The 72,089-nt window shown below is 40.8% G+C and overlaps 1 long non-coding RNA gene and 1 pseudogene across 1 annotated transcript; one reads left to right on the top strand and one right to left on the bottom strand.

Annotated features, from left to right (window-relative positions):
* Positions 1-31,761: 31,761 nt before the first annotated feature.
* On the bottom strand, positions 31,762-36,980 carry LOC134761180 (uncharacterized). Its single transcript, XR_010139484.1, has 2 exons — positions 36,562-36,980; positions 31,762-32,813 (listed from the first exon to the last, which is right to left on the bottom strand). It is a non-coding gene; the product is annotated as an uncharacterized LOC134761180 (long non-coding RNA).
* Positions 36,981-56,854: 19,874 nt separating this feature from the next.
* LOC134761179 (C-terminal-binding protein 2-like) lies at positions 56,855-58,155 on the top strand (annotated as a pseudogene).
* The last annotated feature ends 13,934 nt before the right edge of the window (positions 58,156-72,089 follow it).

Here is a 72,089-nt window from a genome sequence, read left to right as displayed (position 1 = left end):
GCTATATTCAAAGAAATTCCCCCATTCTTTGTATTCTCAAAGAACAGCTGAGTGAAGAGAAACGTGCTTCCCATTATGACTTTGAGGATGCTCCCCGCTGTTTTTTTTAACCTATCACAAAGATGGACACAGATTGCAAATTCCTATTTTTAAAAATGAACAATCATTCAGTAATTTAGTCTTCAGTGGTCAAAACAAAGTACTCGTTACAAAAATTTTGCTTGTTTCTCTTCTTCCAACCAGCTCATGAACTTTGACTCACCCACAGCCTCAGCAAACCTACAACCCTTTTTTATACATACTCTTCCTAAGAACAGGCTGACTTCAAGGTGAAACGTTACCTTATCTGGGATCAGATTTTGCTACCCTCCATCCTGTGCTTCCCTTCCTATCTTCTTTGTTAACTTGTTTTCTCCTCCCTATGAAATAAAGCCCTTTTCCACCTAATCTTTGAGATCCTCAAAGATCTAAACATTTGTACTTTTTCTTTCTTGCAATACTTCTTAGGTAACTTCTTAGACCAAATCTAGAAACAGTCTCAGGACAATAACAATTCCAATCTAGAAAGAATCTCCCAATATTTCTTCTATCTCAACCTCAACTGCATCTGCCTGTGAACTTCCAGCTTACCAAGGCTCTATATCTTCTGGCAGTGACAAAGGCTCCTTCCATGGTTGGTGTGAGCAGGCTTGGACACCTGCAGGGCAGACACCCAGGGACAATCAACTGGGCCTTCAATGGTCCCCTTTTGCAGGATCAAGGTGGGCCTTAGCTTTTAGTCAATGGTCTAAGACCTCTATTTACCAGTTAGAGTCATTCAGTTTTCAATTTAAAAAATACTTCATGTTTGAAGAATCCAGCAAAAATTATTCAAATCTAAGGTATAAAAGAGAGGAAATTACGGCCGAGCATGGTGACTCATGCCTGTAATCCCTGCATTTTGGGTGGCCGAGGCGGGCAGATGACATGAGGTCAGGAGTTTGAGACCAGCCTGACCAACATGAAGAAACCCCGTCTCTACTAAAAATACAAAATTAGCCGGGTGTGGTGGTGTATGCCTGTAATCCCAGCTACTCGGGAGGCCGAGGCAGGAGAATCGCTTGACCGGGAAGTGGAGCTCGCAGTGAGCCGAGGTCGTGCCATTGCACTCCAGCCTGGGCAACAAGAGTGAAACTACATGTAAAAAATAAAATAAAATAAAAAAGAACATTATAAGGGGCTTACATCTTATAACTCATCAAGAAAAGCCAAAGTGTCTATCCCTTTCAGAAAATAAACATGTAATTTAATTATGTTCATAACAAATCATTTGGGTAAACAATTAATCATATGTGAACACTTCCACGGGGTGCGAAGTCTCAGCTCCTAAAACTTCGCATTACCTTCAGACACCCAGATGGCAGCATATGGAACAGAGATATTCACTTGCACAAGTTCTCTGTTTTGAAAAAAAGAATAACTGATGGGATAAATTTATGTAATTTGACAATTAATCTGCCTCACTTGCTTGTGGATATGTATTCATTTCCTACCACTGTAGTGGAAGAGAGACTATCCCTGTCTTTACACCTGGTCGTATTTCCAAGAGAAAGCTGTGAGATTCTGCTTCAAATCACCTCTCAAACAAATAAAAAACTGACCTGGGAAATGTGCTACACTCATTCTGCTGAAGAAATTGGTAAGTAATAATTTTTAGCAAATGAAATATATTACTACTTAATTGTATTCATAATCCACCAACTTAATGTTTTTATAAATATTTTCATACCTTTGAAGCTCCACTGACAAAACATAATTTACAGTTAATGAAAAACTTAAGTTAAAATAAATACAATAATATTTTCAAAGTGACAAAATTAGAAGGTGACAATGCCAATTGAAACACAGACATATCTGACCCAAGGGTCAAGTCAAGCCATTCTATGACTTGGGATATTTTCCCTGCTCCTATCTTGTTCAGTGAAGTGGGTCATGAGCATCCCACCAGGAGCCGCTACGCTGTGCTCCACTGTGTCTGTGAGGGGCATTTTACTTTGCGGGTTTTTGCACTGCCTCACTGGGTTGGGTTTCTTTGTCTTTTAAAATATTTTCTCTCCCTTCACCAATCTGAGAATATTTTTTCCTCAGTATCAGCATGCAGTTGCCTGGACTGCAGTGTGTCTCTAAGGAATGGAAACTAAGCGTTGGGGTAAGAAAATCTTAATGTCCTAAGGGGTTTGCTTTTAGTGCAAGGGTATACCTGGAGACTCTTTACAGGTACAGTGCATCCAACCACTCCACAGAGAGGCTGCATTCCCATACCTTGGGCTGTTCCCTGAGAGGAGATGACACAAGGGATGCTATTTACTAGACACTTTAAGAGTCATGGCCACTGTTGGCATCTTGGGGAATCCTCAAACAGTTTTGAAACTCAAAACCAAAAAATAACAGGATGGCTGAGGATGTATTGCACTCTGAAGTTTCCGAAATGAAACCTGAACCCAAAGACATTCTGATGGGGTGTTTGTGCCAAGGGAATATTAAAGAAAGGGGCACAAAGATTTTCTTTTTGTTTCTTTTTCTTTTTTTTTTTCTTTTACTGTGGAGCGTCAGGGGATTATTATCTGCTTTCGTCTCCTGTAAAATGTCTACAAATGAAAAATATTTTTTTAAGTGTCATCGACTGCTTTTTGAAAAAATGAAGAATTAAACTAGTGTGTCTAAAATGTACAATTAAGAAAAGTTGATAATGTTGTGAGTTACACAATTTAGTTAATGTTGGTGAGTGTCACGAAAGAACTGGAAATTTAAAATATGACTGCAAGCCAGAGTTAGGCTAGGGTAACAGGGTGGTAGATTTGAGGCCCTGTTTGCCACACATTTGGAAAATGCATGAGAAAACTAATTCTCTTTTGGAGTATTAAAACAACTAAAAAAACAGGCCATTGCATTGAGGTGGCTCTAGTGTCCTGAAGTTCTTACTGGAGAGACAGGGAAAGACCTCCCTAGATCTAAAAAGCTGCCCATTCTTCTCCTGCTGTGCACCTGATTAGATACTTTCCACTCCAGCACCCATGATTGGATAGAGTTCAATTCCCCATCCCGCCCCCTCAGGCCATGAGTGACATATATGATTTGACACTGGATTGAATAAAGCAAGAATTATAGGTTTTTCCTGGATCCTTTTCCGGCAGGACTTCCTCCATGCACTGGACCCTGGCCCTGCTTGTAAAATACTTGCATTTACATTTGTGTGTAAGATTATTTTTATTTATGAATAATATATATGTGTTATTCATACATGGAAACAATATAATGACAATTATTTTAAAATTTCAGATTTTTTACTTTCCTGGCACATCCAGGCTTTAGAGCAGGCAGCCTGAGATTTCAAAAATGAGGCAATTCTCTAGGAAATAATAAGTGAGGCACATGTGAATTTTAAATATTCTAGTAGCTACATTTTAGTAAATACACCAGGCATGCTTGCCTGTGCCTGTAGGTCGAACTGTTAGGGAGACTGTTGTAGGAGGATCACTTGAGGCCAGGAGTTTGAGACCAGCCCAGGCAACATAGAGAAAGCCATCTCTACAAAAAAAAAAGAAAAAAAATTGAAAAATTAGCCAGTCATGGTGGTGCATGCCTTCGGTCCCAGCTACTGAGAAGGCTGGAGCTGGAAGATCGCTTGAGCCTGGGAGGTCAAGGCTGCAATGAGCCGTGATCACTACTGCACTTCAGCCTTATTGACAGAGCAAAACCCTGTCTCAAGAAACTGATCTCTGGAAAGGCATTTTCATTTTCTTCAATGTAGCCAAACATCTAAGTATGTGTTGAAGCCATCCTTTAATTTTTAACAGGGCAAGAATGTTTTCTAAGACGGTGAACTCCAGATTTCCGATGTGGCAAATCCTGAAGCGTACATGGATATCTCTCACAGCTAAAGTATCCCTCACCCCTACCCAGTGCTTCTTACCCCTGGCGCGAGAGAATCACCTGCGGGGAGGAAAACTTTCAAAATCCCTTAAACCCAAGTTGTAACCGATCAATTAAATCAGAATCCTTGCAGTTGGATCTGAAAAAAATACGGTTTAAAGTTGTGCAGGTGATTACAATGTGTAGGCAACCCACAAAACCATGGGTTTAACCAGCAACCTTTGTTAGAAATGATTTCTCAAATGAATGTAAAAACGTTTGCTGCTGAATTATGACCTTTCCATTTTACTTGCTTTTCCTGCGAAGTAGATTTTGCAGACCCAGGCAGTGCTGCTTGCTCTGTTCTTGATTCACCGAGTGCCGTGTGTGCTCAGTGCATCCTGTGCACTGGTCACTGTGCTGTGTGCCCTGGCCTGGGTGAGCATCATTCTTCGGGGAGAACCTTGCTGAAAACAAAGCTGCATTCCAAAAAGTTACAACCATGCTACTTACTGTGTTGAGGTTAAAATTAAAAGACCTCGGGGACTCTTCCAAAAGTTAAAACATAAATAAATAACTTGGAACATTAATATACACCTGATGATGTCCTGAGTGAACATGCCCCACTTTAAAACAAAGCAAAACATTACTATTATTCTAAGATATTAATTTAGGGTTGTTATGCAAATATGTACAATTTAAATTTTTATTGATATATAACATGCGTACCGCAATATAGGCACAAAACGTTTATGGAATGCTTGATGAGTTATTACAAAATATATACACTTGTGTATCTAAGAATCAGATTTGTTCATGCCCTTGACACTTTCTCCTTCCAAAAGGTAACCAATACCTGAAGAGATAAGTGCAGATAAACTTTGTCATTTTGTACAAGTGTTTTATTACAGAACATTAAAAACGTATACACGAGACAAAAAAAGTATAACAGACCAGTCACCCAGCTTTAACAGCTACTAGTCATGTGTCATTTTTGTGTCACTTATACTTCCAGCCATTCCCCCAACAATTTCATTTTTTTTAGGCTTTTTGGATAAAATGTATATTCATTGCAAGGTACAATGTGAACTGTAAATAATAGAGAGGTGGGGTTTCACCATGTTGGCCAGGCTGACCTTGAACTCCTCACCTCAGGTGATCCAACCTCAGGTGATCCAACCGCTTCAGCTTCCCAAAGTGCTGAGATTACAGGCATGAGCCAATATACTCGGCCTGAGAATTCATATTTCTAACGAAGTACAAATCCATAGGTCACATGACAACTGCAATATCTATCTACAGTAGATACAGTTTGATGAATAAAATGAAAGGCAATTGACCTAAGGTGAAAAAAAAAAAAACAAAAAACAATCAAAGCATGGGTATTACGTGCTATCTGTAGGAGCATTTGGTTAAGAATAACAAACAAACCAATTTTATCGTTTTAATAACCGAAATTGTCAAAATTTCTAGTTTTTCTTTCATAGAAATGCTCTCTGCAAGAAAAAGATTTCATATATTGAGAGCAAAAATGGCAACCATTTGCAAGTAAATGTCTTAGGAAATTAAGTAGCAGATACCAACCTCATGACCTTCAGATAGTTACCCCAAACTCAATCATTTACATAGCAAGTTCAGATAATTTTCATAGCTTCCTATTAAAATTATATTTCAATGCTCTTACAAATTGTGACTGTGTTCACATAAAATTCACTAACTAATATTTTGTATATGACATATGATAAATTCCACTTCAAGTCACCTTACATTTATTTAATTTTATTAGGCAGTGTCTGTCTACCTCCCAGTAATACTTGGGGATTCTCCCATTTGCACAGACATCATAGCTGGGGAAACAGGGATTCAAAAGATCCAGGCTGTTCCCTACATATTTTTCCTCCTCAGACATCAGTTCATCAGTCAATCAAGTCAGGTGAGAGTGGAGGCCATGTATTCCTTATTCTTGGGCACTGTCCTCCAAGGAGGAAGAGGCCAGGAGGTCCTGTTAGAGGATGCACTCTGAGAGGCCGGGCTCCCTAAGGTGTGAGTGTTCTAACCAGCAGGTGTAGACTTTTCAGGAGTGAGGAATGAGGCAGGCATTCCAAACCAGGAGCTTCATCACCTTTTGTTTCATCTCAAGACAATTCTGAGGGGCTGTTTTGGAACGTGTCTGGAAGGTGAACATTGAAGAAGAGTGGGCTTTGATGTGACTCAGATAAGATCTTTCATGGGGAGGCAGGAATTTAATGCCCAGAATCTGGGCTGGTGTCTTTGAGGTCAGTGGGTTGCCTTTTTGTATCCAAGTCCATTGTTACTAGGTTGGAGGCTGGAGATTCTAAATGGCTTCCAGACCGCCTCTCTGATTCTCTTTTGGAGATGGGGTCTGAAAAAGACAATGTCAGTATTTTTGGGAAATTCTGGAAAGTCTGTTTGGAAACCTGTCAAGACCTCTTGCCTAGTGCCTAAATTCTCAATGTGCAGCTCTAGCCATGTAGATATTTGGGAGGTACAGAGCTGGGTTTGCATTTATATCAGCAAAACCTATGGCAGAGCTGAAGAAGTAATCAGGACAAAGTGTCTTGGTCGCAGGCCAGAGAACATCTTAAAAGCAAACTTCTAGCCTGCTGACTCTTGGCAATGAGTGTTGGGTCCTGGCCAAAGTGCCTTGAATGCAGCATGAAGCCAATCCATAAATCCAACTTCTAATGGAGAAATGTTAATATTTTTTCAGTTTGAATCAATCAGGGTGAAATTACCATGCTATTGGTTTGTTTACTTTTTATTATTTCATATAAAATCTAAGACAAAATACATTAAACGCTTATTGACATATGTATTTATTCTTCACCTGGCTATAACATTTGCCTAATTTTAAACTTTCTTCTATTATGTAGGTTTCAACTTATTTTATTGTAAGATATTGTTAAATCTAATACAGGAATTGTCACCTTTACATGTAATTTTATTTTATTTCATATATTTCCTATTCGCTTTCTACATTTAAATTATGGATTATTTCATCATATAAAAAGCTTCATTTCTATTTTAAAAATAATTCTTTGGGTTTTTTTGGTCTTGTAATTTCCATATTACATAGTAATGAGATAAACATTAATGTTTCCCGGGTATTTAAATTTTAGATAATTACTCATTGTATCCATGTGAAATTTGTTTTTACTGCGTGTGTGGGTTGCAGAACTAGTTTCTCTTCTGATTTGTCTTTACTGTGACCTCCTCAGAACTCATACCTCTCGTAGTTGGGAGATTGCAGTTTAGAATTCCAATAAATGGGGCAAATTCAACAATAACATAATACAAATGAGTTTGAAAGGAGGACATGTCTTCAAAGCATACACAACATGGGCCTACATATGTATACCAATAATAATTTATAAGTTACAGTTTGGATGGAAAGTAAAAGTACAGAAAATTTGTTAAAGTAAATTAAAATGGAGATCATGTCTCAATAATCTCTGAGCAGACAAAGTTAGTTAGGTCTCATAAGTGATCTCGATCTTGCTTGATTTGCAAATAAAAGCAAAACTTAAATTATTTCTTGTAGCTGCATATTTAAAAAAGAGAAATGAAGCTCAACCAATCAGGAATAGCCAACAACCTTATATAAATAGAAACTGTCCAACAAGGTAAACAGACAAACAGAAAACAATAAAAAAGTTGTGCTACCACCAATTAAATGATTTATTTGTTTCTACATTTTTCCAATAAATACTTGCTTCTTACACAGTCAGTGAAGCACTAAATATCTTTTGGTCTGATATTTTATAATTTATCAATTGGTCTTTCTCAAATAAACATTTTACAATTTCATTGTGTCTCAAATTACTTTTTAGCAGAATAAAATAAACTGGAATAAATATTACTAAAATATGTACAGAATATGAGAAAAAACATAGAAAGCTTATGAAATATATGAAAGTAGACATAAGCAAAGAGACAGTTTGTATCGTATTCTTAGGCAGAAAAACTCAATATTGTCAACATCAATTGTCCTTAAGGTTATTTATAAATTCAATTTTGTTCCTATACAGATACCATTAAATATTGGAAGTACACGTTACTATAAAATATTATGTAGATGAAAACACAAATAAGAATAGACAAGAAAACTCTGAAAAAAAATTAAAACAAGACTGGCAAGTCCTGTGAAAAATCTTGATTGATTAAAAAACTCATAGGTCACTGAAACTAAAAATTCAGAAATAGACCAAAGTGCCTAAGAAAGTGTCATAGGGCATCCAGGCTGCTATAACAAAATGCCTTAGACTGGGTACAGGACAAACAACAGAAATGTATTTTTCACAGTTATAGAGGCTGGAAATGCAAGATCAAGGCAGCAGCAAATTTAGTATATGGTGAGAGCCCTGTTCCCCATAGATGGTACCATCTTGCAAACGGAACAAGGGCATTCCCTTCAACTTCCTTTGAAAGAGCAGTGATTCCATTCATGAAGACGAAGAACTCTTCGCTTCACCACTTCCCCAAGGCCACATGCCTAAAATTATCCACATATGAATTTGAATGGCAACATAGACATTCAGGCCATAGCAACAAAACTACGTGGAGGATGGCATCATTAATACTTGAGGTGTGAAAATGTGATGTTCTTATCACAAAGGAAATAAATGATTTATTCTTCATGACATATAACAAAATAAAGGTCCAAAGAAAATTTTTTTATAAAGAAAATCTATATGCTAAAAAACTAAGTGTTCATAAGTTTAACCCTACAGGTTGCATCACGATATTCAAGGTTTCCGGGGATGAGCAAGGCTCCGGAATTTCCTCATGTGACATTTTCGTGGAAGTTGCTCATGCTGTTATTCAATTTGAAAGTAGATAATATTGTTTGTTTCTGTTCCAATGTTTACTAAATTCAAAATAATATAGGGCTCTTTACGCATAATTCTCAAACAATCATTCAGTCAAAGGTGCTTTGCTGAGGAAGAGCAGAGATACGTCCACACACGTATGATGTTTCTCAAATAGAGGGCTTCTCCCTGTGCTGGAGCCACCTATGTTGCACATGATCAATGGCTTTCCCAAGCAAGCATTTCTCTGCAGCCCTACCACAGACTTAACCCTGAAAATCTGACTCAGAAGGTGACGGATGAACACCCACTCTCGCTTTCTAATCTAATGGATCCTCTCCTAATAATCCCTTCCAGGGATCTGGGATCTTTCCTGGATTCATCTGCCACACACATCTAGGCTCAAAAATTTGGACAGAAGCTTTTATCCTCACTGGTCCTCCTGCCCTGTCCTACCAGCTTCTCTAGAAGTATGCTTCTCTAATTGCTCCTGAGAGACCCCATCGAAGGGTATCTCTCCCTGTGCCGATATAATTGATATCATAAAGTGAGAAGAGAAATAGGTGAGTCCAGCTATGATAGAAGCTGTGTCTAGGGTTCCTTACCTGATTTATGTCTCTAATTTACCTAAATATTGACAAATACAGATTCATCTCTAGGTAGTAGAAAAACAGAAGGAGAAATCCCAGTTCATAGAGGAAGAAGAAAATGCAATCAATGCTGTCTAGAGTCCCGCTTAAGCTCAGCCACAGGGTACTAAGTCTCTTCAGGAAAAAGCAATGGTTGTCCATCATCTGAAAAAGTATGGCCTTGAACCATGGGCACTGAGAGTGCACACTGCCTACTACAGTTTCATGCCTACATCACAGAGAGATAGAGTAGTCTCAAAGGATTCTTAAGAGTAATGTGGGGGACAAAAAGGAGCTGAATCCACAGCCTCTGCCTTACCGTCTGGTCTAATAGTATTTCAGACTCTTTGGTGGGCTGCACCAGGGGTTATTCAGAAAGAAAAAAAAGTTGTTGATGTCCCACCATTCCCCGTAGCTTCCGAGGTCTAAGTTGTTCATTCCCCAGGTTACAGGTTGTTGTTCTCCCTCTACCTCCACAGAATCAGTGTGTCTCATTCCGGTACCTATAATCTCACCTTTATTCTAGTCGCCCTCTACTTTTTTCTAGACATTTTATCTAGTAGAGCCAGGTAAAATAGAGACAAGAATATTTACATAAAACTTAACTAGAACTAAGTTGGAGTCCCATAACTGCTACTAGGCTGGGGTGCAACTCAGAGGGTACAGAAGCCAGGCTGGCCTAGAATTGCAGTTATGGGAAAGAAAGACATTTCACCCAGGAATTATTAGCATGAAATTCCAAGCTTGTGAAATGGAATCTTAGATCCCCCAACCATTTCATCCTTATCTTGGAGGCAATCAGGAAGAGATAATCCCCTTATAGAGAAAAGCATACCTAATCAACAAATTAACCAACATGTGTGGAACAGGAGGGAACATCATAGAGTTGGCCCGTTTTAGTAGATGTGGTGATAAATGCCAAAATTCAGAGCTCAATTGGTCTCAAAAGCCTAAAAGGTGGCACAGATTAGCTTCAAGAGACACATGGTATGGCTGGAATCACAAGACTATTATGCTGAAGATGTCAACAGTGGTGACTGATATCTCAAGAAGTGGGTTAAAAGTCCACTTCTGGTTATTCTGCTAGTTATGGTCTAGGAATTGTTCAATCATGAGACAAATAGGTGAACTTTCTCCAGCAACCCCAAATTTGGTCTGCAGTATTAGACTCTGCGTTAGACACAGATTTAGGTTGATTCTGCAGCTTGATTGTTGTTACTCTCTAGAAAACAAACACTTACCATGGACTTCTAGATAAGTGACCCAGTTAGATCAGCATCTGGGATTGTTTCCGGCTTGCAGCCCAAAAGATATTCAGACAGTCTACAGTTTCCATTGTAGATAACCAAACAGATAGAATATGGGCATTTAACCCAAAGCCTGAGTTCTGACCTTTGAGAGGAGCAACCATAAATTTCAGGTTCTGTATGGCTGGCACAGGTAAAACAGACATAGCAGCCCAGTGGACATCATGAGATTTCAGCTTTCCTGACTCATCTATGAACGAGGACCAGTCATATAAGAAATACTCAGTAAATTGGGGGCCCCACAGAGACAGCAGCTTTGTTTCAGAGGATAGAAGGAGGGACAAAATTTCAACTAGTTGGGGATTCCCTTGCCCTCTATAGGTCAAATTTAGTTTGTCAGGAGTTCTTTAGCAAACTCTTAGCTGACTTTCAAATCAGTGTAACCAGTAGTAGTGTCAAGATGTCTCTGAGTCCAAAAGGCCAAAGAACACCTCTAGGTGGAGGCTAATCCTTTACTGGAGGCTCCAAATGTCAAAATCAAGATTTTCTTGACCTCAGGATGAATTGATCAATGCAAATCTCCCCAAATATTTTCACTGAACCTTAATTGGAAAGTAAGACTCCAGATTTTTTAACCTTCACTAAAAATAAATATCTGAATTTTTTTCACCTGGGATCTATGTATGTGTGTTGGAGCATGCCTTTACCAATGAGCATGAAGTTACAACTCTCCTTGTGCCTCTACTTTCTACTTGTGCAGAGTTTAAAATACAGAGGTGAGAGCTTAGGGTTTTCTGGGTCTTTTGCTAAGCATGAACCTGACCCTAAGTATCCCCATTTCCCCATTTCCTTCTTGGTCCCAAAGACCATTATCACAGTCCTAATTCCCAGCAGCTCTTCCTCCTATAGCTTTTTGGCATGATTATCCTTAGATCCAACTGATATCTTTTGTTCCTGGTGGACTCGGTAGTTCATTTCCATTTAAATGCTTTTACAAACATTAAGCTATTGATTTAAGATTTCTCTGCTTTTTAAATTAAGTAATGCTGCTGTTGGCTTTCCACAGGACTTCAGGGTTATAAAAAAAGGAAGAAAACAATTATTTTATACCAATAGTATGAAAAAGAGACTGGGGATGACCATATTAATAGCAGACAAAATAGACTTAAAAATTTACAAGAGACAATAAGACATCATATAGTCATAGAATGTCCATTTGGCAGGAGGATAGAAATAGTTTAAACCCATATCTAATAATAAAACATTTAGATATAGAAAGCATAAGTTGACAGAATTAAAGGGACAAATAGGCCATTCTAAAATAATAGTTGAAGATGTTAATACTCCACTCTGAGTAATGAATAGAAAAATGAGATAGATCATAAATTAGGAAATAGAGGACTTGACTAACTCAATGAACCAAATTGATCTAACAGATATATACAATATACTCCATCCAAAAAAAGAGAGTACACACTCTTCTCAAATGCACATGGGGAATTCTCCAGGATGGGCTGTATAGTAGATCTCAAATTAAATCAATAACAGACAAAACGCTAGAAAGTTTACAAAATTGTATAAATTAAACAACATACCCTTAAACAACCAATAAGTAAAGGAAGAAATCACAGAGGAAGTAGGAACATACTTACAGAGGAAGAAAAATGAAAACAAAACATATCAAAAGTTATGGGAAACAGCAAAAACAGTGCTAAGATGAAAAGTTTGCAGCTAAAATACATTTAAAAAGAGCAAAGATTTCAAATAAATAATAACTTTATCACCTAGTAAATTAGACATATAAGATCAAATTAGATGCATAGCAAAGAGAAAGAGAAAGTATTAAAGATTTTAGCAGAGATAAATGCAATACAGGTTATACAAACAACAGAATTCCAAAAAACCAAAAGTTCATTCTAATTTCTTCAAAAAATTAACAATTGGCAAACTTTCAGCTACACACACAAAAAATTAACAGCATATTCACATACTAAAATGAGAAATGAAAGTGGGACATTACTACTAATTTGAAGAGATAAAATATTCATAAAAGTGTACGGTGAACTATGATAGGATGATAAATTGGAAAACCTAGATAAAGTAGGCAGATTCCTAGGTATACAATACTTGATTACAACGAAATACAGAATCTGAATAGATAGAAAACTACTAAGGATATGGAATCAGTAATTAAAAACCTCTTCATGAAGATAAGCCCTTGTTTTGTTGGCTTCACTAGTGATTTAGATCAAGCATTTATAGAACAAAAATCCTTTCCAAAGTCTACCAAAAGCCTGAAGAGAGCAGTTCCAAACTTATTCCATGATGCCAGCATTAGCTCATATCAAAGCCAGACAAAGAGACTACAAAAACCCGTAGACTAATATCCCTTATGAACACGGATGCAAAACTACTCAGCAACATCCTATCTAAATACATTCAGCAGCATACAAGCAAGATTACAACCCGTGACGAAGGGGAATTTATTATTGGAATGTAAGGAAGTTTTAGCATATGTCTGGTTTCAGTGCAGTGGTGTTTACAATTAATTGATCACAACCAGTATAGATTTCTTTATTCTTTTTCCAGTCTCACTGGTTCACTTAGCTAGCCTTTCTTAACAAAAGTTTTAGCATAAGAAAATTAATCAATGCATATGTCACATTAACAAAATTTTTAGAAAACATTATCTCATTAATACAGAAAATGCATTTTACAAAATTCAAAATATTTCATAATAAAATCATAATAAATTACGAATAAAATAAAACCATCTTTGTAAAATTAACATATAAAAACCCACAGCAAATAACATATTCTAGAGGAAAAGGCCAAAATTCTTTCATCTAAGCTCAGAAGACAGACAGAATGTCCGCTCTTGCCAGCCACTTTTATTCAACACAGTATTAGAAGTTTCACTCAGAGAAATTAAAAAAGACAATGAAATAAACTGCATCAAAGTGTGTACAGATGTACAGAAAATATATTCTTTTATGGAGAAAATCTTAAAGATTCCACACAAAAAATATTAAAACTAATAAATTCAGCAGAGTAGTAGCATACAAAATCAACATAGAAAAATAAACTGTATTTTATGTAGTAATATGAATAATCTGAGAAGAAAACTATGAAAACAACTCAATTTACAATAGCATCAAAAGAATAAAATACTTAGGAAGTAACCTAGAAGTAAAATGCCAATTATTCTGTGTAGATATTAAAACATCAATTTTTACGTTTATGAGGAATCATAAGGGATTGCAAAAATAATTTTGAAAAAAAGTACCTAAGTTAGAGAAGTCACATTTAATGATTTCAAAACTTACTACAAAATTCCAAAATAGCATGCTACAAATAGACTAATGGAGTAATATAGAAAGCCAATATAAGTAAACCCTCATATATATGGTCAAATGATTTTTATGGGAAATGAATTGCCTTTACAACAATTAGCATAGGGGAAATTGGGTACCCACATGTAAAAGAGTGAAGCTGGGCCCTTAACATATACCATAAGAAAAAATTAACTAACTGGATCAAAACCCTAAATGTAAGAGCTAAAACTACAGAATTCTTAGTATAAAATGTAGATAAAAAATGTCATAACACTGGATTTGGCAGTAATTTTTTTTTTTAACAGGACACCAAAAACGCAAGAAACAAAAGAAAAATAGATAAATAGGACTCTATCCAGAATATACAAAGAACAATTCAGCAATAATAAAACAAACTACTTTTTTAAAGTATGGGCAAAATACTTAAACAGACATTTCTCTAAAAATTATGTGAAATGGCTAATAAGTCCATGAAAAGGTGCTCAACAAAATTAATCATTAGTAAAATGCAAATATAACCCCAAATGATATATCACTTAATACGCATCAGCATAGCTAGTACCAAAAGAAAAGAAAACAGAAAATCACAAGTGTTGGTGAGGACGTGGAGCAATTAGAATCCTTGTACACTGTTGGTGGAAATGTAAAATGCTGCAGCTGCTGTAAAATAGCAGCATAGTAACTAAAAAATTTACACATAAACTCACCATATAAACCCACAATTTCACATCTGGGTATGTAGCAAAAGATGTGAAAGTAAAGACACAAAATAATACACGTACACCTAGGTTCATAGCAGCATTACTCACAACACCCAAAAGGTTTTTGAATTACCCGTGTTGTTTGAATTATCATCAATATATAAAATGTGATTTATACATACATTGGAATATTATTCAGTTATGTAAAATAAGGAAATTCTGACACATGGTACATCATGCATGAACCTTAAGGACATTGTGCAAAGTGACACGAGCCAGTCATAAAAGGACAAATAATGTATCATTCCACTTATGAGATACTTAGAGTAGTTAAATTCTAGAAACCCAAGTAGAAGAGTGGTTCCTAGGAGCTGAAGGAGGAGTAACAGGGAGTTTTTATTTAATGTGTATTGAATTTTGGTTTTGGAAGTTGAAAGAAGGTCCCTATGAATGGGAATAATAGTTGCAAAACAATGTGAGTGTAGTTAATTTTTCTCAGCTGCACACTTAAAGTAGCTAAAATGGTTAATTTTATGTATACTTTGCCAAAATGTAAAAAATATTTTTTAAATAAACTATAGTTATCTGCAATAGCATGAATTAATATCATAAATATGAAGTTGCATAGAAGAAAGTACATGTAAAAGTATACATATTATATAATTTCACTTATATAAAATCCAAAAAGTGAACACAACTGAGGTTCTGACTTCCAGTAATAATGGAGTAAACTAGTTCGTTGAATAACTATTTCACAGAGAAGTATAATAAAGCTTAATAAAATACTATATTTTGCTATATAGAAACGCACACTGTTTAGAAGAACCGAATGAAGATTTTAGCTATGCCACTGTAGAAGAGATAAGGATTGGGGTTTGAATCTATTCAAATTAACTCCCTCTTAACATAATAATTTTCAAAGAAATGCAACACAATCCAGAGTCCCTGTAGTTCCTGTCACACAATTTAAAAATTCATGAGATGTTTGAAGAAGCATGAAAATGTAATCGATTCACAAGATAAAAAGCAGACAATAGAAACTATTCTCAAGAAGTGCAAGATGCTGTAATCAGTAGATAAGATTTGAAAGAAGGTGTGGTAAGTATGTTCATGGGGGTAAAGGAAAAGAGTCTTATGACAAGTAAACAGATGTGTAACTGTGCATTCCCAGGCCTTTGGTCACAGGGCTGGGGGCCTAAGGAAGGAAATTAAAGAAAAATAAAATTAAAAAGAAAGAGAAATAAGTTTTCTTGTATTAGGCTGACTTGTCCCAGAGGCAGCAATAGGCTCAGCCCAGACCCAGGAAAAGTCTTGATAATATTATCTAATGTGCTCTGGAGACTCCCCAGCTCTTCCCCAACACAGGGAAAAGAAAAACAAATTTCCTTTGTTTTATGGAAAGAGTTTATAGATTCTTGTTCTCTGTAACTAGTGACTTCAAGTATTCTGTTTTATCGAAGAAGTACAATGAAAGTCATGAGAAGCCTGAGTAGTCTGAACTACAGCTGTTTGGGCACCACAGTGATGGTTATAGGATAAGCCCATGCCCAGGGAAACCTAGATAATGGACATGTGGGTTGCTTGGCAACGGTCATGTGTAATCCTGTCTTTGTCCTGCCTCTGTATTCCTGCTTTCATGCCACTGTAATCTTGCTTCAAGCTAGCCCATCCCCTTTTGTGAAGTGTGTCTAAAAGTCAGGTGCTGTCTTTGTTCCAGGCCCAGTCTTTTCGACGTGAGTCAGCTGGTCCTGAGTGCACTCAATAAAGATTCTCCTGTTTCAACCCGAGGTCTCTCTCGTCCTCCTGAATCCCGCAACAAGACAATTCCACCATGCACCAGGTTCACGGGACAGTGCACGGCACTGAAGGAAAAGTGGGGCTGGAGGGGGGTGCACGGCTGTGAGCGCCTCTTGGGCTTGCTGGGAGATGTAGTCTTATAAAGACTCCCAGCCCCTTGATCACAGGGCTGCAGCACCACAATCCCAGCATACAACGGAATCAGGGATAGTGTGTATCGCTAGAGGAAGAGGTAGAGATGTGCATGACTCGCTGGGCTTGCTGGAAAATGTAATCTCATGAACACTCCTTAGTGAACAGTGCGCGTCACTGGAGGAAAAGGCGGGGCTGTGCAGGCCTTGCTTTGCTTGCTGAGAGTTGCGGTCTCATAAACACTCCCAGCCCTTGGTCACAGGGCTGCAGGACTACAATCCCAGCCAGAACAGGGCTCAAGGAAATTGCGCGTCCCTGGAGGAAGACGCGGGGTTGTTTGCTACTCGCTGGGCTTGCTGGGAGATGTATTCTCATAAACCCTCCCAGCCCTTTCATCACAAGGCTGAAGGACTACACTTGCAGCCACAGCATGCACTGGGTTCAGGGACTGCGCACGTCACAGGAGGAAGAGGGAGGGCTGTGCGCTTCTCGCTATGCTTTTTTGGGAGATGTAGTCTTATTAACAATCCTAGCCCTTTGGTCATAGAGCGCCAGGACTGCAATCCCAGAATGCACCCAGCTCAGGGACAGTGCGCTAGTCACTGCAGGAAAAGGCAGGGCTGCGTGCACATCCTGGGAGTAGTGGGAGATGTATTCTCATAAACACGTCCAGCCCTTTGCTCACAGGGCTGCCGAACTACATTCCTAGCATGCACCCAGCTCGACAGTGAGATAGTCTAAGTAAAAAGAGGCATGGCAGTGTGCGCCTTGCTGGGCTTCCTGGGAGATGTAGTCCCATGGCCTCTCCCTGCCCTTTGGTCACAGTGCTATAAGACTACAATCCCAACATGCTTGGGGCTCACGGTCAGTCCGAGTGACTGGAGAAAGAGGGGAAGGTTGTGCGCACCTCGCTGCGCTTGTTGGGAGATGTTGTTTCATAAAGACTCTCAGGCCTTCTTTCACAGGGCGGCAGGACTACAATCCCAGAAAGCACCGGGATCAAAAACTGTATGCGTTACTGGGAAAAGATGCGCGGCTGGGTGTATCTCCCTAAGTTTGCTGGGAGATGTTGTCTCCTGACCTCTCCCTGCCCTTTGCTCACAGTGCTATAAGACTACAATCCCAGCATGCTTGGGGCTCACCGACATTCCTCTTCACTTGAGAACTAGGGGAAGGTTGTGAGCACCTCACTGCACTTGCTGGGAGATGTAGTTTCATAAAGACTCTCAGACCTTTTGTCAGAGGGCTGCAGGACTACAATCCCAGTATGTATCGGGATCAAAAACAGTATGCGTCACTGGGAAAAGCTGTGGGGCTGTCCCTACGTTTTCTGGGAGATGTAGTCTCATAAACACTCTTGGCCCTTTGATCACAGGTCTGCGGGACTACAATCCCAGCATGCAGCGAGTTCAGGGACCGTGTGCGTCACTGGAGAAAGACGTGGAGCTGTGCATGCCTCTCTGGGCTTGCTGGGAGATGCAGTCTCATAACCACTGCAGTCCTTTGGCCACAGGGATGCCGCACTACAATTTAAACATACGTCGGGCTCAGGGAGAGTGAGCAAGTCAATGGAGGAAGAGTCAGGTCTGTGCGCACCTCACTGGGCTTGCTGGGTGAGGTAGTCTCATAAACACTCCCAGCCCTTTCATCACATCTCTGTAGGACTACAATCCCAGCATGCATGGGGCTCAGGGAGCGTGGGCTAATCAGTGGAGGAAGGGGCAAGGCTCTGCAAGCCTCTCTGGGCTTGGTGGGAGATGCAGTCTCATAAATACTCACAGCCCGCTGGTCACAGGGCTGCAGCGCTACAATCGTAGCATGTACCGGGGTCAGGGAAAGTTGGCGTCACTGGAGAAAGAAGCAGGGTTGTGCGCGCCTCGCTGGGCTTGGTATGAGATGTAGTCTCATAAACACTCGCAGACCTTTAATCACCGGGCTGCAGGACTACAATCCCAGCATGCACCCGGCTCAGGGACAGTACGCATTACTGGAGGAAAAGGCTAGGCTGTGGATGCCTCCTTTTGCTTCCTGGGAGATGTAGTTTCATAAAGACTCCCAGAACTCTCGTCACAGGGCTGCAGGACTACCATCCCAGTATGCACTGGGGTCAGGGACAGTGCGCATCAGTGGAAAAAGAGGCGGGGCTGTGTGCATCTTCCTAGGCTTGCTGGGAGATATATGCTCATGAACACTCCCAGCCCTTTGGTCGCAGAGCTTCAGGACTACAATCTTAGCATGCACCTGTCTCAGGGACAATAAGTGTCGCTGGAGGAAGAGGCGGGGCTGTGTGCCCCTCCCTAAGATTGCTGGGAGATGTATTCTTATAAACACTCCCAGCCCTTTGGTCAAAAGGCTATAGGACTACAATCCCAGCATGCGCCAGTCTCCGGGGTGAGGCATAGCCCTGGAAGAAGGGGCAAAGTGGTACACGCACCACCTAATATGCTGAGAGCTCTAGTCCGTTCACTGCTCTAAGCCTGTTTGTCGGTAGGCTTCAGAACTATATTTCCAGCATGTAGCGGGATCCGGGGTGCATAGCCCTAGAGGGAGGGAGGGACAGTGCGCTGTGGACTTCCCAGTGTCCAAAGCACTGCTGAGTTCTTATGCTATGCCGACTCTTTGCCGCGGAGAGTGAGTACAAAGGTGGACCTGGAGGACAGGTCTGGGCTGAGCGTTGAGGAGGGTATTACCCTACGAAGATACCTTACCTTTGCCCAAATTGGGGGGGTTGTCCTCAACCGATTGGCCCTATGCTTCTCAGGTTCCTCTTCCAGAGCATTGCACCCTCTGCAGCCCAGGGCGCTGCCTTCTTTCCTAAACTGCTGTGGAAACTGTCCTGATGTCTGAGACACCGTCCATTGTGCCACAGCCCTCTTTTTTCTCTAGCCAGAGCGCGTGCTCAATCGCTTTTTAGAGAAATCTTCCACCTGGCCTGCTTGTGAACAGCTTCAGAGCTCTGCAGGGGCGGACAAGGGCTGTGCCTTCCTGGAAACGTCACTCTCAATGGTGCCTTTTTCACGAATGTGAAAGTCGAGGCATCAGGAAGGTTAATTATTGGTTTGCACAAAATCTGCTAAGAGCAAAGGAGAAAACCCCATTTCCAAGGCGTGAGTCTTGTGAGCCATTTTCATCAACCAAGTTAAGTGGAGAAGCTCCAAAATACAACCTGAAGCTGCTATTTAGGCATTTTACACTTAAAATCATCAGTCTCATCTCAAGTCAGGCCTGACTTGCCAGTGTCTCAGAGACACAAATGGGACCGGATCCCTCAGGAACAGATAGTGTTCCAGCTTCATGGGGGCCGCTTTTAAGTTGTGGAGCACTTGGGGTCTTTGAAACCCACTATCTTCAGTAGGGACTTTTACTTCTAGAGATCATGTGCATTTTGATTTTATCTGTCCTCAAGCTGAACCTTTTCTCATTTTAATAGTAAAAACACATTCCTGGGTGCAATATCATTGCATGCTAATGAGACATGCAATATATGCACAAATATGTACAGCTACTGTACATGTGCACCCAGAAGACCACTCAAAACATGCTTACTATAACGCTTATATATAATTATTCTTATGAATAATCATGCAAAACTCCCAGAAGGACGTTTTCTCCAGCAACAATTAATGCTATCTCACTCTTATGAGCAGGCTGCCCTGGAATCTGTTTCTCAGAATGTACCATCTATTCTGCAGTTAATTTTCAACGTATTGCTTTCTCTTTTGTGTGTAATAATTTACTCTGTGCTGTACTTCTTTTGCTGCGTGTTTCTTGTTTAAATTATTTTAAGCTAAGAAGATAAGAACCAAGGTATTACATCAGCCATCAACATTTCTGTTGCCATGGCCCAGAGAGAGCTTTGTACGCTTCATTAATTTCAGTTTCCCTTTACTTGCAGTGAGTACTATGGCACTTCCAGACTACCGGGTTAACTATCGCTGGTTGTTCCAGCGCTGTTTCACTAAACTTCTGGGGGAAACCTGTTTAAATCACCTACATTCTCTAGAGAGAGAATATATGTCCGCTCTCCTTTTGGCTGCTGCCTCTGTACTATCCATAAATAACACTAACCACATGGGTTGCTCTTAACATTTCATATTAGGGCTACTTTGCTGCTTAGATTCACATCTTTCTGGCCACACTTCAGACTCAGCTTAGCGTTTGCTGTCCCTTCGGCAATACTCGATCACCACCTAGTGGCTGTTGTAATTTATTTTCTGGTCAGGTTTTCTGTTTACAATTTTCTTTTGTTTTGTTTTGAGTGGAATATTAAGATAACCCTGTCCCTTCAGGATTTATGCATTTCCCAGCTCCTTGAAATTTTTCTTCAACAGGTTTTCTTTGCTGAACAAAAGACGCACAGTCATGTAGATGTCCGGTCGTGGGGTTTGAATCGGAGTATTGAAGGTGTTATAATTGGGTATCATAAATGGCAAACCAGTAAATTAGGGAAAGGCTTGTCAGCCAGACGTCTGCCCCCCAGCCAGCAGTGGGGGTCATCTCGGTAGGGCTGGAGATGTCCAGCACTGGGGAGAGATAGGACGGTGTATGGCAAATGCCTATGACCTCCTAAAGCTTCTGTTAATGGAGTCTTGAGGGGAAGCGCTGGACACTTTGGTGGTTCCACTTTTCCCATTGTGATGCCCATGGCCTCCCGGACTTAGTACATGTTCTGACGTTGCAAGAGTCTCTCGGCACCATGGGAGCCGCTTCCTCTACTGCCATTAAAACACCCCTGGGATGTATATTTAAAAATTGAAACAGCTTTTGGCTAGATGAACCAAAAAAATCCTTATCTTCTTTTGTAATACTATTTAACCTAGATACACAATAGCTGACAAAACATAGCTGGAGAATGAGACTGTGAACTTTAACCCCTCCTACAGCTAGACCTTTTCTGTAGAAATCAGGGAAAATTGTCTGAAATATCCTATGTGCAAACATTTGTGGCCTGACAACAAAACCCAGCTCTATGCAGCACCTGTTGGCTAAAGCCTAGTAAGCCACAAAGCTCCTCAGAAGCATTAGAAGATCATCTCTTATTAACGGGAAGGGACCCGAGACCGCACAGCCCAACACCAGCTCCAGATAGGGGCCCTCATAGGCCCACGCCTCCTTTAGAATCCCCAGCATCTCCCGCACTATCAGAGTCTTCTGTAGAATCTAAGCTTGTTTCACCTCCTCCTTATACTCCTCTCTATTGGCCTTTGCCAGGTACAATAGAGACCAGCCCAGCTGTAGCTATTCACAGTGGAGCTTCACACCATGCAGGGCCAGAGAAATTGCTCCCCTTACAGAAAGTCTCAAATGGAGAGAGGACCATCAGACTGCTTGTTCTCTCAATAAATGATCTAATCCAATGGAAGCAACAGCTCGGGTGGCTCTCAGACAACTTCAGCACATTTACTGAAGCCTCCCATGCTCTAACTTTGACCAGCATTCAACTTCACCATTCCTAAATGGAACCAATGACTGCTGCCAACTTAGCTGCACAAAACTTTTGCTTATTGGCAAAAAATAGAAAAGACTTAAAACTTTTGTTGCTTTCACCATTTTAATGCAGAATACTTTTACAGCACAAATGTCACCATAAGGTGGAGACTCTGGAATCCAGTATAAACTATCTCAGAAAACCTCAAAGTGTCCCCAACAAGCAGTAGAGGGCCTCAACAGACTCAACAACGTCTGGACTCCATGGCCACTGTAGTCCGACAAAACCAAAGAGGCTACGATCTTCTCCCAGCCAGGCAAAGTGGAGCATGTTTATATCTAAAAGAAGAATGCTGTTTTTGAGATCAATCAGTCTGGTTTAGTCAAAGAAAATATTAATAATATCATCACCCAGGCAGAAAAAATTGAATCTCTAGGAACATCCATGGGAAGATGAAAGCTATGTCCGTTGCCTGCCTTGCTCTCTTTAATAGTGTCAGTCATTATTATACTTTCAGCTTTTACTTTTGTTCCAATTTTGTTTAAAATGTTAACTGATTTCTTGCTCTCTTGCTTGTGGCAGCTCCATGTTTGCATGATAGTTTTGCAAGGCTTTCAACTTTTGGCTGCCAAAATCTTGCCCACTGGCTCCATAAACGATGTTGTTTACACCCGGTCAGATCACACGGGAAGAAACTTTAAGGCCCAGGCTAGGCAGAAGTAACACCCACTCAGCAGGAAACAGCTCCAGAAAAAAATGGCCTAACCCCTCAACTTCCAATATGAGGATTGCCCTAAAATATCTTAGGGGGAAATTGAGGCCGAATAGATAGTTAAGAAAATGACCATGATCTCAGGATAGAGAAACTGTGGTGACTGTACAGCCAACACAGTAAGCCTTAGCATTCGCATTGTAATTGGGCTTATTCGAGCAAAGCTATCCTCATTAAGGTCTTTCGGTTCTAGAAAGCATGTGCGTTTAGAATTTACCTGTCCTCAAACTTCACTTTTGCTTATTTTAATAACAAAAAATACACCCCCTAGCCAGGCACGCTGGCTCATACCTGTACTCCCAACACTTTGGGAGGCTGAGGAAGATGGGTCACTTCAAACCAGAAGCTCGAGGCTAGACTGGCCAACATAGTGAAACCGCGTCTCAACTAAAAATACAAAAATTAGCCAGATATGGTGGTGCATGCCTGTAATCCCAGCTACTAGGAGGCTGAGGCACAAGCATGGCTTGAACTCAGGAGGTGGAGGTTGCAGTGAGCAGGGATCACACCACTGCACTCCAACCTGGGCAACACGGCGAGACTCTGTCTCAAACAAACAAACAAACAAAAATACACTCCTGGGTGGAGATCTAAGATGCTAACGAGACATGCAACATATGAACAAGCATGTACAGCTACTGCGCATGAGCACCCAGAATACCACTCAGAACATGCTTAGTAGCAACTCCTCTTCCTTCCTCCTTATTAATAATAATGTAAAACTCCCATAAGGGTGTTTCTCCAGTGACATTCCACGCTGTCTCACACTTATGAGCAGCCCACCCTGGAATATCTCTCAGGATGTACTGTATTCTGCCCTTAACTTTCAAATATTTTCTTTTCCAGTAAATTATGCTGTACTTTTTTTCTTTGTGTCTCTTGTTTAAATTCTTAAAAACTAAGAAGAGAAGAACAGAGGTAACACATCAGCTGTCAACACAGCAATAAGTCAGCCTCCTTCTTGTAAGCATAGCCCATGCAGAAAAGGAGAATCCCATCACCTAGGTGCTGGATCCAGAGATATATGACAATTTATCCCATGAACAAAGTTAAGGTCATTGAAGAGAGTCATATTAAATAGTTTCTGGGCCCAGGGATATGTCACAATGGCTCCTGTGAGAAGAGATCAGGCAGCATAATCACATAACCGATGTGCTGGACACAGCGATAAGCCACCCTTTCATCTGTGGGCATGACCCAGGTAAGGAAGAAGAGTCATAGCATGTAGGTGATTGCTGCAGAGGTACTTAACAATCTCTCTTATGGGCAAAGCTCAGGTAAGAGAGAAGAGTCGAATCTCCAAGGTAATTCATGTAGAAGTTTGTCACAAGAAACTTTTAGGCAGGGCCCATGCTGGATCTTCTTATCTTCCAGATGTTAGGTCCAGGGATACGTCAGAATACCCAAAATACACAGGGCTCAGTCAATAAAGGAGAGTCACATCACCCAGGTGCTGGGTCTAGACATATGTCACATCTCTTTTCTCAGTCAATAAAGGAGAGTCACATCACGCAGGTGCTGTGTCTAGACATATGTCAACATCTCTTTTATGGGGAAAGCTCAGGTATAAAAGGAAGGTCACATCAAATAGTTGATAGGCCCAGAGATATGTCACGTTGCCTCCTGCTTGAAGTGTCTAGGCCAAAGACTCGCATCACCTTGCTGCTAGGCCCGTGTTCATATATAAACATCCAACCAGAGTTGAAATGGTGGCTCATTTCTAAACTCAGCTCATAGGCAAGGGAGGACTCTCCTATCCTGACCTAGTTAATTGTAATGATGTTGACTCTCATACCTGGGCTTAATGCTACAAGTACGATCATGGGTCCCTACCATTAGGAAGTTCTCAAAGTTGATTACAACTCTCATTCATACTGTATAGGGCCATTGGGTAGTACACAGAGCTTGCTAAATGGGCCAAGCACACAGGTGAGATTGTGACACACATATGCACACACAGCCAACAGTAACTATTATCATCCTCTCAAAGGAACACAGGTCAGTCTGCAGAGGAATTGACGCTTTCATGCACAAATCCAGCCTGGTTTTTAGATGGTTATTCGTGGGCTTAGACCCAACATATAGGAGGTGTTGAATGTCATGCTTACAACTGAGACAGTTGTGGGATTTTTAATCTAATTCCTGGACCATTTTGCAGCTTTCATTGTGAAATTTGCCAGTGCCTAGCACCTGAATGACTTGACGGTCTCGCATGGACCCAGCCCACAGATGGGATATTGACATATTTCTCGATCCAGCATATTGAGGCTGTAACTCTGTTCTCCTTCCTTGGCACTGCCCACAGTGAGCATTTTCACATATCGCTAGACCTTGCACCCAGGTGATGTGAGCATCCTCTTCTGCCTTGGCGCTGCCCACAGGAAGCGTGGTTATATATAGCTAGGTCTCACTCCCAGGTTATGTGACTCTCTGGCTTGTGCACTGCCCATATGGGACACTGTGTTATATTGCTGGGTCCACTACTCAGGCAATGTAACTCCCCTGCCTGGGCCCTGCCTTACAGGGGCATTGTGATATATCTCTGTGCTCATCAGCCAGGTAATGTGATTCTCTTCTCCTGCCTGGTCCCTTTACACAGAAGGGATTGTGACATGTTGCTGGGCTTAGCACCAACTTGATGTTGATGTGAATCTTCTGCCTGGATCGAGTTTACAGAAGGCATTGTGAAATACCTCTGGGTGCATCACCTATTTGATGTGACTCTCCTCTCTTACTTGAGCGTTGCCCATAAGAGACATTGTGACATATCTCTGGGTCTAGCACCGGGATGATGTGACTCTTCTCCCTGCCTGGGTCATGCCCACAGAAGGAAGTGGGACTCATAACTGGGCACAGCACAGGGGTGATGTGATTCTTCTCCCTGGTCCCTACGTACAGGAGTCATTGTCAAATACCTCTGGGCCCATTATCTAGAGTATGTGACTCTCTACTTCTTCCTAGGGCCTGCTTACAGTGAGGATTGTGACATATTACTTTGCCCAGTACCTACATGATGTGACTTTTCTCTCATGTCTGGGCTCCGTCTTGGAGATGAATGTGACACATAGCTAGGCCTAGCCCCTAGGTTCTGTAACTTCTTTTTCAAAATCCTACCCACCAGGGGCATTGAAACATCTCTCTGGGCACTTCACTTAGGTAATGTTACCCTGTTGCCTGGAATCTCCCCTCAGGAGGTATTATGAGATATTGCTGGACCCAGTACCTATGTGATATTACTCTCTTTTCTTGCCTGGGCCTTGTATACATTGTGTATTATAATATATGGCTGGGTTCAATGACTAGATGATGCAACTCTCATGCATAGGCCGTACCCACAGGGACATTATGACATTTCTTTAGCTCTGACTCTCCTCTTTTTCCTTAGCCTTGCCAAAAAGGGAGGTGGTAACATATAACGGGACCTAGCAACCAGTTAATATGAGTCTCCTCTTTCACCTGCACCCAGCATATTTTAGGCGTTGTGGCATATCCTTTGTCTCAACACCTGCAGGATGAAAGGCTCCTGCCTGAGCCCAGCCATCAGTCAAAATTGTCATTCTCCCACACGAACATGGACCATAATTGAGGTTCTGAAACTCACACCCAGAGGGAGTCAAGAGTTGGAAAATTGGCTCTCATAAGTGGATATTGTCCACAAGTGGGTTTGTGACTCACTGACCAAGATCCAAAACACTTGTGAGGTTGTGACTCCACTAAGATAACTCAGTTTTCAAAAGGGATTAAGGCTGTCAAGGAAAAAATCCATTCTTCCATTGAGATTGTGACTTATGCACATAGATGTTACATACAGGAGGCGTTCACTCTCATACACAGAACCGGCACTTATGTGGGATTGTTAGTCTCATCCATGGACCTTCTTGCAGGTGTGATTCTGACGCACACCTCTAGGCAGCACCTGAGTGATTTGACATTTTTGCCTGGGTGTAGCCCACAGATGAGATTGTGATCTATCCCTGAATCCAGCAGCTAATTAATATGCTTCTATTCTCCTGTCTTGGCGCTGCCCATAGTGGGTATCCTGACCTACCACTGGTCCTGGCACTTTGTTATGTGACTCTGTCCTGTGCTTTGCCCACATGAGCCATTGTGACATATTGCTGGGTCCAACACCCAGGTGATGTAACTCTTGTCTAGGCTTTGCCTACAGGGGGCATTGTGACATATCTCTGCACTGATCACCCAGGTGATGGGACTCTTTTTTCCTGCCTGGTGCCTGTTCACAGCTGGCATTCTTACAAATCGCTGAGGACAGACTCTAAGTAATGTGACTGTCTTTTTACTGAGCACCACCCACAGGAGGCATTGCAAAATATCTATGGGCCTCTCACTTAAATGATGAGACTCTTTGCCTGGGCTCATTTCTCAGGTGTATTGTGACATATGGCTGACCTCAGCACCGAGGTGATGTGAGTTTCTTCTACTGCTAGGGATCTGACCAAAGAGAGATTACAATGAATCACCGGGCCCAGCACCTGGGTGATTTGACTCTTCCCTCTTGGCTGGGCCCTGCATATATTGTGTATTGTGACATATCACTGGGTCCAAAGCCTAGGTAATGTGACTCACCTGCATGGGCCATTTCCACATGGGTATTATGACATATCATTTTGTTCATTGCTTAGGTGATGCAACTCTCTTCTTTCCCTTGTGCCCTGCATAATTTAGCTATTGTGATGTATCACTGGGCCAATCACATAGACAATAGGAAGCTTCTGCCAAGGCCATGACTACTGGGGGCCTTGTGACATAGCTTTGCGTTTATCACCTAGAAAATGTGACCCCCTCCATTTCTGCCTGAGCCCTGCTCACAAGAAAAATTGTAGCATATTTTTGGGCCCAGCAAACAGATTATGTGTTTCTCCTGCCTGTGCCTTGTTCACAGGGAAAATTGTGACATATCCTTGGGGCCGGAAGCCAGGTGAGGTGACGCTGATGCATGTGTCGTGCTTTCAGGAGGGAGCAAGAACTTATCCCTGGCAGAAAACCTAGGGATGTGACTCTCTTGCCTTGTCCCTGTCCTCAGGGGAGACTGTGACATATCCCTGACACAGACCCAGGTGAGGAGGCTCTCCTGCTTGCTGACTACCCAAATGTGAAGTTGTCACATATATTTTGGCCTAGCACGTAGGTGTGATGATGACATTCATACCTTAAACCAACCAATAGGAGAGATAATTTCTCTCATAGCCAGGCTTAACAAAACCTGCAAAATTATGGGTCTTCTCTTACTCTGAAGGTCAGAGAAAATAAGCACTCTTGCATATCACGTAAAGCACTCAGATTGTACAGTGTCATCACAGGGCCCAGAACACAGGTGAGATTGTGTTCTCTGTGTGCACACCCACCAATCATCAGAATTGTCATTCTTACACAGGAACAGAGGTGATTGCGGAGGTCCTAAATCTCATACATGAATGCAGTCCACAGTTGGAATTGTAACTATCATATGCGAACATCCAGTCACAGTTGGGATAGTGACTTATTTCTGAACCCAGTTTACAGCCAAGTAAGGATCCTTTTATCTGGATTTAGCCAGCTGGAGAGATGTTGACTCTCATACCTGGGCTTATGGCCAAAGGTATGATCATAGTTTCTATCAGCATGAAGATCTCAGAGTGGATTATGTTTAATGCATACTGTACAAGGCCCACAGGAGGTAAATAGTGTCTTAACAGGGCCCAGCAAACAGGTGAAATTGTAACACTCATGCACACTCTGGTGACAATAAAAGTTACCATCCTCAAAAATGGGCACAACCGGCTGGGCTCGGTGGCTCACGCCTGTAATCACAGCACTTTGGGAGGCCGAGGCGGGTGGATCACGAGGTCAGGAGATCAAGACCCTCCTGGCCAACATGGTGAAACACTGTCTCTATATTATTTATTTATTATTATTATTTTGAGACAGAGTCTTGCTCTGTCACCCAGACTGGAGTGCAGTGGCACCATCTAGGCTTACTGCAACCTCTGCCTCCCAGGTTCAAACAATTCTCTTGTCTCAGCTTCCCGAGTAGCTGGTACTACAGGCTCATGCCACCATGACCAGCAAATTTTTATATTTTTGGTAGAGATGGGGTTTCACCATAATGATTAGACTTGTGTCAAACTCCTGACCTCAATTGATCCACACACCTCGACCTCCCAAATTTCTGAGATTACCGGTATGAGACGCTGCGCCTGGCCACCTCGTTCTCTACTAAAAATGCAAAAATTAGCTGGGTGTGGTGGCATGTACCTCTAATCCCAGCTACTCAGGAAGCTGAGGCAGGAGAGTCGCTTGAACCCAGGAGGCAGAGGTTGCAGAGAGCCGAGATCGTCCCACTGCACTCCAGCCTGGCGATAGAGTGAGACGCCATCTCAAGGGAGAAAAAAAAGACAGCAAAGAAGAAAAGAAAGAAAGAAAGAAGGAAAAGAAAGAGAAAGAAAGGAAGAAAGAAAGAAAGAAGAAAGAAAGAAAGAAAGAAAGAAAGAAAGAAAGAAAGAAAGAAAGAAAGAAAGAAAGAGAAAGAAAAAGAAAGAAAAAGAAAAAAAAAGAAAATTGACTCTCATATAATGATCTTTTCCACAGGTAGGTGGGTGACTCTCAGAACAAAATTCATTACATCTGTGAGACTGTAACTCTCCTAAGGGGACACAGTCAGCCAGAGAAGATTCATTTATGAATCCAGTTCACTGTTGAGATTGGGACTGGTGTACTTAGGCCCAACATACAAATTCTCATACCTGGAATCTGGACATATGTGGAGTTGTTCATCTCATCCCTGTCGCTTTCTACAGGGGGGATTGTGACATACATCTCTGCCCAGCTCCCGAGTATTTTAGCTCTGTTTCCTGTGCCCAGCTCACAGATGGGATTCTGACATATCACTGAAGCCAGCACCCAGGTAATGTAAGTTTTCTGTCTTTCATTAGTGCTACTCACAGGGGCTTTGTGATGTATTGCTGGGTCCCACATCCAGGTTATGTGATTCTTCTGCCGGTGTCCTGTCCACAATGGCCATTTTGACATATTGTTGCATCCGAAACCTAGATGATCTACCTCTCCTTCCTGAGCTTTGCCTAAGGGGACATTGTGAAATATCTATGTGCCCATCACCCATGTGGTGTGATTTTCTTCTCCTGCCTAGTCCCTGCTTAAAGAAGGGATTGTGCCATATCACTGTGCCCAGCACCTAGCTCATGTTACTCTTCTTTTGTGTTTTAGGATTTGTTTGGAAGGAGATTGTGATACATTGTTGGGTCCAAATCCTAGATGACATTACTCTGTTGACTTTGCCCTGCAAGCAGAAAGCACTGTGACACATTATTGGGCCCAACACCAAAGTGAGTCTCCTGCCTGAACCCTGCCTACAGCAATTTGTAATATATGGCATTGGGACATATCTCTGAGCCCATCAAGTATTTGACAAGACTCTACATTTTTAACAAAGGCTTTGCCCATAGGAGAGAGTGAGACATAACTTTAAGCCCAGAGAATAGGTGATGTTTCTTTTGTTTTTTGCTTGAGCCCCACATTGTGATGTATTTCTGGCCCCAACAACTGAGGGAAGGGAATCTCCTGCCTGGGTCTTGTCACAGGGAGCCTTGTGAAATATTTCCGCGTTCATCACCTTAAAGATGTGACCCTCATCTTCTGCCTTGGCCATGTTTACAGAAGGGAGAGTGAGTTATTGCTAGGCCCAGCACACAGATCATGTGATTCTGCATCCTGGTCTCTTCAGAGGGTTCATTTTGACGTATCTCTAGACTCATCAACTAGATGATGTGACGCTCCTCTTCTCCCTGAAACCTATCCATAATGGAGATTGTGAAATACAGCCTGGCACAGCACCTACATGATGGTACTCTCTTCTCATGTCTGGGTGCTGCCCACAGGGGTCATTGTGACTTATAGCTGGGTGCAGTCTTCAGGTGATGTAACTCTCCTCTATTTTTGGGCCCACACACCCAGGGCATTACCATATAGCTCTGCTCCTCTGACCTAGGTGATGTGACTCTCCTGTCTTTTATCTCCTCTTAGAGGGTATTGTGATATATTGCTTGGCCCAGAACCGAGGTGATGTGACCTTTTCTCTTGCCTGGGCCCTTCATACATGGTGTATGGTAACATATATCTTTGTTGAACACATAGGTGATGTGACTCTTCTGCATAGATCTTGCCAACAGGGGTATTATGACATACCTTTCTATTCATTGCCTAGGTGATGTGACTCTCTACTCTTATCTGGGCCCTTCCAAAAGAGGGGATTGTGACATATCACTGACCCTACCACCAAGGTGATGTGACTGTTCTCTTTTGCCTGGGTTTGCACATTTTGGGTATTTTGACATATCCCTGGGCCCAACACTTAGGGGATAAAAGGTTTATTCCTCTACCTTATACACAGAGAAACTTGTGACGTATTTCTGCATTCATCGCCAAGAAGATGTGACTCTTCTACCTGCATCCTGACCGCAGAGAGTATTGTGACGTATTGCTAGATCCAGCACCCAGATGATGTGACTCTGCTGCCTGGGTCCTAATTTGAGGAGTGGATTGCAACATACCCATGTCTGAGCATTCAGATAATGTGACTCTGTTGCCTGGTCCCTTTTCTCAGGGAAAGGACATATCCCTGAGCCAACGTCCAACTGATTTTACTCTCCTGCTCTCTTTCTATATGCAGGTGTAATTGTGACATATATCTTGGAGCACAACTCACAGGTGCAATAATGACTTTCATATGTCAAACTAGCCAATAGGAGAGATCCTGCTTCTCCTACCTACACTTAGGGAAATGGAAAAAAAAAATCCCTGGTTCTCCTCGTTAAGATCACCCACTCTCTCACATATTACATAAATCCCTCAGGTGGTACAGAGTCTCATCACAGGGCCCAGCACACAGGTGAAATTTTTTTCTCCTATTCACCCCCTGCACTTTCCTGACCATTATGATTTTCACCCTCACATATAAACAGAATCCACTGGTGAGGTCCTGAATTTCACACATGAATGCAGTTTATTGTTGGAATTGTGGCTCTCATATGTAAAGATCTGGCCACAGTTGGAATGGGAACTTCGTTATAAACCCAGCACATAGAAAGGTGATGATTCTCTTATCTGGACCCCGCCAATTGTAAAGATGTTGAGTCATATGTAGTCTTAAGGCCACGGGTTTGATCATGGGTCCACACCATCATGAAAATCTCAGAAAGAATTGAGACTGTCATGCATACCATATAAAACCCTCAGGTGCAACACAGGAAGTCCTAATAGGGCTCAGCACACAGTAATGTAATGACATTGGGATGCACACCCAGCCAACATTGAAGATTGTCGTTCTTTCACATGATCATATTTCACTTTTGAGGCTCTGAATGACATACTCTAAGGCAGTTTCAAAAGTTGAAAAATTGAGCATTTTTTTCCTGTGTCTTTTGGCTGCATAAATGTTTTCTTTTGAGCACTGTCTGGTCATACCCTTGGCCCACTTGTTGGTGGGGTTGTTTGCTTTTTTCTTGTAAATTTGTTTGAGTTCTTTGTAGATTCTGGATATTAGCCTTTTGTCAGATGAGTAGATTGTAAAAATTTTCTCCCATTCTGTAGGTTGTCTGTTCACTCTGATGGTAGTTTCTTTTGCTGTGCAGAAGATCTTTAGTTTAATTGGATCCCATTTGTCAATTGTGGCTTCTGTTGGCATTGCTTTTGGTGTTTTAGACATGAAGTCCTTGCCCATGCCTGTGTCCTGAATGGTATCGCCTAGGTTTTCTTCTAGGGTTTTTATGGTTTTAGGTCTAATATTTAAGTCTTTAATCCATCTTGAATTAATTTTTGTGTAAGGTGTAGGGAAGGGATCCAGTTTCAGCTTTCTACATATGGCTAGCCTGTTTTCCTAGCACCATTTATTAAAAAGGGAATCCTTTCCCCATTTCTTGTCTTTGTCACGTTTGTCAAAGATCAGATAGTTACAGATGTGTGGTATTATTTCTGAGGTCTCTGTTCTGTTCCATTGGTCTATATCTCTGATTTGGTACCAGTACCATGCTGTGCTGCTAAAAAACACATGCACACTTATGTTTATTGCGGCACTGTTCACAATAGCAAAGACTTGGAACCAATCTAAATGTCCAACAATGATAAGCTGGATTAAGAAAATGTGGTACATATACACCATGAAATACTATGCAGCCATAAAAAATCATGAGTTCATGTCCTTTGTAGGGACATGGATGAAGATGGAAACCATCATTGTCAGCAAACTATCGCAAGGACAAATAACCAAACACCGCATGTTCTCACTCCTAGGTGGGAATTGAACAAAGAGAACACTTGGACACAGGAAGGGGAACGTCACACACCGAGGCCTGTTTTGGGATGGGGGAGCGGGAAGGGATAGCATTAGAAGATATGCCTAATGTAAATGAGGAGATAATGGGAGCACCACACCAACATGGCACATGTATACATATGTAACAATCCTACACATTGTGCACATGTACCCTAAAACTTAAAGTACAATTAAAAAAAAGTTGAAAAACTGACTCTCGTGTGTGAGAATCACAGATGTGTTGATGACTCTCAGATCATGAGTCAGCATACCTGGGAATCTGTGATTTCAATTAGGGGAGAAAGTCTGCAGAGGAAATGGGGCTGCCATGCACAAATTTAGTCCACTATTGAGATAGTGACTTGTGTACTTAGATCAAACATACTGAAGGAGATCACTCTCATGCCTAAAACCAGAATATGTGAGTGATTAATCTCATCTCTGGAACTTCCTGCAGGTGTCATTGTGACAAATATACACATTTGTCCAGCACCTGAGTGATTAAACTCTTCTCTTTAAGCCCAGCTCACAAATAAAATAGGGGCATATCATTGGACCTAGAACGTAGGTGATGTGACTCTATTCTCTCGCCTTGGTGCTGCCCACAGGGAGCATTGTAACATATCATTGAACTTAACACCTAGGAGATTGGGGGCTCCTGCCTGAACTCTGCCCACAGGGAGGCTTGTAGCATATTTCTGCCTCCATCGCCAGATGATGTGACTCTCCTTTCTCCCTGCACCTTGCCCAAAGGAAAGATTGTGACATATCACTGGGCCTAGTAATCAGTAACCAGGTGATGTGTCTCTCCTGCCATGGCCTTACCCACAGGGAGTGTGGTGATATATCACTGAGCCCAATACTCAGGTGATTTGACTCTGCTGCGTGTACTCTGATTTCAGGAGGGGATTGTAACATATCCCCGGTGAGCACACAAGTGATGTGACTCCCTTCCTAGCCTCCAATCTCATAAAAGATTGTTACATATCCCTGGCCCAGCCTTAGGTATGTGACTCTCCTACCTGGTCCCTGCCATGAGGGAAGATATTGACAGATCTCTGGTGAAGCATCCAGGTGACGTGACTCTCCACCTCACTCCCTACCCAGAGGAGAGATTGAAACATATATCTTGGCCAGCTCACAGGAGTAATAATGACTCTCATACCTCAAACTTGCCACTAAGAGAAATGCTGTTTTTCCTAGTGAGGCTTTGGAAAATGGGTAGGTCCTAAGTCTTCTCTTTGTATGAAGGTCTTAGAGGAATACCTCTCTCTCTTATATTATATAAAGCCCTTAAATGGCACAAAGAGTGTTATCACAGGGATATGTTGCATAACCTAGGGGAGGGGCCCAGTTATATGTCACAATTAGCCCAGGGGACAAGGCACAGGCATGAGAAGGGAGTCCCATCACATGTGTGCTGACCTAAGTGATATATCATCATCCCCACTGTGGACAGATCTCAGTAAGAACAGGAGAGTCACATCATTCTAATAATGGTCTCAGAAATACATCACAATGACTCCCCTGGGCGGAAACAAGGGATAAGAGTCACATCACCTGTGGGCTAGGCCCAGAGATGTCACTCTTACTTCTGTGGGCATGTCTTAGGCTGGAGAGGAGAAACACATCACCTAAGCACTGGACAAAGAAATGCGTCACAAACTTTCTGATGAGCAAAGCACAGGTAAGAGAATAAAGCCATATCAAATAGTTCATGGGCTCAGAGATACGTCATTATGCTCCCTGTGGGCAGGGTTCAGGTAGGACACTCACATTACATTGGTGTTCGTTCAGCAATATGTCCCAATGCCTTCTAAGGACAGAGCCAAGACAAAAGAGTAAAATCATTTTGGTTTTTTACCCATCTATATGTCACAATCTCCCTCCGTGGGCAGAACCTAAAAAAAGGGAAGGGTCACATTAGCTAAATGCTGCACCTAGCGATAAGTCACAATTCAGCCTGTAAGCAGGGACTAGACAGAAGATAGAGTCACATCATCTGGTGACTGGTGCAGAGATATGCCACCATGCCTTGCACAGGAAAGACAGTCACATAACCGGAATATTAGGTTCACTGGTATGTCCCAGTGCCTCTTGTGAGCATTCCAAGGCAGGAGAGGAGGCTCACATTACCTGTGTGCAAGACCCAGTGATATGTCACACAGAGGAGTACAACTGGCTTGCATATTGTGTAAACAATGTGCATATGGTAGACAAATTGTCACCACAGGACTCAGCAGACTGGTGACATTATGCTTCTCAGATGCACACCCCACCAATATTCAGGATGGTCTCTATCACAAGTGGAGAGAGCCCACTCTTGAGGTCCTGAATTACACATGCAGACACAGTCCACAATTGGGATTGTGACTTTTATATGTGAACACCCAGCCACAGGTGGGATGGTGACTCATTTTTAAACACAGCTCATAGGCAGTTAAGAACTCTTATTTGGACGAAGGCAATTAGAAAGATGTTGACTGTCATAACAGGGCTTAAACTAAAGGTACAAGGAGGGGGCCGTGCCTGCTTAGGGTTTCAGAGAGGATTGTTACATTCATGCATACTCTATAAAGGCTTCATGTGGTGAAGAGAGTGTCCTGACAGGACCCAGAAAAAGGTGAGATTGTGACACTCATATCTGCTCTGAGCCAAGAGTAAAAATTGTCATCTTTTCACATGAACACGGCCCACTGTTGAGGTTCTGAATCTCACACCAAGAGGCAGTTGAAAATTGAACAATTGACTCTCATAAGTGGATGCGATCCATGTTGGAGTTAGTGACTCTAAAACCAGCATTCAGTAAACACGTGAGGCTGTGACTCCATTAAGGGGCCACAATCCTCGGGAAAGACTGAAGCTGCCGTGAACAGATCCAATGCACCACTGAGACTGTGACTTGAACACTTAGATCCAACATACAGAATGTGTTTGCTCTCACACCTAGATATGGGACATGTGCAGGATTGTTAGTCTCAACTCTGGACTTTCCTGGAAGTGTAACTGTGAAATATATCTCGACCCAGCTCCTGAGTGATTTGAGTCTTCTGCCTAGCCCAGCCCATAGATATAATTGTGACATTATTTAACCCAGCACTTATGTGAGGTGCCTTTGTTCTCTTGCCTTGGCATTGCCCTTAGGGCTCATTGTGACATATCTCTTGGTCTTACACACAGTTAATGTGAGTCTCCTCTTTTGCCTTGGCCCTGCCTACAAGGGATATTTTGACGTATCCCTGGGCCCCACACTCAGGTCATGTGACTTTCCTGCGTGGAGCTTGCAACATGGGACATTGTGACATATTGTTGGGTCCAACACTTAGGTCATGAAAGTCTACGGTGTGGGCCCTGGCTATAAAAGACATTGAAATATATCTCTGTGCTCATCACCCAGGTGTTGTGACTCTCTTCTCCTGCCTGGTCCCTGCTTACAGAAAGAATTTTGGTATGTTGCTGGGCTCAACTCTTACCTGACGTGTCTCCTTTCTTCTTTCTAGATTCTTCCATCAGAGAAGATTGTGACATATCACTGGGCTTCTCGCATAGGTGATTTGACTCTCCTACCTGGGCCCTCCTTTTAAAAAGTGATGTGTCTCTCCTCTACTGCTTTGTCTCTGCTTTAGGGTGGATTACTATGTATGAGTGGAACAAACACCTAGAAGATGTGACGCTCCTCTCCTACCTGGGTCCTGCATACCTTGTGTATTGTGACATATGGCTGGATCCAACACTTAGAACTCTGCTGAATGGGCTTTGCCCTCAGGAGTATTATGACACACCTTTTCATTCATCACCTGGGTTATGTGACCCTCCTCTTCTGCCTGGGTCCTGTCAAAAGGAGAGATTGTGACAAATCACTGGGACAAGCACCCACATGATGTGACTCTCCTCTTTTGCCTGGGCACTGCATATTTTGGATATTGTGACATACTGCTGGGCATAATACCTATGGAATTGATGGCTAGTGCATGAGCCCTGTTCCCAGGGGGCCTTGTGACTTCTCTCGGCATCCATCACATAGAAAAAGTGCCTGCACCCTGCCTACTAAGAAGATTATAACAGATCACTTGTCCTAGCAACCAAGTGATGTGAGTCTCCTCTCCTGCCTTGGTGCTGCTTGCAGGGGACATTATAACATATCACTTGGTGCTGCACCCATGTTTTGTAATTTTTCTGCCAGGGCCCTACCAAATATGCTATATTGCTGGGTCCAACGCCCAGGTTATGCAGCTCTCCTGCCTGGGCTCTGCCTACAGGGGACATTGTGACATACCTCTGCACCCATCACTCAGGTGATGTGACTTTCTTATGCTGACTGATTCCTGCTCAAGTGGGGATTTTGACATATCAATGGAGGCAGCACCTAGCTGATGTAACTATTCTCTTCTGCCTAGGTTCTTCCTGCAGTGGAAATTGTGACATATCACGGGGCTTAACACCAAAGTGACATTAGTTTTTCCTTTTGTTCTTCCCTCAGAAGACATTGTAACATATTGCTGGGCTCAGCACTAAAACGATGTTAGTTTCCTGTCTGGACCCTGCATACAGGAGTCCCTGTGACATATCTCTTGACTCATCAACTATTTGATGTGACTCTTCTCTGTTCCCTGGGCTTTGCCTATAGGAAAGCATCAGCCTGGGCTCCAGAGTCAGCCACCCATCCGTGCACAGACAAGGAGAGGTCTCATTAAGCTTCAGCACAGTCTGGGACCCTAGCTTTTTTTGTAACGATTTGTTCGGCATGAAGCCCACTAACGAGGGCCTTTCAAGACTGGACTCAAGGAAAATGAAAAGGTCAACTTGTTTTGGCGACTATCTGTTGTTTTTCAATAACTGTTTGTCAGAAACAGTGATGGATGAATTCCACAAGGGGCTCATACAACCTGTTCCAGGACTTAGTGCCCATTGTTTCTGTCCATGTTCATTGATTTCAAATTTAATATTTAACTTTTCCTCCTCATTCAGTCTCAATTTGACACTTAATTGTAGAAAAAATATTTTTACAGATATACTGGGAAGGCACAAGTGGTATAGATTACAGACACATGGTAAGTAGAGGAGAATGAAAACCACAATTAATGAAAACCACACCCACCATGGCCAACGCCAATGCCAGTTTGACCGCCAGTCCATGATGGGGTCCTGACGGTTAGATTCTAACTGTTTTACTTGTCCTTGCATGTCTTGGGCAAGGAGAGTAATATTGTGAGAACTCTCAGGGATACACACACAACATTCAGTATGCAGCAAGGTTCAAAGCCCTCCTTGGGCTGCTGCAAGCATACCAAATGCCATTCGATTTTGCAACACAACAGTACGCAGCTAAGCAAATTCTTCTAACAACAGAAGTCCAGTGCTGCTATCATTAAGAGATTTTTCTACATGTAGGCTTAATATTTTCATTTATTGCTGAAGCAGGATTGTACCCGGGGCAGCGGAAGAATACTGTGATAGGGTACCACCACCAGGGATTCTGGCACGTTCATAACCAGCTATGTTTGTAAGCATCTAGATTACTGGAGACGGGAATATTATCCCGGATGGCGAATGGAATTAATGGCACCTTCAAGTGAATCTCCCCATCCAATATTGGGACAGGTAAGGCCACCCATAGGATCTGCATACCCAGAGGGCCCCCCAGTATGCAACAATGGTTTTACTATAACTATAGTGTATTAACATGTTATTAAAGTAGCAAAGGAAGTCCAGGTTGGATTGCAAGTGTTGTGTTGGCCCCACTGGTAACGACAGAGCCATTCAGAAATGATGGCAAGAATAATTCTCCAAGGTAGTCCATTTCCTGTGGCCTCTGGCAACTTGATGCATAGCCAGCATTGACTGCAGTTGGCTTCTGTTGCAGCGGTTGCTGCCCAGTTGATGAACTCATTCTTGGTCTCAGACATGATCACCCAGGTACTGATTACTAGCAGAGAGGTTATTCTCTGTAACAACAAAAATGAAGGGGAACATGATATTGTTTTTCATTTTTAGGAAATTGTACTACCCCTTTATTTTCTGCTCCCATAGCTAAAATGTCACCAGCCTTAGGGGCGGGATCTGATGGAGGCTATATCCATATTTTGGCTCCAGGATTTAACCTACCTATACCAGTGGATCTGAATTTCCCAGTTCTGTACATAGCCTCTCTTGAGGCAGAGATTTCCTCAGGGTTTAATAGTTAACAAGGTACCAGGTACCACTGAAAATTGAGCAACCCACATCTGCAGTCTTGTAACAAAAGAATCTGGGGTGATATTGTGTAAAGTGAACTTTAACTCTTCCCGATAATCACTATCAACTATACCACCATACATTATAATGTGTCTCATTGCCAGGCTTGAAAGTGTTGTAATCTATTCACCCACATACCAGTTTGCATTTATGATGGAAACTTTTGCCTGTTGATCTTCCTGCTGATTTGTCTGTTGAGAGAAAGCAGAGATGCATGAGCATCAATATGGAAAACAGCAATAATGGTAGTGTGTGCCAGTATTCAGATATCTTCCTATTATTGTTTTCTCCAAAACTCTTTATTCACAATTCACCATTTGTTTAATTGCCATTTGGGCATCTAGGTAGTAAGACCATTTTCTGCTGACCAAGAGTCGGTATACAAGTAGAAAATCCCTCTGGCCTCCTCCTGAATAGCTCGGAGGACGGCTTCTAGTTCAGCCAGCTGGCTGCTCACACCCCACCCTTCATCAGAAATGCTTATGTTTTTAACAGGATTATAAACCACGGCCTCCCAGCATCGGGTCCCATCAATGTCTTTAGTGGAACCATCAGTAAACCAAGCGTGTTTCTGATCCTCTTGGTTTAGTTCTTTAAAGGATTTGCCCCATTGGGCAGGGGAGGTTTCCTCCCCTATCTGCAGGACTTACTCGGTGATTTCCTGAGTTGGCAAGGTTTGCACATCCTGATGGAAAAATGATACCCCTTTTTAATTCCAGCTTAGCCTGGTCTTGTAAGTACCACTTCCATTTTATGATGCTTTCTTGAGTGTACCCTATCCAATGGGTTTTGAGGGAGCTCATTACCCAAGTCAAGATAGGAATTTGGGGCCTCATAAAAACATCATGATTGTCAAGATGGCCGAATAGGAACAGCTAAGGTTTACAGCTCCCAGCGCGAGCGACGCAGAAGATGGGTGATTTCTGCATTTCCATCTGAGGTACCCTGTTCATCTCACTAGGGAGTGCCAGACAGTGGGCACAGGTCAGTGGGTGAGCGCACCATGCACCAGCCGAAGCAGGGGCGAGGCATTGCCTCGCTCGGGAAGCGCAAGGGGTCAGGGAGTTCCCTTTCCAGGGGTGACAGACGGCACCTGGAAAATCGGGCCACTCCCACCCGAATACTGTGCTTTTCCGACGGGCTTAGGAAACGGTGCCCCAGGAGAGTATAGCCCGCACCTGGCTCAGAGGGTCCTATGCCCACGGAGTCTCGCTGATTGCTAGCACAGCAGTCTGAGATCAAACAGCAAGTCGGCAGCGAGGCTGGGGGAGGGGCGCCCGCCATTGCCCAGGCTTGCTTAGGTAAACAAAGCAGCCAGGAAGCTTGAACTGGGTGGAGCCCACCACAGCTCAAGGAGGCCTGCCTGCCTCTGTAGGCTCCACCTCTGGGGGCAGGGCACAGACAAACAAAAAGACAGCAGTAACATCTGCAGACTTAAATGTCCCTGTCTGACAGCTTTGAGGACAGCAGTGGTTCCCCCAGCATGCAGCTGGAGATCTGAGAACGGGCTGGCTGCCTCCTCAAGTGGGTCCCTGACCCCTGAAACCTGAGCAGCCTAACTGGGAGGCACCCCCCAGCAGGGGCAGACTGACACCTCACACGGCTGGCCAGGTACTCCAACAGACCTGCAGCTGAGGGTCCTGTCTGTTAGAAGGAAAACTAACAGAAAGGACATCCACACCAAAAACCCATCTGTACATCACCATCATCAAAGACCAAAAGTAGATAAAACCACAAAGATGGGGAAAAAACAGAGCAGAAAAACTGGAAACTCTAAAAAGCAGAGTACCTCGCCTCTTCCAAAGGAACGCAGTTCCTCACCAGCAACGGAACAAAGCTGGACGGAGAATGACTTTGACGAGCTGAGAGAAGAAGGCTTCAGACGATCAAATTACTCCGAGCTACAGGAGGATATTCAAACCAAAGGCAAAGAAGTTGGAAACTTTGAAAAAAATTTAGAAGAAAGTATAACTAGAATAACCAATACAGAGAAGTGCTTAAAGGAGCTGATGGAGCTGAAAACCAAAGCTCGAGAATTACGTGAAGAATGCAGAAGCCTCAGGAGCCGATGCGATCAAATGGAAGAAAGGGTATCAGCCCTGGAAGATGAAATGAATGAAATGAAGCGAGAAGGGAAGTTTAGAGAAAAAAGAATAAAAAGAAACGAGCAAAGCCTCCAAGAAATGTGGGACTATGTGAAAAGACCAAATCTACGTCTGATTGGTGTACCTGAAAGTGACAGGGAGAATGGAAACAAGTTGGAAAACACTCTGCAGGATATAATCCAGGAGAATTTCCCCAATCTAGCAAGGCAGGCCAACATTCAGATTCAGGAAATACAGAGAACACCACAAAGATACTCCTCGAGAAGAGCAACTCCAAGACACATAATTGTCAGATTCACCAAAGTTGAAATGAAGGAAAAAATGTTAAGGGCAGCCAGAGAGAAAGGTCGGGTTACCATCAAAGGGAAGCCCATCAGACTAACAGCGGATCTCTCGGCAGAAACCCTACAAGCCAGAATAGAGTGGGGGCCAATATTCAACATTCTTAAAGAAAAGAATTTTTAACCCAGAATTTCATATCCTGCCAAACTAAGCTTCATAAGTGAAGGAGAAATAAAATACTTTACAGACAAGCAAATGCTGAGAGATTTTGTCACCACCAGGCCTGCCCTAAAAGAGCTCCTGAAGGAAGCGCTAAACATGGAAAGGTGCAACCGGTACCAGCCACTGCAAAATCATACCGAAATGTAAAGACCATCGAGACTAGGAAGAGACTGCATCAACTAATGAGCAAAATAACCAGCTAACATCATAATGACAGGATCAGATTCACACATAACAATATTAACTTTAAATGTAAATGGACTAAATGCTCCAATTAAAAGACACAGACTGGCAAATTGGATAAAGACTCAAGACCCATCAGTGTGCTGTATTCAGGAAACCCATCTCACGTGCAGAGACACACATAGGCTCAGAATAAAAGGATGGAGGAAGATCTACCAAGCAAATGGAAAACAAAAAAAGGCAGGGGTTGCAATCCTAGTCTCTGATAAAACAGACTTTAAACCAACAAAGATCAAAAGAGACAAAGAAGGCCATTACATAATGGTAAAGGGATTAATTCAACAAGAAGAGCTAACTATCCTAAATATATATGCACCCAATACAGGAGCACCCAGATTCATAAAGCAAGTCCTGAGTGACCTACAAAGAGACTTAGACTCCCACACATTAATAATGGGAGACTTTAACACCCCAGTGTCAACATTAGACAGATCAACGAGACAGAAAGTCAACAAGGATACCCAGGAATTGAACTCAGCTCTGCACCAAGCAGACCTAATAGACATCTACAGAATTCTCCACCCCAAATCAACAGAATATACATTTTTTTCAGCACCACACCACACCTATTCCAAAATTGACCATATCCTTGGAAGTAAAGCTCTCCTCAATAAATGTAAAAGAAGAGAAATTATAACAAACTATCTCTCAGATCACAGTGCAATCAAGCTAGAACTCAGGATTAAGAATCTCACTCAAAACCGCTCAACTACGTGGAAACTGAACAACCTGCTCCTGAATGACTACTGGGTACCTAACGAAATGAAGGCAGAAATAAAGATGTTCTTTGAAACCAACGAGAACCAAGACACACCATACCAGAATCTCTGGGATGCATTCAAAGCAGTGTGTAGAGGGAAATTTATAGCACTAAATGCCCACAAGAGAAAGCAGGAAAGATCCAAAATTCACACCCTAACATCACAATTAAAAGAACTAGAAAAGCAAGAGCAAACACATTCAAAAGCTAGCAGAAGGCAAGAAATAACTAAAATCAGAGCAGAACTGAAGGAAATAGAGATGCAAAAAACCCTTCAAAAAATAAATGAATCCAGGAGCTGGTTTTTTGAAAGGATCAACAAAATTGATAGACCGCTAGCAAGATTAATAAAGAAAAAAAGAGAGAAGAATCAAATAGATGCAATAAAAAAGATAAAGGGGATATCACCACCGATCCCACAGAAATACAAACTACCATCAGAGAATATTACAAACACCTCTACGCAAATAAACTAGAAAATCTAGAAGAAATGGATAAATTCCTCAACACATACACCCTCCCAAGACTAAACCAGGAAGAAGTTGAATCTCTGAATAGACCAATAACAGGAGCTGAAATTGTGGCAATAATCAATAGCTTACCAACCAAAAAAAGTCCAGGACCAGATGGGTTCACAGCCGAATTCTACCAGAGGTACAAGGAGGAGCTGGTACCATTCCTTCTGAAACTATTCCAATCAATAGAAAAAGAGGGAATCCTCCCTAACTCATTTTATGAGGCCAGCATCATCCTGATACCAAAGCCTGGCAGAGACACAACAAAAAAAGAGAATTTTAGACCAATATCCTTGATGAACATTGATGCAAAAATCCTCAATAAAATAGTGGCAAACAGAATCCAGCAGCACATCAAAAAGCTTATCCACCATGATCAAGTGGGCTTCATCACTGGGATGCAAGGCTGGATCAATATACGCAAATCAATAAATGTAATCCAGCATATAAACAGAACCAAAGACAAAAACCACATGATTATCTCAATAGATGCAGAAAAAGCCTTTGACAGAATTCAACAACCCTTCATGCTAAAAACTCTCAATAAATTAGGTATTGATGGGATGTATCTCAAAATAATAAGAGCTATTTATGACAAACCCACAGCCAATATCATACTGAATAGGCAAAAACTGGAAGCATTCCCTTTGAAAACTGGCACAAGACAGGGATGCCCTCTCTCACCACTTCTATTCAACATAGCGTTGGAAGTTCTGGCCAGGGCAATTAGGCAAGAGAAGGAAATAAAGGGTATTCAATTAGGAAAAGAGGAAGTCAAATTGTCTCTGTTTGCAGATGACATGATAGTATATCTAGAAAACCCCATCGTCTCAGTCCAAAATCTCCTTAAGCTGATAAGCAACTTCAGCAAAGTCTCAGGATACAAAATCAATGTACAAAAATCACAAGCATTCTTATACATCAATAACAGACAAACAGAGAGCCAAATCATGAGTGAACTCCCATTCACAATTGCTTCAAAGAGAATAAAATACCTAGGAATCCAACTTACTAGGGATGTGAAGGACCTCTTCAAGGAGAACTACAAACCACTCCTCAAGGAAATAAAAGAGGATACAAACAAATGGAAGAACATTCCATGCTCATGGGTAGGAAGAATCAATATCATGAAAATGGCCATCCTTCCCAAGGTAATTTACAGATTCAATGCCATCCCCATCAAGTTACCAATGACTTTCTTCACAGAATTGGAAAAAACTACTTTAAAGTTCATATGGAACCAAAAAAGAGCCTGCATCGCCAAGTCAATCCTAAGCCAAAAGAACAAAGCTGGAGGCATCACACTACCTGACTTCAAACTATACTACAAGGCTACAGTAACCAAAACAGCATGGTACTGTTACCAAAATAGAGATATAGATCGATGGAACAGAACAGAGCCGTCAGAAATAATGCCACATATCTACAACTATCTGATCTTTGACAAACCTGACAAAAACAAGAAATGGGGAAAGGATTCCCTATTTAATAAATGGTGCAGGGAAAACAGGCTAGCCATATGTAGAAAGCTGAAACTGGATCCCTTCCTCACACCTTATACAAAAATCAATTCAAGATGGATTAAAGACTTAAATGTTAGACCTAAAACCATAAAAACCCTAGAAGAAAACCTAGGCATTACCATTCAGGACATAGGTATGGGCAAGGACTTCATGTCTAAAACACCAAAAGCAATGGCAACAAAAGCCAAAATTGACAAATGGAATCTAATTAAACTCAAGAGCTTCTGCACAGCAAAGGAAACTACCATCAGAGTGAACAGGCAACCTACAAAATGGGAGAAAATTTTTGCAACCTACTCATCTGACAAAGGGCTAATATCCAGAATCTACAATGAACTCCAACAAATTTACAAGAAAAAACAAACAACCCCATCAAAAAGTGGATGAAGGACATGAACAGACATTTCTCAAAAGAAGACATTTATGCAGCCAAAAAACACATGAAAAAATGCTCACCATCACTGGCCATCAGAGAAATGCAAATCAAAACCACAATGAGATACCATCTCACACCAGTTAGAATGGCAATCATTAAAAATTCAGGAAACAACAGGTACTGGAGAGGATGTGGAGAAATAGGAACACTTTTACACTGTTGGTGGGACTGTAAACTAGTTCAACCCTTGTGGAAGTCAGTGTGGCGATTCCTCAGGGATCTAGAACTAGAAATTCCATTTGACCCAGCCATCCCATTACTGGTTATCTACCCAAAGGACTATAAATCATGCTGCTATAAAGACACACTCACACGTATGTTTATTGCAGCATTATTCACAATAGCAAAGACTTGGAACCAACCCAAATGTCCAACAATGATAGACTGGATTAAGAAAATGTGGCACATATACACCATGGAATACTATGCAGCCATAAAAAATGATGAGTTCGTGTCCTTTGTAGGGACATGGATGAAATTGGAAATCATCATTCTCAGTAAACTATCGCAAGAACAAAAAACCAAACACCGCATGTTCTCACTCATAGGTGGGAATTGAACAATGGGAACACATGGACAGAGGAAGGGGAACATCACACTTCGGGGACTGTTGTGGGGTGGGGGGAGGGTGGAGGGATAACATTGGGAGATATACCTAATGCTAGATGACGAGTTGGTGGGTGCAGCGCACCAGCATGGCACATGTATACAGATGTAACTTACCTGTACGTTGTGCACATGTACCATAGAGCCTAAAGTATAATAATAATAATAATAATTAATAAAAAGAAATGATCTGCAATAAATTGCTCCAGGAAAAGCATGTTTTGAAAAGGCCATGACATAAAATGTCATATTGATTTGAATGCCCAAAAGGCCAATTAATCTTGTGAAAATTAATGAACAAAATAAAAGTCAAGAAATAATGGCAAAAAAAAAAAAAAATCATGATTAAAACAAACGTGTTCCGTTTCCTGTAAAGCCCAGTAGCAGACCAACAGCTGCTTCTCAAAGAGAGTATAAGCTTTGTCAGCCTCTGACAGCTTCTGGGTTTAAAACTCCAAAGGTACCCTCTTCCCATCTTTTTTCTACCTAAGGCTCCAATTAGCATGTTGATCTAGGACAGTTACTTGCAGTTCTATTGACCCATCCTGTAAGGGCCATAGATCCAGGGCCAGTTTCTCCTTTTGTTTGGCTTGTTGAAAAGCCATGCTCTCTTTCTCTCTCCAGTGAAATTCATAGCAGTTTCTAGTGACTGCCTGCAGAGGTCGCAAAATGTTACCCATGGGGGGAATAAGATGTCTCCATTATCCAAACAAGCCAATAAACTGTTAGATCCCTTTTTCAGTGGTAGTGCTACAAATTCTAGTATTTTAAACTTAACCTTTGGTAAAATGGACTGTTTCCCTGCATTCCATAGGATGCCAAGGAAGGTTACAGTTTGTGCACCTCCTTGAACTTTACTAGAGTTAACTTCCCGTCCTTGAGATAGGATTAGAGTTTTTACCCTCTCCAAGCCCTGAAAACTGACTAGTTCTTCAGTTTTACCCTGACTGGGCCACTCAGTCAGCTGCTTTTTTCAGCAATAGGCTGATAGCTCTGAGCCTGATCAGTCAAGACATAGGCCTGGCATGGGTCCAGGGCCAGTCTGGAAGTCAGATTAGAATTTTTCTTTTCTGGCATAAATTTCTCTTGTAGCAACCAGTCCCTATATTGACACATTAACTTATAAGCAGGAAGCAAGCACCATCCATACCACGAAATTCCCTCAGCATCCCATTTACCAGCTGGGATTTCCTGCAGCACCTCTCACACAGCCAATGATTCAAAACGCACTAATTTAGATTCCTAATTTTCACAAAGGCCAGCTCCCTTGGACCAGTCAATGGCCAAGGGAAAAAACTGGGGGAGTTTCCATCCGAATATATGGGAAGTCCCCGAGCTCCCATTCCGGTTCCTGCAGCCAAAAAATGGCTTGTTTTTGCTTTCTAATCTTGTTCGTGTTGCCAAAAATGTTCTGTGCGGGGCACACACAACGGGAGAAGAAAAAAACACACACACAATAACTTTACGGTTTAACAAAATTTATTCCACTTAAATGACAATGCAGATATAATAAGCAAATATATAATAAGCAACTTGCTACGGGACGGGGAGAAGGGAAAAGAGATATATATATATTTACACCCACCAGACTATGGATGATTCACCACCAGACTGGGAAGCAACAGTCTGGGCTCCAGATTGGCCACTGGTCCATGCACAGATGAGGAGGGATCTCATGAAGCTTTGGCGCAGTCTGGAACCCTAGCTGTTTTTATAATGAGTTATTTGGCATGAAGTCCAGTCAGGAGGGCGCTTCATGACTGGGCTCAAGGAACACAAAAAGGTCAACTTGTTTTTTGTGATTGTCTATTGTTTTTCAATAACTAACATGTAGGAATAAATTGAAATAGAGAGTTATCTGAAACAGCGCTGGATGGAGGCCTCAGGGGGCTCACACAACCTGTTCTGGGACTTGGTGACCATTGTTTGACACCATGTTAAATTGAGTTCAAATTTAATATTTAACTGTTACTCCACAAAGTGTCCGAAGTAATTCCTTCAAATGCAGGATATTATGTAACTACTCACAAACTAAATTTCTCAACCAAAAGTCATAAATTGAGTACAGAGATTAAAAAAAAGTACTTCTAACTACATCTGTCTACAGGGGACTCAAATTGTTTATTTATTTATTTATTTATCTATTTGTTTTAGAGACATGGTATTGCTTTGTTTCCCAGGCTGGTCTCAAACTCCTGGACTCAACTGATCCTCCCACCTCAATCTCCTAAAATACTAAGATGACAGATATGAGCCATCATAATATATAGTAACAAAAACAGACTAAAAGTGATGAGATGAATCAAAACAATTTTATGCAAATCATAAACAAATGAAGACAGGCTATGTCACAATTATATTATGCAAAATATTTTTTAAATAACGGTCTTAGTTTATTAAATGTACTATAGATTAAAACTGTCAAAGAAAACAAAGGAGAAAATAAAAGTGTTTATTCACTGGAAATCTATGAAAATTATACACATTTATATAATTGTGTGTATATATCTAATTATGTATACACACACACATATATGCACCTCACATGAGGATTTTAAAATAAATCAATAATATCTTGACAGAACACAAGCAAAAAACAGCAATATACTGAGAACAATATTTTAATACAACAATTCTGTAATTAATAATAAAGCCAGATAGAATATTCAAAAGAAAACACTGGACATGAAAGTACTCTAAAGCAGTTAGATGTGAGAGATGCATAGAGACCACTCTACACAAAAACAAAACTCACAGTCTTCTCAAAAGCTCATAAAACATTTTCCTAAAAATAAATATTAGGCAAAAAAAATTTTAACAGAACTTTTAAAAAATTGAATGTTACAGAAAACCCTTCAAAAAATCAGTGAATCCAGGAGCTGGTTTTTTGAAAAGATTAACAAATAGACCTCTAGTAAGACTAATAACAAAGAAAAGAGAGAAGAATCAAATAGGCACAATAAAAAATGACAAAGGGGATATCACCACTGAACCCGCAGAAATGCAAACTAACATCAGAGAATATTATAAACACCTCTACGCAAATAAACTGGAAAATTCAGAAGAAATGGATAAATTCCTGGACACATACACCTCCCCACCAAGACTAAATTCCTGGACACATACACCTCCCCACCAAGACTAAATGAGGAAGAAGTTGAATCTCTGAATAGACCAATAACAGTCTCCGAAATTGAGACAATAATCAATAGCTTACCAACCAAAAAAAGTCCAGAAGCAGAAGAATTCACAGCACACTTCTACCATAGGTACAAAGAGGAGCTGGTACCATCCCTTCTGAAACTAATCCAATCAATAGAAAAGAGGGAGTCTTCCCTAATTCATTTTATGAGGCCAGCATCATCCTGATACCAAAGCCTGGCAGAGGCACAACAACAACAAAAAAGAGAATTTTAGGCCAATATCCCTGATGAATATCGATGCAAACATCCTCAATAAAATGCTGGCATACCAAATCCAGCAGCATATCAAAAAGCGTATCCACCGGCTTCATCCCTGGGACTCAAGACTGGTTCAACATACGCAAATCAATAAACATAATTCATCACAGAAACAGAACCAACCATATAAACCACACGACGATCTCAATAGATGCAGAAAAGGCCTTTGACAAAATTCAACAGGCTTTCATGATAAAAACTCTAAATAAATAGGTATTGATGGAACGTATCTCAAAATAATAAGAGCTGTTTATGACAAACCCACAGCCAATATCATGCAGAAAGGGGAAACACTGGAAGCATTCCCTTTGAAAACCAGCACAAGACAAGGATGTCCTCTCTCACCACTCCCACTCAACATAGTGTTGGAAGTTCTGGCCAGGGCCATCAAGCAAGAGAAAGAAATAAAGGATATTCCATTAGGGAAAAGAGGAAGCCAAATTGTGTCTGTTTGCAGATGACATGATTGTATATTTAGAAAACCCCATCGTCTCAGCCCAAAATTTCCTTAAGCTGATAAGCAAATTCAGCAAAGTTTCAGGATACAAAATAATGTGAAAATTCACAAGCATTCCTATACAACAAAAACAGACAAACAGAGAACAAAATCATGAGTGAACTCCCACTCAAGATTGCTACAAAGAGAATCAAATATTTAGGAATCCAACTTACAAGGGATGTGAAGGATCTCTTCAAGGAGAACTACAAACCACTGCTCAATGAAATAAAAGCAGACACAAACAAATGGAAGAATATTCTATGCTCATGGAAAAGAAGAATCAATATCGTGAAAATGGCCATACAGCCCAAGAAAACTTACAGATTCAATGCTATCCCCATCAAGCCACCACTGACTTTCTTCACAGAATTGGAAAAAACTACTTTGAAGTTCATATGGAACCAAAAAACAGCCTGCATAGGCCAGAAAATCCTAAGCAAAAAGAGAAAAGCTGGACGCATCACACTACCTGATTTCAATCTATACTACAAGGCTACAGTAACAAAAACAACATGGTACTGGTATCAAAACAGATATATAGACCAAAGGAACAGGACAGAGGCCTCAGAACTAACACCACACATCTACATCCATCTTATCTTTGACAAACATGACAAAAACAGGCAATGGGGAAAGGATTCCTTATTTAATAAATGTTGCTGGAAAAAATGGCTAGCCATGTGCAGAAAACTGAAACTGGATTAATTCCTTACACCATATACAAAAATTGACTCAAGATTGATTAAAGACTTAAATGTAAGACCTAAAACCATGAAAAGCCTAAAAGAAAACCTAGGCAATACCATTCAGGACATAGGCATGGGCAAAGACTTCATGACTAAAACATCAAAAACAATGGCAACAAAAGCCAAAATTGACAAATGAAACTTAATTAAACTCCAGAATTTCTGCACAGCAGCGAAACTATCGTCAGAGTGAACAGGCAACCTACAGAATGGGAGAAAATGTTTGCAATCTACCCATCTGACAAAGAACTCATATCTGGAATCTACAAAGAACTTAAACAAATTTACAAGAAAAAAAAAGAGCAATCCCATCAAAAAGTGGGCAAAGGATATGAACAGACACTTCTCAAAAGAAGACATTTATGTAACCAACAGACATATGAAAAATTGCTCATCATCACTGGTCATCAGAGAAATGCAAATGAAAACCACAATGAGATACTATCTTACGTCAGTTAGAATGGGAATCATTAAAATGTCAGGAAAGAACAGATGCTGGAGAGGATGTGGAAAAATAGAAACGCTTTTACACTGTGGGTGGGGGTGAAAATTAGTTCAACCACTGTGGAAGACATTGTGGCAATTCCTCAAGTATCTACAACAAGAAATACCATTTGACCCAGCAATCTCATTACTGGGTATATATTCAAAGGATTATAAATCATGCTACTATAAAGACACATGCACACGTATGTTTATTGTGGCACTGTTCACAATGGCAAAGTCTTGGAACCAACCCAAATATCCATCAACGATAGACTGTATTAAGAATTTGTGGAGTATATACACCATGGAATACTAGGCAGCCTTTAAAAAAGGATGAGTTCACGTTTTTACAGGGACATGGATGAAGCTGGAAACCATCATTCTTAGCAAATTGTCAGAAAGATAGAAAACCAAACACTACATGTTCTCACTCATAGGTAGGAGTTGAACATTGAGAACAGATGGACACAGGGCAGGGAACATGAAACACTATTGCCTGTTTGTTGGTTGGGGGCTATGGAAGGGATAGCATTAGGAGAAACACTTAATGTAAATGATGAATTGATGGGTGCAGCAAACCAACATGGCACATGTATACCTATGTAACAAACCTGTACTTTCTGTACATGTACCCTAGCACTTAAAGTATAATAAAAAATTGAAGGTTACAGACTATAATTTCTGACCAAAATGGATTAAAGCTAAAAATCAATAACAGAAGAAAATTCATAAAATTCACAAATACATGAAAATTAAACAATTTACTCTTCAACATGCTTTTGTTCAAGAGTTAGAAAACTTAATATTTTGAACTTGTCTATTATCCACAAAGTGACCTCCAGATTTAATACAATCCCTATGAAATTCTTAATATTATTTTTGACAGAAACAGAGAATGTGACTCCCCAAAGTATACGGAATTTCAGGGGACCACATAAAAATTTTTGGAAGCATTACAATTACTGATTTCAAAACATGTTAAAAATCTACAGTAATCAAAATCGTTTGTTACTGTCAGAAAGTCAGAGAACTAGGCTAATAAAAAGATCTTTGCCAATTCTGCGGACAGTGCCTGCATCGTCCTGCAGACTGACAATGATCATTTTGCTGCTGATAAGCTTAAACTGTGAGGCAGAGCTGGCCATGTGCCAGTCTGTGGAGAGCAACATCACTGATAACACCAGTGTCACTCAGTCTCTGCTGGAATCAGAGATTGAGGCCCTCAAGGAAGAGCTGCTCTTCATGAAGAACCGTGAGGAGGAAATTAAAGATCTACAAGACCTGATTTCCAGCTCTTGCTTGACCATGGAGGTAGATGTCCCCAAGTCTCAGGACCTTAGCAAGATCATGGCAGGCATCCAGGCCCAATATGAGGAGATGGCTGAGAGAAACTGAGAGGAGCTGGACAAGTACTGGTGCCAGCAGACTGAAGAGAGCACCACAGTAGTCACCATGCAGTCCGCTGAGATCGGAGCTGCTGAGAGCATGTTCAGGGAGCTGAGAGGTACAGTCGAGTCCTTGGATATTGACCTGGACTCGATGAGAAATCTGAAGGCCAGCTTGGAGAGCAGCCTGAGGGAGATAGATGCAAATGGAGCAGCTCAACAGGATCCTGCTGCACCTGGAGTCAGAGCTGGCACAAACCCGGGGAGAGAGGAACCAGTCCCAGGAGCACGAAGCCCTGTGGAACATCAAGGTCAAACTGGAGACTGAGATTGCCACCTACTGCCGCCTGCTATAAGACGGGGAGGACTTCATCCTTGGTGATGCTCTGGACAGCAACGAATACCTGAAAACCATCCAAAAGAATGCCCCCGCAGGATAGTGGACGGCAAAGTGTTGTCTGAGACCAACAACGCTGACGTTTTGAGATGGTGAGCCAGCAGAAGCAAGGTCCTTTGGGGAGAAGGAGGCCAATAAAAAGTTCAGAGGTCAAAAAAAAAAATTACCTGCAAATCACAGAAGTGTTTCCTTCACACAAAAGTAATATAGATTCATTAATTCATAGAAGTGGAAATTAGGACAATTTCCACAACTACTCACCCAGAGACGATTAAAAAATTAGTTGACCACCAACTCATAAAACAAATACACAAATCATAAATAAAGTATGAGTAATGTTTATACAGACAAATGAACAGAGAATTATCTTGGCAATAGGCATATGGTTAATCAATATTTGACTTATTTTCTACATTCCTTGAAAGTGTATACAGTTGAATATAGTCATACAGAATTATAATATATAGGCAGAATCTAAAAACACAATTAAATGATGTAAGGCAGCCTATGTTAACAAGGAAATACAGGAACATAAAATATTAGAAAACAAAATTAAATAAACATTAACCTGTGAAATACTGAATAACAAAGCACACAACTGAAGAAGACTCTTTGTAGATAGCTACAATGTTCAACCAAAACTGGGCACCTATAAAGAGCAGATTTTGAATTATTAGCATGTGGTTAGAGTAACAAAATTGCACAAAAAATGCATTATAATCTCCCATAAAGAGCATTTAGAAGAAAGTTTTAATAAAGATTTTAATGATATTAGAAACATTTTTTATTATGTTCTTTATATATTACTCATCATTTTATACAAATGGAAAGGCTATAATTTATTTTTTTATTTAATTTTTTGAGACATAGTCTCTCTCTGTCACCCAGGCTGGAGTGTAGTGGCGAGCTCTTGGCTCACTACAACCTCCACTTCCCGGGTTCACGCCATTCTCCTGCCTCAGCCTCCCGAGTAGCTGGGACTACAGGCACCCACCACCACGCCCAGCTAATATTTTTGTATTTTTAGAAGAGAAGGGGTTTCACCATGTTGGCCAGGATGGTCTTGATCTCCTGACTTTGTGATCCGCCCTTCTCGGCCTCCAAACGTGCTGGGATTACAGGTGTGAGCCACCGCGCCCGGCAGGCTACATTTTTTGTATTTTTAGTAGAGAAGGGATTTCACCATGTTGGCCAGGCTGGTCTTGAACACCTGACCTCGTGATCCACCCACCTCAGCCTCTTAAAGTGCTGGGATTACAGGTGTGAGCCACTGCACTGGCTTATAATTTATTTTTTTAAAAACAAAGAAAAGACTTACATTTTTAAATATAGGAACAACATGAATATTGTAAAATGTGCTGTGGAACACCACAATATACTAAGCAAATAGAAATAAATTATACTATCATTCAGATAAATGTTGAGGAAAGTAAATGGAAACACTAATGATAAGTTTTTCTATGCAGTGAATTTAGACACAAACTAAAACTTTTCTTAATGTGATGTGCATACTATCTAATTCACTTTCTATATAACACATAAATTCAAGTGTGCTATTCTGAAAACCCTGAAGCTAAAATTATACGCTAATTTGACATACATAAAAATAAGACAGGGAAAACGTACAGATCACAGTCCCAGTAAGCTTTATATAAGATTAATTAATAAAATAACTCATTAAGAAATAAAGTAACAATTAAGAATTTATTCTATTCTTGGCAAGTTTTTAAGTTTTTTTTTATGGCATTAAGGTCTTTAAAAATTCTTTGAAATGAGTGGTTACAATAAAGTATTCCACAAGTGAGGCGCTTGGCATAGAGAGTTCACATTTCTAAGTTAGTTTCTACTAAGGAAAAGAAAATTTTTGACCTACATTACCAGAGATGAAAAAAAGAACAAAGTGAAATAGAAGATTCAACTTTATCATATGTGCTGAAGTGCTTTGGGCTCTGATAAATTTTTTTTCCGATATTTTTACACGATCACATTTGAAATCACAGGACTGAAAATTATGAAGCAGAAGCATTTGTCCTTGGTGTTTCTGAAATACGTGAACCAAAACCCAATGTCTGCACTTTTACTCTCACAACTTCTGACGTGAGGCACAGATTTTACAAAACAGCTTTAAATAAAAGTCTCGCAAAATGTGCAGATTTCCTCAGATCCCAAAAAACAATGGAAAAGCATTCAGACCACAAGGCCTTCATGGGAATAACAGAAAGAAGAGGAGAACTTTGGCTCTCACTGTGAATGCCGTGGAATGTTAGTGGAGGAGCAGGAGAAGCCTTAGAAGATTTAGGAGCATAATCAGCATAAGGTAGGAAATTCCCATCTGTGGCAGCAAAAGAATTAAATCTAGGATTTTCCAGAACCAATTTCTTTGAAGCAGAACTTCCAACACCACATTTTTAAAGTTTTCTCCTTGGACTTTGCACCTCTCATCTTTGTTATTTGTTCATTCTTTCCTATTGGGGTGATGCCTATTATTCTCTCTCTTTTTACATTCCAAAGATATTTCCTTTACTGTGGAACAGGGGCGTCCAAGGGAGACCACAGCCATGAGTTCTTAGTTTCTGTTTCTGGTTGAGCCAGCAAGGCCCTTTCCTCATCCCCCTTTTCTGCTTATCACTAGAGACAGAACCTGAAAACCATGGTTGCAGGCTGCTAAAAGCCTAAAATAAAACACAGCCATAAAAATAACAGTACAAGTCAGGTTGGAAAAGCTGCTGTACAAGGCAACCAGGTCTGGCTTACATTCACCACATCCCTTCTTCTTTCCCAGAAATTGGGCTCAAGAGAAAACGTCCAACTTTTAGTATCTCCCTCAGTATACAATGAGAATAGTGGAACATATGTTCAAAGGTTTGGCTTTTGGGGCTACCGCTGGTGACTAGATTCTGTCTCCCCCAACAGGGAGTGCTAAAGGAAATGGCAGAGTAATAAGAATGACAACTTATGACTGCTGAGAAAAGAAGCTGAATGCTTATCACAGCCTCAGAGAAACAAACACTGCAATCAACTGCGGAAGCAAAGACTGCCGTGTCTGGAAAATAAGGGGAAAAATATCTTTACCTTAAAAATACACACACAAGGCCAGAGAAGACACACCGAAGACCCTGTTAATGAAGCACCAGAATATTCAGCCTCACTGACTGCTGTATTATCTTGTAGTAAGAAACTTTTTACATACTACGTTACACAGTTGTTTTATAAATTTCTGAATCTCATCAAAAGATTGCAGGGCATACAGAGAAGGCAGAAAACAGAGAAAACATGTCCCAATTAAATAAATAAAATAAACCTACAAATATTGACCTTTAAAAATCTTTGTTGATCTTGAAAGGTCAAAATCTGTAGGTTTATTCTTTTGTTGTTGTTGTTTTTGTTTTTGCATTATATAGTTTAAAAATCAAAATAATTATCAAAGCCGCTTAATGAGACCGGCACTCCTCCGGTACGCGGGGCACCGGGAAAGGAGGAGCCTGGAGACCATGCCGGACACACTGGTGGCCCCAGGCTCAGAGCAGGAGCAAGGACCAGGCTGCACCGGGCCGAAACTGCCTCCATTTCCAGCGTTCGCGGACTCCAGGAGCTCCAGACCTGGGGTCGTGGTGAGATTCTTCGATTGATTGTGTGATGGTGGCTGAGTTGCAAGGAAAGAGGTTTCATCACCTTAAATTGCTTTGAACCAATGAACCTGTATTCCCTTACAAAGATGGACAGCCCATCGTGTGAACTATAGATTTTCTGAACAAATTTATATTGGATTCATAGTGGTGTCATGCATGCAGACGCCTCCGAGTTCCCCTAAGTTCTTAGAGGACTGCTTTGACTTTTGATCTGAGAATTGCAAAGTTCCGTAAAGAATGACATTTGTGGATAAGCGCAAACTTAAGAGAGAGCGATTGGACAGAATTTGTGTAGGAATTCGCCTCCACATCATGAAAGGCCCCCTGCACCCCCGCCCTGTGGTGGCGCTGCTGGACGGCGGCGACTGCACTGTGGACATGCCCATCCTGAAGGACCTGGCCACCGTGGCCTTCTGTGACGTGCAGTCCACGCAGGAGATCCACGAGAAGGTTCTAAACAGACTCGTGGGCGCCATGATATACCACACCATAACCCCCACCAGGGTGGACCTGGCAAATTTCCAGGCCCTGAGAGTGATCGTGAGGGTGGGCAGTGGCTACGACAACGTGAACATCAAGGCTGCTGGCGAGCTCAGAATTTATGTGTGCAACATCCCGTCCGCAGCCGTGGAAGAGACAGCCTACTCCACTATCTGCCACACCCTCAACATGCACCAGAGGAACACATGGCTGGAACAGGCACTGTGGGAAGGCAAGCGGGTTCAGAGCGTGGAGCAGACCTGCGAGGTGGCCTCGGGAGTGGCCCGCGTTCGTGGGAAGACGCTGGGCCTCATCGGCTAGGGTCGCACGCAGCAGGCTTTTGCAGTTCCAGCCACCGCCTTAGGATTCAGCGTCATATTTTATTACCCCTAATTGCAGGATGGAATCGAGCTGTTCCTGGGCGTGCAGAGGGTCTACACACAGCAGGATTTGCTGTGTCAGAGCGACTGCGTCTCCTTGCACTGCAGTCTCAGCGAACATAAACACCACCTCATCAATGACTTTACCAGAAAGCAGATGAGGCAGGGAGCATTCCTTGTGAACACAGCCCGAGGTGGCCTGGTGGATGAGAAAGCCTTAGCACAGGCCGTCAAGGAGGGCAAGATACGAGAGGCAGCCCTCGACGTGAATGAGTCATAGCCCTTTAGCTTGGCTCAGGGTCCATTGAAGATGTCCCGAACTTCATCTGCACTCCTCACACTGCCTGCTACAGCGAGCAGGCGTCACTGGAGATGAAGGAGGCAGCTGCCACCGAGATCCGCTGAGCCATCACAGGTCCCATCCCAGGAAGCTTAAGAAACTGTGAACAAGGAATTCTTTGTCACATCTGTGCTTTGGTCAGTAACAGACCAGCAAGCAATTCATCCAGTCATCGTCGGCGTGGCTCCAGGAGGACTTCCTGCATCCATGGAAGGGATCATCCCTGGATGCATCCCGGTGACTCACAAGCTCCCGATAGTGGCACATACTTCCCAAGAGCCCTCTCCCAACCAGCCCACAATCACGGGGACAATCGAGAGCACCCCAAAGAGAAATAGTAGAGAATGCCGGAGGGTAATCATTCTGATACACTTGGGAACAAGGACAGTGAAAAATAGATGAACTAACAGAAAAAGAATGTGACTCTCTTTTTAGCTGATTCTGGACATATACATCATTGATGTTGCAGTGTTAAAACTACAAGAGTTAGAAAACTGAAGATGTCGTCTGCTTACGGATGCTCTGAAAGAATAGGGTGTGATTTATTAACCATCAACTTCGGTTATTGTGTGTTAAGTTATTCATCTGTGAGTCAAATCACAAAGAATAAATATAACTTTTTCCTTTATCAGTCCCTTGGGCACAGCAGGACAGGAACACCCTGCTCAGAATGTTGCATCAAGACTTCCAACATCAAAATAAAAACCATGAGGAGGAAATCCACATCTTGTGACTTGAGTCCCTTCAGTCTACAAGGACTGGTTACCGCTTTTTGCTAATAGGAAGATCATATTACTAGAAAATGTGGAGTAAACTGTTTGCCTCTGTTAGACATCTGCACGCATAGGATTGAAGACAGTACCGGCTCCTGTACAGAGAAACGTCTCTCATATCTGAACTGCATACTGAGCGGGCAAGTTGGTTGTAAGTTCAGTAAAAGCCTCCGATAATGCAAAAAATAAAAATAAAAAATAAAGCAGTATTAAATTTCACAAGCTGTTTGTAATAAAATATATTTTCTCAGTTTCAGATGCTCTGCTATTTTATTGAGTGGAAAGTCTTGCACTAAAAGGGTTCAAAAAAAATAATATTGCATTTCCTTATGTCACAGGAAACAGTTTTAATGGTAACTTGTCAGATTGTCTATGAAAAAACCCACTTTTTAAGACACTGATAAAATCTTCTTTTCTTCAAGTATTTTATACAAGAACACTTCAGATGTAATGGATGTGACTGATTTTAACAAATCCTATTAGATTTACATCTATTAGTTACATGTTCTATTCATAGTCTTTTGTGAATCATTGCCTTTTTGTTTAAAAAGATGGCCTGTTTTGAGCCTTTCATTAGGTACATTCCTGTTTTTGTGACAAAAGAAAAACTTTAAAATTGTCCCAAACAGAAAAATAATGCCTATCAGAAGTATGCTTTGTTTTAGTGCGAGTTACCATTACGGTAGATGTTCATTGTAAAGATGGACATTTAGCATTCAGTGCAGTTTTCAATAAAATGTAATTAGAAAAAAACTGCTTAATGAACAAAAACAGAACATAGACAACAAAATAATATTAGAAGAAGTGATACATAAAGAAAATGAGATATCAATAAAAAGATTTTTAGAAACCAACAAAAATTGTGAATCTGAGGAACACAACAACTATATTAAAATTTCAATCAACAGTCACAAAAGCAGACTAATAAAGCAGAAAAAATCACACAATTGGTGACATTGTAGTTGTAAATATTGAGCCATGAAAACAAATATTTTAAATAGAATAGAGAAAAAATATGGGACCTACTGCACATCATCAAGTGGACCATTGTATTTATAAAAGGAGACTAAGAAAAACAATATAGGAGAAAAGTAATAAAGAGGTTATTTTTAAAAAGTAGCTGAGAAATTCCCAGATGACAAGATAATTAAAGAAGAAGAAATACTGCCAAACAAAATCCTTCAACTGGAATAATTTCACTTCAGAAATAAAAAAAAAAAGCCTTCCCAAAATAAATAAAAGCTGGGTGTGTTACTAACCACTAGAACAGTCCTAAAGGAAATGTTAAAGAAAGTCTATCACATCCAAAAATGAAATGATGCTGCCCAGCATCATAAAAGTACATGAAAATAGAAAAACCTCTATTAAAGATAAATATATAAACAGGTATAAAAATCTCTATATCATAACGATGGTGCAAAAAACTTTCAAAATATTGCCATGGAGTTTAAAAAATGTAGCACAAATCTGCATAAATGTGTGTTCATAGATAATAAGAAAAGATAATATATGATATTAATAACACAAGGGGGTATGAAACGGCACAACTTTGCATTCAGTTGAAATATAGTTGTTGTATATTGTCATAACTTTAAGATGATTTATATAGTCTTTATTTCTCAAGATGATTACCAAAAAAACCTGTAGAATGTATACAAAAGCAAATGAGAAAGAATTGAATCATGTCACTACAAAATCAACAAACAAAAATAAAGCAGTAAAAGAAAAAATGGTAAATAACACATCTACAAGAAACACAGAAGACAATTACAAATAATAATAGTAACTTCATTAACTGCAGTAATTGCTTCAAATATAAAAATTAAATAACTTAAAGGAAATGAATCAATAATTTAATGGATTAAGAACAAACAAGATCTAGCAATGTGCTCTCTACAGGAGTCACTTTAGCTCTAAGGACGCAAATAACTTGAAAGTAACAGTATAAAGAAAATATATATTATACAAAAAGTAGCTACAATTGGAGCGTCATGGTCATAATTATATTAAACAAAATATATCTTAAGTCAAAAGTGTTAACGAGACAGATTGGTATTCTGTAACGGTGAGATGTGTTAACTTGAAAGGAATCTATAACAATAATTTATAAATCATATAAATATAATTTGAAAAACCTGCAAATATATACCATTGGGATTTTCACAAAAAATACATTAAATTTTTATATTACTGTAGATAACACTGACGTCTCTCCTTTTTTTTGGAGACAGAGTTTCTGTCTCCCAGGATGGAGGGCAGTGGCACGATCTTGCGATAGGCTCACTACAACCTCGTCCTCCCAGGTTCAACTGATTCTCGTCTTTCAAATATGTAAAACAAATATTGACAGAAGTCAAGCAAGAAATATATAGCAACACAACAATTGTGGACTTCAAGACTCCACTTTCAATAATGACTAGAATAGTCAGATGTAATATCAGGAAGAAAGCCAAACCTGAACATTATAGACCTAACCAGCATTTACAGAACTCTGCAATCAAAAGCAGCAAAATATGCAATATTCTCAATCACACATGGTGCATTCTGTTAGGATACATGTCTTATTAAATTTAAGAAAACTGAAGTCATATAATGTAAATAAACTAGAAATCAAAAGCAAGAAAATTTGGCAAATACGTAAATAAGAGGAAATTACACAAAATCTTACATATAGTCTTGCTGAAGTGTGAGGTGATTTAATATTAAGATGTCAGGGCCGGTGCGTGACTCATACCTGTAATCCCAGGAATTTGGGAGGCCAAAGTGGGTGGATCACTTGAGATCAGAAGTTTGAGACTAGCCCGGCCAACATGGCAAAACCCTATCTCTACCAAAAATACAAAAGTTAGCTATAAGTGATGGTGCATGACTGCAATCCCAGCTACTCTGGTGGCTGAGACTGGAGAATTGCTTGAACCTGGGATGCGGAGCCTGCAGTGAGCACAGCTCACACCACTGCCCTTCAGCCTAAGTGACTCACTAAAACTCCATCTCCAAAAAAAAAAAAAAAAAAAAGAGGTTATCAGTACTACTCATGATGATATAAAAATGTAATGTAATTTTCATCAAAATCCCAATGGTATATATTTTTGCAGAACTTTTGTGTATAATTCTAAACGTTGTTTAGGAAATGTGACTAGCCAAACACCCTTTAAAAAGGACAAAGAGTTATTATATTTTCTGATTAAAAATCATGATACAAAGCTATAAAGATAAAAACAATATGGTATTTCCACAAAAACAGATACATAGATGATGAAACAGAATAGAGATCCCAGAAATAAACCGTTGCATATGTGATAAAATAGACTTCCATAAACTTTCCATGACCACACAAAAGAAAAATAAAAATCTCTTTAACAAAGAATTTTCAAAATTGAATATTTACAGAGAAAAAAATAAAGTTGAATGCTTCCTTTGTATCATATACAAAAAGAAAAGTTTTTTTTTAATGGATTCAATACTTAAACATAAAAACTAATAAAATTCTTAGAAGTAAATATAGGGGAAATGCTTATGACATAAGTCTTAAAACTTTGCTTAAGTATGACATCAAATTCATAAGAAACAAGAAAAGAACAAAAAAAGGGACTACATTAAGCTTCAAGTATTTTACACATCAAAGACAACATTTAGTGACATACAAATGTCACCTAATAAGTGGGTGAAACCTGGGCATGGTGGCTCATGCCTATAATTCTAGATCTTTAGGAGGCCAAGGAAGAACGATCACTTGAAGCCAAAAGTTTGAGAGTGGTCAGGAAAACATACCAAGACCCTGTCTTGTATAGGGTTATATACGTGCATACATACATACAACAGAAAAGAGTAAAAATATTTTCTATTCACATATTTGGTAGATGGTAATTTTTTAAATATATAAACTCCTAAAACTCAACAACAAAAAAAGTTAATAACTTGATTTAGAATGGTAAATGTTTGAAATGACTTTCTCCAAAGAAGATATAGAAATGACTAGGCATTTAAAAGGATACTCGACATCACTCTTCTAGAAAAATGCAAAGCAAAATCACAATAATCTATCATCTCAAAGTGATTTTTAAAATAGTATGAAAGCTCTCCAAAAAAATTAAAATGAGATTATTACATAATCCAGCAAACCCCCTTCTAGCTATATCTTTAAAATATACAACACATGATCCGGGAGAGATATTTGCACGTCCAAATTTATTGCAGCATTATTAACACAAGCCAAAAGGCAGAAACAACCGAGATGTCCCTTGACCAATGAACAGTTTAATAACAAGTGGCACATACGCAAAGTGGAACATTATTCAGTCTTTAAAAAGACACATTATATGATAATTATTAAGAATATCATGTTAATTGAAATAAGCCAGCAACAAAGTGACCGTGTATGATTCCGTTCATAATCAGGCACCTTAAGTAGACAAACTCATAGGAAAAAAAGTTAGAATGGCGTTTGTCAAGGGCTGAAGAGATGGTAAAATGGGCAATTGTCTTAAAAAGCATTTAATTTTAGTTTTGCAAGACATAGAAGTTCTACGGGTCTTTTGCATAAATATATGAATGTACTTAACACTAATGAAATATACACTTAAAAAGAATTAAGACGGTAAATTTTACATTATGAGTTTTTACCACAATTACAATTTTTAAAAGAAAAAATATGGAGTTATGAAGCTTTCCAAAAATTAAATTTGGTTCACAAAAGATTTTCTCTCACACAAAGGAAGTATAGATTTATAATTAAACACATGGTGAAATTAAGACTATTTCAATGACTATTCATCCATACAATATAAGAAAACCATTGAAAATCAGCCAAAAAATACAGAAGATGAGCCATGAGCAAAGTTGGGGACATATTTATAGAGACAAACAAACGCACATATAATTTAATTTTGAAAACATATGACCGACTTATATTTAATTAAACCCAACATTAGTTTCCTGAGTGAAATTTGGTTTTCAATTTGGGCAAATGAAGACCTTTCTGGGGTTAAATGGATTCTTTCTTCTCCGTTTCTTGATATGGACCTGTGCTGGGGACTGCTCAGCTGTTCAAGGGCAGGGCACTTGGTTTGTTTCTGTGCCAGGATTAAACCTATGATATTTCACGTTTCATATATAAACCCCTATGAAGTGTTTCTAGCAGATGGCTGCCCCATAACCTATGTTTTGCCAAGTGTTTACTATGAGTTTCACCACCATCCTCTTGAACGTGGTATTGTAACTAAAACTCTTCAGGAAATTCTACTTAAAACTAAAATCACGTATATCTCAAGAAACTCCTTTGTGATTTGAAATGCATCTGTCACGTGTTGTCTGCAATCAGCATCCTCTTTTAAAGAAAGTAGAAAGGACAGATGAGGAAACTGATAGTGTTACTGCATGGGAGACAGAGGTGAGAATACACATGGTGGACTTCAGGTTGTATTCTCATTTAGCAGAGAGAGGGAGAGACAGCCATCTGTGGTTTCTTTTACAAAGCCAGTAATCTCTATCATGAGGGCCTCATTCTTAGGACCTAATTACCTCTTAACTCTTAAGGCCATCGCACTGGGCATTAAGGTTCTGGAATGTGAATGGGGAGGAAATCACATAGTCTGTTGCAACTTCCACAGTTACATTTTTTAAAAATATATTATTTTTCTCCTACTTGCTCTGTCTTGTGCTTCCTCTCTCAATCTCTCTGTCTCCCTTTCTCTCTTTTTCTGTGCACATGTCTGCCTATCTCTTTCATTTTTCATCTCTCTATTGTAATCCTCAAGAGGAGGAAGCGATCTCCAGTGTCCTAAGATGCTCTAGGTACAGACCCACATGATAGAGAACTGAGGAGATGACCAGACAAATGGAGAGGAAGGAACTCGGGCTCTCAGTTCACACTGAATCGTGCCAATTTCCATGAGGCAGAGTGGAGGCTGATCTTCCCCAAAATCCAGCTTCAGTTGAAATCAGAGCCCCACCCAAGTAAGAGACCTTGAGGCAGTGACACCAAACTAAGCTATGTCAAGATTCTGGTTCACAGAAATTGTGAGATAGTATTTGTTGTCAAAATGTGCTAAAATTCAGGACCATGTTGTCAGAGAGGAGCAAATGACTAACCTCCTCTTTCAGGCCCCAGGATCTTCCCTCCACTCTGTTCCTTTCTTTCTCAGGCTGCCTGCAGCCACACTGGTCCCTTCCTCATCTCCTTTGCTGAACTCACCTGTGCCTGTGAGTCTCTTCACAAAGAGTGGCTTTTTCCTGACACACTTTCCACAGGACTGGCTCTCTGTTGCCATTCTGGTCACAACATAATGTCACCTCAGCGAGGCATTCATGTCCCCTCCAGGCAACCTCTCCCCAGCCCTCCCTCCCAACATTCTACTTTATTTCCATTATACAATGTTCTTTCCTTTCGCATGTACTTGCTTTAGTGTTTTTGTCCTGCAGTCCTTAGACTGTGAGCTCCCCGCGGAGAGGCAGGGATAACATAATCATTTTTGGTATCACGTGGTGAACCTACCAAGGTAGCTGCCACAGGGTGAGTGCTAGGGGAAGAGTCGCTGAGTAAAATAACATGGAAAATCACAAAGCCCTTCTTCCTGCTTTTGGCCACCCAATAATTTGGAGATCATGAATGATAACAGGAGGTGCAGGACCTCAGCGTGACTCTGCCTCTGGCTCCAGCTGCTCCAGTAAAGCCCAGCGGGCACAAGAAACACGGAGTCTGCCGCCACCTAGAGGCTGTCACTAGCACTGTAGCCCCAGGGTGAAGCATCACAAAACAGGTACCTGTATTGGGGGATTCTCAAGGCAGTTGTTCTTCAGAGACCCCTGGGAAAAAGGAGCAGTATTTGAAGGCTCCAAGGGCCATAAAAGTGACCTAGGAAGCCTCCCTTGATTCCTATTTTCCTCAGCCTCTTTGGGTGTGCTGTGTACTCATTAAACATTTTAACAGCATTCAGAGACACTATTTTCTTCCACTTCCGAATGAAGACCTCAAGGACACCCCAAAAACTAGTATTTTTTCCTCGGCCCCACACTCCAGAGCCCAGTGAATTGTCACATTCTGCTTTATTCCAAGTCCTCATCTGTCCAAGTCTCTAGGCCTCTCTCTTCTCTGAAGGACCTCTAGAAATTGAAAAGCCTCTTCTTAGAGTCTCAAAGCGCAGTGAGTTACCAATGAAAAGCCAAGGCGAAGAGACACTTATGAGTATCTGAAATCCTTGATATTATTCCCTTCAAGTACCCCTATTTATGAGGGAGAAAACGGATTCTTTCTTTCCCGTAGCCTGTCTTTATATCACACGGGGTGGTGGGGGGAGGGCAGAGCTCATTTTAGTTCCAGGTGCCCACAGAGGTGGGAGTCACAACCCCTGTCCTGTCCTCTCGAAACAGCTGGGAAGGTCACCAGGCCCGGCAAAACCTAGGGAACCTGGAGGATCCTTCAGCCCATGCTGTCAGCTCCTGGAAATGTAGCTGGGGGGAGGAGGCCTCTGCATCATGGCAAAGCTGTCTGTACTATTTCTTCCCCTTTTGTCACTTCTCTGGTTTCCTCTTCCCTAACCTCACCTCCATGATCTCCACTTTAGAAGCTTGTGTGTGCGTGTGTGGTGTTTGTGTGTGCATGCCTGCACACCTATGTGAGAAGTGGAATAGTAGAATGCCCGGGTAGAAAGTAGAGCACAGGGTTTGCCAGGACTTAGGGGCGCTCATTTCCAAAGCAAATCTGATGGGTGGGGTGCATGCAAAGCCTAGGAAGCTGGCTCCCTCCCCAGTACTCTGTGTTCTGCCCAATTTCTGCGATCTGGACCAGTCTTTGGCTTTTTTGGGCCTCAGTCTTCCTGTTGTAAAATAAGGAGTTGAACACAAAACTGTATAAGCACATGTTCAGTGACGACATGTTGTCATGTTCAATACCAGAAAGAATATTAGGATGGGCTGAGTTTGGGCAGACTTAGGTGTCCATAGGTGCTCAGGGCTCTGGAAATGGCCAATGCAGGTAAGCATAGAGCACGGCGCAGCCAGGTTTTTTTTGCAGGGCTAGGGGATGAAACATTGCACCACGGGCTCTGCTCTTGAGGCTGGTCCCACAAGAATTTCTCACTTTCAACCAGCAACTGTTTGATGCACTTCATGTCCTGTGAAGCCCATGTCCACCCCCATTGCAGTGAGGGGCACAGGGTACTAGACCAGTAAAATAATATCTTTTGCCTTTTTTTCTTTTTCTTTTTAACTGCGTAGATATTTCTTTTTCCTCTTTTTCTGTTTTGTTTGTTTTTTAACTAATTTTTAAGACGTCTTTACACGTCGGCCGTGGTTCTTCAGACCTTTAATTGCAGCATTTCGAGAGTCGGAGGCAGGTGGATCATTTGAGGTCAGGATTTCAAGACCACCCTTGCCAGCATGGTGAAACTCCGTCTCCACTAAAAATACAAAAAAAAATTAGCCAGACATGGTGGCCCATGACTGTACCCCCAGCTACTCAGGAAGCTGAGGTAGAAGAATTGCTGAAACTTGGGAGATGGAGATTGCAGTGAGCTGAGATTGCACCACTGCAGTACAGACTGGGTGACAGAGGAGACTCTGTTAAAACAAAAAAAAAAGAAGATAGAGATCTTTGTACAGTGTATGTGTGAGCCCCTTTGTAATTTCATGAGTTGCAAATATTTATTCCAATTTTGGAACTTCTTTTCTTATTGTGGGGTTCTCCTTAAGTTTGGTTTGGAGGTTATTAGTGTTTTGTTTTGCTTTGTTTCTATGTACCTTCTCTCCAAATTGATTTATAGATTTGTATTTTCACAATACAATATTTTGGCAAAAATCTTGTGGAAGCTGTCTAATCAATTTAAAAAATTTAAATACATATAAATAATCAGAGAACTGTAAAAACTGTCCTGAAGAATAACAAAGTTTGTGAGCTTACAATGGCATATATTCAGACTTAGATTAAAGCTATAGTAATAAAAGCTATGTATGTTAGTAATGCCAAAATAGGCAAAAAGAAAATTAGAAAAACTCGAGGGTCCAACTCAGACCCACACAATTGGATATTTTGTATATTACAAAAGAGGCACAGAAGAGCAGTGGAGAGCAGACAGTCTTCTCGGTAAATAGCCTTGGGTCAACTGGTTATTTATGTGAGAAAGAAATACTCCTATCTTACATCATTAACAAATTTCGATGATAAGTGGATTTTAAATTTTAAGGTGAAAGTTGAAAAAAAATTTCTAGTAGATGACATAGATAAATATGTTCATGACCTTGACATAGACCAAGATTTCTTTTTTTTTTTTTTTTATTGTAATTATTATTATTATTATTATTATACTTTAGGTTTTATGGTACATGTGCCCAATGTGCAGTTAGTTACATATGTATACATGTGCCATGCTGGTGCACTGCACCCACCAACTCGTCATCTAGCATTAGGTATATCTCCCAATGTTATCCCTCCCCCCTCCCCCCAACCCACAACAGTCCCTGAAGTGTGATGTTCCCCTTCCTGTGTCCATGTGTTCTCATTGTTCAATTCCCACCTATGAGTGAGAATATGCGGTGTTTATAGACCAAGATTTCTTAGGACACAAAGTGCACTAACCATCAAGACAAAAATATTATAAATTGGATCTTATTAGAATTAAAACCTTCTCTTCATAGAAATTAAACCTTCAGGAGAGTAGAAAGGAAAGAACAAATTGGAAGTCTACATTTGCCATATATTTATGTGGCAAAAGCCTTATATGTAGATTATTTAACTGAATACGATCAATTAATAAACAAAGATGCAATACATTGAACACAACTGGCAAATATATGACTAGGAATTCCACATACAGAACCAAAGGGCCAACAAGTAGATCAACATATCCACATCCTTATGCATCAGAGCAATGCATACTACAAATACAATTTAATACCACTATGCAATAGTTAACATTTTTGAAACTGATAAAATTAAGTACTAGTGATGATGTCAAGCAACTGGAAGTTTCTTATACCGTTCTGTATGTAAACTCTTATAACCATATTCAAAAACTTCTGGGTAGTATCTCTTAACTTACATGATGTACTTAACCACACTCTAGGACCCAGCAACTCCACTATTAGGTATAATAGAAATGCCAGCATAGTTTGCAATGCAGAAAAGTGCTCGAAGCAGCATTATTTGGTACTTTTCCAAACTGAAAACAAATCGAATGTGCATCAATAATAAAACAACTAAATAAAACAGCTACGCATTCCTTTATAAGGGTACATTATTCAGATATAAAATTAATTACAGACATATTAAAATGTACAAAAATCGCTCAAACACAATTTAATTAGATTTAAAAATCCTACACGAGCAATCAGATAATAGAAAAAAGAGGCATCCAAATAGAAAAAAAAATTGATTTCTCTCTCTCTATTTGCAATATGAGTCTCTATGTAGCGAATGCTAAAGCCTCTCCAAAACTCCTTTTGGAGAAAACTTGAAAAGCCTCCTGGAATGGATAAGCAAGTAAAGTTTTAGGACACAAAACCAATGTACAAAAATCAGTGGCATTTCTATGCACAAATAACATGGAGTTCCTGAACATTTTCTATTTTTATTGGATTCTCAATTTCTCAGTTACCTATTTTTTTTGTTTTTTCAGCTAAACTAATTTATTCTTCTGTATAATTTCACCTTAATAAACCCCAGGGCTAAAAAGTGAGAATAAAATACTTGTATGCTTCTTGTTCCCTCATTATGAAAACTTGTCTGGATGAAACCGATACTGTCCTAGGGAGTTGGCATAGACAGCATTTATTTCCGTTCTCAGCAGGGATGCCAGACAGCAAGAGGGAGTTCCTGAGAAGGAGCCAGGTGCCCCATACATACGGGGAATTGTCAGCCATGTTACGTGACAACCACAAGCATTTTCACTCCGGTTAGACAGGACTCTGGATGGTTGTATGGGAAAAGAGCCAAACTCTAAGGGAGTGAAATATGACATTGCAAAGATGTGTGCATTTACCCGGGGAGGATTTATTGTGTTAAATTATGTGCAAAACACTGCACAAAGAGCAATTAAAGTGAAAATTATTAAGGCATTACCTTTACTTCGGGAAGCTCACACTAGTCAGATTCTCTGAACCCCAAAACTTAACAACAACCTAGTAAAACCTTGTTCAGAGTGGAGAGAGGGTGGGGGCAGGAAGGTAAGGTTAAAAATCAGGCTGGGTGGATGAGATAATTGCCCCAGTAATGCACTGGAAGTATGGATGGGTTTCGGATGGGTGAAGAAAAAATAATCTCAGCAGAGGGTGCAGATAAAAAAGGGCAGAAACTCAGAAGGCTTATGCAGGAAGAGGAATGAGATTGCTGGACTGAGGAGAGTGACAGTAAAAAGCAGAGGTACAAAAATCGGTAGGATTTCTATGCACCAATAACGCTGAATTCCTGAATATCTTCTATTTTTATTGCATTTTCGATTTCTTCCCTCAGTTACCTTTTTTTGTTTTTTTCATTTAAACTAATTTATTCGTCTGTATAATTTCACCTTGTTAATAAACCCAAGGGCCAAAGAGTGAGAATAAAGTACTTGTGTGCATGCTGTTTCCTCATTGTGAAAACTAGTCTAGATGAAACCGATACTGTCCTAGAGAGTTGGCATAGACAGCATTTATTTCCATTCTCAGCAGGGATGTCTGCCAGAAAGAGGGAGTTTCTGAGAAGCAGCCAGTTGCCCCATACATATGGGGAATTCTCAGCAATGTTATGTAACCATCCCGAGCATTTTCATTCTGGTTAGACGGGACTCTGGATGGTTGTATGGGAAAAGAGTCAAACTCTAAGGGAGTGAAATACGACATTGCAAAGCTTTATACATTTACCCAGGGAGGATTTAGTGTGTTAAATTATGTGCAAAACACTGCACAAAAGGCAATTAAAGTGAAAATTATTAAGGCATTATCTTTACTTCGGGAAACTCACACTATCAGATTCTCTGAACCACAAAACTTAACAAGAACCAAGTAAAAGCTTGTTCAGCGTGGAGAGAGGGTGGGGGCAGGAAGGTAAGGTTAAAAATCAGGCTGGGTGGATGAGATAATTACCCCTGGTAATGCACTGGAAGTATGGATGGGTTTGGGATGGGTGAAGACAAAACAATCTCAGCAGAGGGTGCAGATAAATAAGGGCAGATACCCAGGAGGTTTATGCGGGAAGTTTATGCAGGAAGGTTTATGCAGAAATGAGTTTGCTGGACTGGGGAGAGTGACAGTAAAAAGCAGAGGATAATAGGCCTCTGTGGTCATCAGGGACTATGGGGTGGGTTAGTTGGAGGTTACAGTACCGGTGAGGTACTTTTGAACAGTAGCGTGTGTAAATAAGATAAATATTTTGGAATAATTATGTAGCAAGGTGGTTAAGACCAATAGAAACTCAAAGTATTACATAAATATGCTTTTTTCTTATTATCCCACAGAAGCCTTTAGCCTTTCCTCTTAAACTGAGAAAGGAGTGGTTTTCTAACATGTTTTTAAATTCCCACAGGCAATCTTTACTCTCTGCTGCCTTTTAGTAAAGGTTTGTTTTAACCAAATCAAAGAAGTTTGAATATATTTTCTGCGCACAATGGTTTAGTGCAACCTCTCATACCTTCTACTAGTTTTCAGAACATTTAATGTGATGCTCCTGACAGCCCAAAAGTCTTCCCTTGTGCAGAATAAACCAGCATTGATGGAAATAATTGGCTGAGTGTCAATACTCCATGGAGGGGTGCTCCGCTTGCTAAGGCTCCCTCCTCTGTGCTATGCCTTCTACACCATGGTTGTCCACTGCAGCTGGAGCGTGGAAGGAGCTCTGTGGGTCTTGTCAGCATACAATAGGTGCCCAATTAGCATGGCCAGAATCAAGCTGCTCCCTCTCACCATTTCTTTCTCCATTTGTCCTTTGTTGGGAATGGAGAGTTTTGCAACTGATTTCAGCTCATGGTTGAAGTTCAATTCTCAGCTGATACTTGGTGCATGTTGACTTTTCTCAGAAGAATTTGGGAGAATAAAACATTAAAAAGGGGCTGGCCAGAGACGGTGGCTCATACCTGTATTCCTGGTATATTGATAGGCTGAGAAGATAGGATTGCTTGAGGCCAGGAATTTGACACCAGCCTTGTCAACATAGTGAAGACCCCATTTATACAAAAAACTTTAAACATTAAAAAAGTTTGGCCAGGTGTGATGGTTCCCAACTGTAGTCCCAGCTGTGTGGGAGTTTCAGGCAGAGGATCACTTGAGCCCAGGGATTCTAGGCTGCAGTGAGCTATGATCATGCTACTGCACTCCAACCTGGACAACCATGCAAGATATTTCAAAAATAAAATCTTTTATTATTCTTCACCTCTATAATCTCTCCAGAACTTGCGCACTATGTGACAGAAAGAAACAAACTCCCCCAAGAGTTTGGTTCTTGCTTAAGATTTGGTTTACTGCTGCTTGACTGCTCCCTCTTGTCCTCATTTTGTATAAAATAAGAACCCCCACGTCAAGTGGAGATTCTCTTC

The sequence above is a fragment of the Pongo abelii genome, chromosome 23 (genome assembly GCF_028885655.2).
Source record: "Pongo abelii isolate AG06213 chromosome 23, NHGRI_mPonAbe1-v2.0_pri, whole genome shotgun sequence".
NCBI lineage: Eukaryota > Metazoa > Chordata > Mammalia > Primates > Hominidae > Pongo > Pongo abelii.
The sequence above is the reverse complement of the archived record's forward strand: the minus strand, read 5'-3'. Positions and strand labels throughout refer to the sequence as shown.